This window comes from Molothrus aeneus, chromosome 19 (genome assembly GCF_037042795.1).
Source record: "Molothrus aeneus isolate 106 chromosome 19, BPBGC_Maene_1.0, whole genome shotgun sequence".
Lineage (NCBI taxonomy): Eukaryota > Metazoa > Chordata > Aves > Passeriformes > Icteridae > Molothrus > Molothrus aeneus.
In genome coordinates, this window is record NC_089664.1 from 9959215 (window position 1) to 10027823 (window position 68609).

Below are 68609 nucleotides of genomic sequence, written 5' to 3' on the forward strand. Positions count from 1 at the left end.
TTTGTTCGTGTCTGGCTGTGGACAAAGAGCAGGAGTGGTGAGAGGGGCTGAGCAGAGCCAGGGAGTGGGGTGGGGTGTCCCTGGGGTGTCCCGGGGGTGCAGCAGTGGTGGCACAGCTCTCCCGCCACAGAGAAGCCTCTGCTGGAGTCAGTGCCCCCGGCACACTGGGGAGCTGCCCGGACAGCCCAGCGCCTGCTGCAGAGCTGGGTTTGGTGCCACCTGTGGTGGTGCTGCCATCCCCATTCCTGCCCTGGGGGACCATCTCAGTGGGACGCTGAGTTCAGACCCCTCAGAGCCCTCCTGGGCAGTCCCGAGCAGCAGCCCAGCAGTGGGGGCCCGTGGGGAGCAGGGCTGGGCAGGGGCTGCCCTCCTCACCCTGTGCTGCTGCACACAGGGGAACCACACGTTCCAAATATATTTAAGCTAACACTCCACACGAACAATCAGGGCTAATTTTAAAAAAACTGTAATTAAAAATAAAGGACCTCTTGGTAGAGAAGTCGGGGTAAACTGTCAGCAGTCACTTTGGATGTGAAGCCCTTACCTTTAAAAGAATAATTTTTGTGCTAATGTGAGCAATCCAGCACTCCCACACTCGCCTTCGGGGGGCCTGTGGGGAAAGAAACTCGTGGGTTTCTTTTGATACCTTTACGTGCTAATCTTCTTAACAGATTTTTAATTAATGGGAACAGAGCACTTTGCAGCCGTGAAATCCATCGGTGTAATTGCCTGGTGGATTAGTCCCATTAACCACACAAATTACCTGTCTCCAGGCCGCCAGCCCCACCGGGGAGCTCCCTGTGCTGGACACACTGAGCAGCCCCATTCTGAAGCAATTTTGATAAAATAAACTCTCTAATCAGGTAAATAATTCCATAAGGGAAATTGCTGCCTTCCCGCAGCCCCCCTCCAGCGGGACCTGGCTACTTTCAGGGGAATGCAACACGCCTCCAATTACAGACAAATCTCCAGCTCCGAGACCGTTTGGGAGAAGCCCACGGCACACGGGACCCCCTCGAGCCACAGCGGCTGAGGAATTAGGGCATTTAAGCTGTCAGCTGGAATCTGGCCCGGCCCCTGATTACCTGGGGGGACGTGCAGCGTGTTTAGGTTCGTGTCCGTTGTAATTTCCTGACCCCCGGCGTTGATCCCGAGTGACTCCTGTCCGTGTCAGGTTCCTGCCCGCAGTCCCTCCGACACGTGGCCCCGGGCTCGGGGACACCGACCTTTGGGCAATTAAGGACATCCAGGCCAGCCTGAGCCTGGGGAAGTGGGAACGTGCAGCCGTCCCCAGGAGCCACCTGCGCCCGTTTCCCACCGAGCCTGGCGAGGCTGCGTGGCTGTGCTGGCGGCCATCACCCCTCGGGATGGACACCTGGACCCTCCCAGCCCTGTCCGTGGGTTTCCATGTCCCATTGTGATTTTGGACCTGAATCTGACAAGACTCCCCCAGCTGTCCTCTGCTCAGGGCCTGAGGTGGGGCTGAGCTGCCCCAGGGATCCCGTGGGACCCACACCCAGCAGGCACAGAGGGGTGCAGGGCACCCACACGGCCATGCACAACCCCCGGCACGCTTCCCCTGCTTGGTGAGGGCTGCCCAGTGCTCGGGGCTCTGCCAGCCCCTCGGCTCCCAACCTGCTGTACCCGCTGGGGCCTGGCCAGGAGCAGGGAAGAGGGTCCCTGTTGTGAGCAGGAGTGTGGGGACAGCCTGAGAGGGAGTGGCAGCAGTGACACGCCTGTGGGGACAGCCGCATGGTGAGGTGGCCTTCGACCATGCCCTGAAGCGCTGGGGTGATCAATCCCAGTGCCGGCCCCGATCCGGGATGGAGGAGCCCAAAGCACGGGGGCACGGGGCTGTTCTTCCCCTGGGGCACAAGGCTGGAGCTCTGCCCTCGTTGTCCCCATCGCTGCTGGCACTGGGAGCAGAGGGTGACCCGTGGGGCCGCCCCGCACGGGAGGGGAGCTGTCGGTGGCCGGGGCAGGGCCGGGCGGCAGGGCCGGAGCGCAGGGGCTGCCCGGGAACCCTACACCGCGGGTAATTGGCATCAGATGCTCCCTGACCTGCCGCATCCACCGGGAAGCTGGAAGCATTTATTTGTCTGAGCCGGCGGCTCTATCTGCGTGCGGGAGGCGTTGGCGGTGGCGGGGCTGGGCTCCGGAGCCTAATGAGCCTGAGCTGAAGATGATGAATATGATTGCTGAAAGCGCTTTCCTGAGTCCTCCTTTCCTGGGGCTCAGGTTACGAGTTCCCAGACAGCCTGTCCAGCTCCGGCTTTTCAATTCTGATTTGCAGCCCCCCAAACTGTCTGTCAGCTCCCCGTGCCGGAGGAAATGCTGGGTCCTCCTCTGCTGTGCCCGGCGGAGCTGGGGAAGGGGCCGCCAGCCCTGTGCAGCCATCGGGGAGGGTTTGGCCCCCCGGGCTGCCCCTGTTGGCCCTGTGCCCCCACAGTCCCCTGAGGCAGAGGGGACTAGCCCTGAGCGCTGTCCCCTGAGGGGTCTCCAGCCACCAGCATCTGCTGTGCCCTTGTTTCTGTGGCTATTGGGGACCTTCCCCACGGGGCCTTGCCACCGGTCACCTCTTAACCTCACAGCAGAAAAATGTAGGGTTCAGCTTCTGTGTTCTCTGCACATCCCCTGCAGCCCATGGCCAATGTTCCCCCACTGAAGCACATCCCACAGAGAAGCTGCTCAGGGATGGACAAGGATGGGTCAGCCCGGGGATGCTCCATGGCCATGCAGATCAGAGGGACACAGTCCTGACAGGCCTGGTGTGGGGAGCCAGGGGTGCCCCTGCCTGGCTGCCCACAGCTCTGCTCCCTGTGTGGGGCTCAGGGTGGGTGGTGTCCCTGAGCTGCTCCTTTGCCCCTTGTCTCATGCTGTCGCCATGGCTCGGGTGTTCCCGTGGCTCCAGCATCCTCGGGCAGATGGGGGAAAGGATTTTATGAGGGGAAGGATTTTGGGTGCTGACCCGCCACAGGTTATTGTGTCCCGCTCTCCTGTTCCAGTCACGTTTCGGATTCCGGGGGCAGCACCACCCCAAACACGGGGAATGAGGGGCTCAGGGGACCGGAGAGGAGATGCGGGGCGGCCCAAGGCAGAGCAGCAAAGGAGCAGCGATGCTTCGTGCCTCCCAGCACCTTCCAGTGCCTCCCAGCGGCTCGCAGCCCTCCCGCCGCCGCCGCCGCGCTGCCATCGGCGGTGTTCTGCTGCCTCCCTACGGAGGACGCGCCGGCAGCACCGGGGCCCCGCCGCCGCCACCGGGACAGACACGCGGGGCCGTGACCGGGGCGGTGACCGCTCACCGGAGCCTCGGGCTGGGCTCTGGTGCATCCCAGCACGGCTCCGAACCTGCCTTCTCCGTCCTGCTCTGCACCGCAGCCCAAGGGTCATTCCCGCACCATCCCGGGACTCTGGCGCCGGCACAACCCGGGAGCAGCACCGGCACATCCCCGAGGAGCACCGGCACATCCCCGGGACAGCACCCGCACATCCCCGGGGCAGCACCCGCACATCCCCAGGGCAGCACCGGCACAACCCCGGGACAGCACCCGCACATCCCCGAGACAGCACCCGCACATCCCCGGGACAGCACCCGCACATCCCTGGGGCAGCACCCGCACATCCCCGGAGAAGCACCGGCACATCCCCGAGATAGCACTGGCACATCCCCGGGACAGCACCCACACATCCCTGGGGCAGCACCCGCACATCCCCGAGATAGCACTGGCACATCCCCGGGACAGCACCCGCACATCCCTGGGGCAGCACCCGCACATCCCCGGAGAAGCACCGGCACATCCCCGAGATAGCACTGGCACATCCCCGGGACAGCACCCGCACATCCCCGAGATAGCACCCGCACATCCCCGGGACAGCACCGGCACATCCCCGGGACAGCACCCGCACATCCCCGGGGCAGCACCGGCACATCCCCGGGACAGCACCCGCACATCCCCGAGACAGCACCCGCACATCCCTGAGACAGCACCGGCACATCCCCGGGACAGCACCCGCACATCCCCGAGATAGCACCCGCACATCCCCGGGACAGCACCGGCGCATCCCCGGGACAGCACCGGCACATCCCCGGGGCAGCACCGGCACATCCCCGGGACAGCACCCGCACATCCCCGGGACAGCACCGGCACATCCCCGGGACAGCACCGGCACATCCCCGGGGCAGCCAGGGCCCCAGTGGGATCTGTTTGTCTCCTGCTGTCCCCCAGGACACGGCAGTGAGGCACACGTCGCATTTGGCTGCACCGCACTGGAGATCCCCTCTCTATTCCAGAGTGGTGTCAGGGCATTTGCTGGCCAGACCTGGTGCCCATTTTCCCTGTGGCAGATCCCCAGATGTGCCCTCTGTGCCTCAGCTGGCCCTGGCCTGCCCCAAGGCTCTGAGACCACAGTCTCACACAGTGCCCGAGCACACCACCCTGCTCTGCCCTGGCTGGGGACAGGAACTCCTCTGGGCACCCAGGGCTGGCTGCCACCCTGGGATGTGCGGTCAGACACCGTGGGCTGCAGCTCAGACTGAGCCAAGGGAAGTCTGGTGGCAGCCGGGGCTGGCACCGGGGAGTTCAGCGGCTGCTGGTTTAGAGCTGAGCACTGAGCACTGGAGTGAGGGGTCTGGCTGCTCGAGAGACACCGGGAGCGGTGGGGGTCTGCAGGACACCCTGAGCCGGCAGCAGAGCCCCCTCCCTTCCTCCCTCCCTCCCCAGCAGAGCCGGGACAGCCCCTGCATGGCAGCCCTGGCCAGACAGCGGCTGTTGCAGCCGTTTCCGGCATTGTGCAAGAGAGTGGTTATTGAAACGCGGTGACAGGGAAAGGAGGGGCAGTGAGAGCGGAGGGCGGCTGGAGCGGGACATCCCCGAGGGCTGCGGGGCTGCCCCGCTGCGGGTGGGGGTCAGGCTGGGCCGGGTCACGCGTGCTGCGGTCACCAGGGTCAGCATCGGGTGCGGGACAGGCCAGAGCTGGGGCTGGTGGCGCTGCAAGAGGGAATGGAGGGGAAATACAGCAGCCACAGGGTGAACCACTGCCTTCCTGGGACTGTGACACCCTGGGGAGGCTGGCAGGGGGCAGGAGCAGCCGTGACTGCACCGACTGCACACATACAGCAAAACCTGCCCCAATTCCCTGTGTGAGCTCGTCAGTGGGAGCAGAGGCAGTGTCCCCACCCTGCGTGAGCGCATCCAGAGCCTGCTGAGCTCATGTTTATATCATGGCTGGTGCATTTGCCTGCTGAAGCTAGATCTGAGGCTCCTCGTGCATTTTCGGACGCCTGTGAAAGCCGCTTGCCCTGTGAGGACACTCCCTCCCTGCTGCTGAAGCCCCCTCAGAGGAATCAAGCGGGGTCCAGGCAGGAACTGCGCTCCCCCAGCCTGCCAGGGCTTCCTGCAGCTCAGCAAAAGCCGCGATAATCCTCTCAGAGCCCGGCCTGCGCTGGGGTCTCTGCCGCTGAGAGGCTCAGCAGGCTCCGACCTCTGGGTTCCACCAGTCTGGGGACGTCCCAGCCAGGTCTGCAGCCCTCCGTGCTCTCGCCTACCCCAGAGCCATGCAGAGCCTCTCCCAGCCCCACTCGATTCCTGTGGGGTCGCTGCTGCCTGCCCGGGCCGGGCTGGCTGAGTCCTGTCCGGCTCCAGCGGCTGGTGCTGGGAACAAAGCATCCGGGAGGAAACACGGGCGATGGTTCCACCGATAAACTCAGCTCTTCTGGCCGCGGGCGGCTGTGGGCAGCCGGGCTCCGGGCACAGCCGGGCAGCACTGCCCGGGCAGCCTCTTGCGGCCACTCGGAGGAGCTGAGCCAGGCCAAGGAGTTTGGGGACAGCATGGAGTCCTGGGGGAGCTGGGATGTGGAATTGGGATGTAGGGGGGACGTGGGAGCAAGGGCGTGGGCGTGGGGATGCAGCGGGATGTGGGAACCAGGAGCTGGGTATGGAGATGTCCGGGTAGGTGGGGACTGGGAGGGAAACGAGGGAACCTGGGGTTCCTGGGAGAGGCACGGACCGGGGCAGGGCTGGGGACGCAGGGGTGGCCAAGCGGATCAGGGGAGGGGAGCGCAGCCGGGGCAGTCCCCGGCGGGCCGGGCTGTCGGAGGCGGCCCCGTCCCGTCCCGTCCCGTCGGGGGCGGGAGGCAGCGCGGCGGGGGCGGGGGCGGCGGGGCCGCGCCGGGTGCGACGCGGGACGCGGCGGAGCTGCCTCTCGCCATGGGCGGTGGGTGCCGGGCCCGGGCCCCGCCGGCCGCGGGGCTTCGGCTGCTGCTCGCCCACGCCGTGCTGCTCTGCGCCGCCGGGAGCGCCGCCGGCACCGGCTCCGGTACGCGGGGCGGGACCGCACCGGGAGGGAGGGAGGGAGGGAGGGAGGGAGGGAGACGCGGGGGAGTCGGTGCCGGTGGAGCGGCGACATCCCGAACAGGGGACATTCGGCACCGGGGGGGCGAGGGGACCTGGTCCCGCAGGGTCCAGTACCGGGAGTCCCGGGGAAGCGGGGAGCGCTGCGGGGCGGGCGCTGCGGGACCGGGCCGCGGTCCGGCGGGTCCCGGCGGGATCGCACTCGCCGCCCCCGGCTCGTCCTCGCCCTCCGGTGCCCTCCGTGTCCGGGACGGAGGGCAGGCAGGGTGGGCAGGGGCGGCTGGCAGGAGCCCCACGACCACCGCCCGGGTCAGGGTGCCCGCAGGTTGCGGCCCGTCACGCCCGGCTGGGAGCAGAAGCGCCCTGGTGGAACAAACTTCCCCCGTCCCCCTCCCGCAGGGACCACACGCAGGGCCCGGGGGAGACATCGCTGGCCCGAGGCGGCCGGGGACGCACGACAGGGCTGGATCCCCGCCAAGACCGCGGCCACCCCGCGCCGGCCCCGCCACCCGGCTGAGGGGCAGTGCCCGGCCGCTTCCTGCAGCCTCCCGGCCGGGACGGGGCTCCTCCAAGGAGAGGGGGACAATGCCCGTGCGTGCTGGCAGCCAGGGCCCTGCCGCTGTCCCCAAATGCACGGCTGGTGACGCTGCAGCTGGGAGCGAGGATGGAGGGCTGGGAGCAGCAGGGGCGGCTCTGGTGGCCTCAGCCATCGTTTCCTTCCCAGCACCACGTGCTGCCCAACCCCAGGCTCACCAGGAGATGGTGAGGAATAATGCTGACTATGGCAGGCACCCATGGAGCGGGTGGTTAAATAAAACCCTTTCTCAAACCCATGGCCAGCTCTGCAGGGGACTCCAGGAGCTGGGGTGTGACAGGTCCAGCCACCAGAAACAGTGGGGCTGGGTGAGCCCGATGCTGAGTGACCTCAGCGTGGCTGGGGAGGTGGCAGGCACCCCACTGCAGGGCACATCAGCCACATCTGCTGAAAGGAGAGTCCCCAGGGGATGGATCTGGCTGTCCCTGGCTGGGCTGGACCACAGGTGGTGGGGACAGGCAAGGGACAGCCTCTGCTCTGCTTTCTCCAGCTTGGCCATCTCTTTACACGTGTTTTATCTTCCTGAGAAGTTCCTCTGGGAGCTGAGGACAGCTGGGCCAGCATCTGTGTGTCCTGCTGACCACAGGACATGCTGAGGACCCACGTGCCTGAAGCAGCTGGGACGGATGCAACACTGGAATGGTGCAGCCCTGGAGCTGACTGCTGCACAGCACGATCAAAGCAAATTTCATTATGTGGAGGGGGGAAAAATACCTGCAATACATGATGTACAGGAAAAGACGGCTTTTTTCCAAGCCCTAATTAGCGAGGGAGATATCTGATTGAGAAATTAGGGGAACTGTGCTGTGCCCCGAGGTGCTGTCAGCAGAGTGTCTGGGCTCTGCTCCTCCCCAGCGTTGCACCAGGAGGACCACAGCCCTAATCTAGTCCTCGGATCTGCTCTTAAAGACCAAATAACAGGATGTTGTGCTGAGGCTGAGATCTCCTGCTCACTTTATATTTGCTGCTCAGAGCACTTTACTTGACTCCTCACTGGCTGCACCTTGGCTCTGAGCCTTGGTGTTTGTTCTCTGTAGACTTTTCCTCTGGCTGTGAGCAGAGCCAGGCTGGTCCCAAGGTGTTTCTCAGTTTTCCCTGCAGATATTGCCCTTGGCTGCTAACTTGCCTTCAGGGGTATAGTTTTGTTCAAGCATTCTTGCAAAGTAAACCTGACTGTCCTCTGAGCAGCCATTGCACAACTCAGGCTGCCAGACAGGAGCAGTGGCAGCACCCCAACATCACCGTGTGCCCGAGCCCCAGCCACGGGGCAGGTGGGGCACAGGCCCTGCTGTGTGGAGGCAGGGGGGCACCTCTGCCAGAGCTGCTTTGCATTCATGGCTGTTTCCATTGCCTGTGGTCTGCATCTCCTCCAAGCACATCCCCCTCTGCAGTGGGGCTCACAGAGAGCCAGCCCGGGCTGCAGAGCGAAGCCAGAGAGCCCTGGGGCTGTGTCACCCCTCCAGCCCATCCCGGGCAGGCAGCCTGGCTCAGGTGCAGGGGGAGGATCACTGAGCCCTCGTGGAACACAGCTGTGGGCCTGGCACGCTGCTCCTGCTCATGGTGCTGCCAGAAGTGGTTGCAGATGACAATCTGGCTGTGGTGTGTGTGCTGTGAATAGTTCGTGGGCCCGAGAAACCTTCCAGGATCAGACAAACAAGTGCGTAAGCGTTCCACGGTCTCCAAAGCCTGCGGCAGCTCAGCCAGGTCCCATGGAATGAGCCCGGCTCCGTCCCGGCCATGATTCACCCCAGGTTGCTTTGGCTGCGGTTTGTGGAACGGATGTTGTCCCCAAATCTGGCATTTTTCAGCGGTGATGGAGCGAGTGCACCGGCCCTGCCGGCACGGAGGGGCCGCGCTTCCGCTGCAGGGCCTTTCCCATACCTGGAGCCGTCCTGGCAAGGCCAGCGCAGGATTCCTGGCCGGGGTGTGGAGAGGCACGGAGCTGCTGCACAGGGAGGCTCCTCAGGATGTGATGGGGCTGGTGTCGCGGGCCAGGACACGCTCCAGCCCCTTCCCACCCTTTTGGCTGGAACACGCTGCTCCCACCCCGCCTCGGGGACCCAGCGGCGGCACTGACACTGCAGTGAACTGTGGGAGGCGCGGCCCGGCACGGCACAGCACAGCACGGCACGGCACGGCACGGCACAGCACAGCACGGCACGGCACGGCACGGCACAGCACAGCATGGCACGGCACAGCACGGAACGGCACGGCACGGCACAGCACAGCACGGCACGGCACGGCGCGGCCCGGCACGGCACGGCACGGCACGGCACGGCACAGCACGGCACGGCACGGCACGGCACGGCACAGCACGGAACGGCACAGCACGGAACGGCACAGCCCGGCACGCTGCCAAACCCGCCTCGGAGGAGGGCTTGGCATGACTGCACTGCTCGCACCGGGGAGGGCCCCGGCCGAGCGAACTTCTCCTGACTCCCCAAATCAGCTGGAGACACGGGGCAGGACTCGACCTGCTGTGCCGGAGCATCCTCCCAGCCCACAGGAGCCCGGCTTCCCCCGGGCTGCAGCGGGCACGGCACGGGGCTGCTCGTCGGGGCTTTCACCGGGTCTGCAGCAGAGCCAAGTGTGGAGCTACCGGCATGGGAATAGCCCAGAGGATGCTCCAGCTGCGCTGCAACACCTCCCCCTTTCCAAAAATTCCCAGCTTGCAAAAATCTGAACGGGTGGTCTGACCTTAATTTGTCTGAGATAAATAAGATCCTGCCTGCTGCCTCCCATCTGGAGACATGAAAAGATCCAAGATGAAAGGGAGCCTGACGGAAGTGCTGGGAGCTGAGCACGTCTTTGCAAGTTTGGGCCTTGTGTGCCGGGAGGGATTTGGGACCACAGGGCTGAGCACAGCCCGGCAGAGCTGCTGGCTGAGCCCCGGGCTCCCTGCCCTGCCCCGAGCATGTGCCTGCAGGGACACTGAGCAACTTCACAAAATTACCTTTATTTTCCAAAGATGTTAATTTTTAGCTGCAATTTCCTATGGAAAAAATGTGGTTTCTGTTCTGCATGCCCATCCCACCTCCCCAGCAATGTTCCCAAATTCCTGAAGAACCTGAAGCTGGTCTGGCAGGGATCTGGTGAGCTCATGAGCCACATGGAGCAACTGATGGGCTCAGGAGACCTTTCTCCATCAGCTGTGGCACTGGGCACCCTGGCAGTGGCTGTCAGTCTCCTCAGCACTCGGTGTGTGCTGCCTGTCCCCCATTCCTGCAGCCAGCAGCTCCAGAGCTGGGCACTGCCTTGGTGGCACCTTGTCCATGAGTGCTGTGTGCCCTGGTGGGGCTGGTGGCCTCCAGTGTGCTCTGACAAAGCCAGGTGTGCAGCCAGCTCTGGGCTTTAGGCACTTCCCTCCTGGCACAAAGGCTCTGTCCAGACCTGGCTTGGTGAGTTGAGAATGCCACTGGTGAGGATTTCAGGAGGCAGCAGTGACAGAGAACATCCCAATTTCCAGAGCACTCCTTTGGCTGATGGAAGGCAGAGGAGTCTCTGGCCACCCTGGCCAGTGTTTCTCTATCCCCTGAGGTTTGCTGCTCTTGGAGGGGCTGTGGATGGTGGAGTTACAAGGATCTTCCTGCTCCAGGGCAGCCCGGAGAGGCTTGGTGGGGATGGAGCTGCTCAGCATGGGAGCTGCTCCGTGCCAGAGGGTCTCCCTGTCCCACACGATCCCACAGCCTGGGAAGGGCTGCAAGGGGCCTTATCTCGTCCCTGCAGGCTGGGCATGAAGGTGGTGGAGGAAGGGGCCGGGCGGGAGCTGGGAGTGAGCCATGAGAGGCCCTTTCCATCCGCTGGGGGCGGTGGGGCTGAGGGGCCCTGCCAAAGCAAACGGCCCCGACAATGGCTGTTGTTATTAGCACAGTGGCTGTTTGCATGGCTTTAGCCCGGGCTGGGGCTCCGGGGGCACAGCAGCCCCCAGGCACGGGGAGACAACCCCACAGGGCAGGGCTTGGCTCCTGCAGCACTGCACCTCCTCCCTGAGCTGGACCCGCTGGGCTGGCTCTGAGGCACTGTCCTCCCTTGAGGAGCAGGGAGCCAGCAGATGCAGCGATGTGCTGGCTGGATGGTGATGTCTCTCTCTCTCTCTTCCCCTGCAGTGAATCCCTGTTGCTATTTCCCCTGCCAGAACCAAGGGGTGTGTGTGAGGGTTGGCCTCAGAGGATATGAGTGCGACTGCACCCGGACCGGGTACTACGGGGCCAACTGCACCTCCCGTGAGTCCCTGTCCCCAGGATCTGCCAGGGCAGCCCTGTCCCCACAGCACTCACTGCTCTGGGTGGGCTGGCTCCTCAGCAGGGAGAGTGACTGCTCTGTTTCCCCCAGCTGAGTTCTGGACACGTCTCCACAACCTGCTGAAGCCCAGTCCTGCCTTCTACCACTTCATCCTGACCCACTTCAAGTGGTTTTGGGACATTATCAACAGCACCTTCATCAGGGACACGCTCATGAGGCTCGTGCTGACAGGTGAGGGGTTGGAGAGGGTTTGGGGTTCAGCAGGACTCGAGGACCCCCTGGCATGCACAGATGTGTGGGTGGGGATAGCAGGGCTGCAGCGATGCTGAGCAACTCCTGTGAGCAGGGTGGGCATTGGGCTGGAGTCACCTCAGCAGGAGACCCAGAAGGTTGTCACCCTGTCCTTCCATCACCCTGTCACACTGTCACTGTGCCCAGGGGAGCTGCCCAGCCAGGGTGCAGTGGGGTGTAGGGGGTCCCCAGCACTGTGCCAAGCTGCCAGCTGGCTGGAAAACACGAGCAGTTCTTGGCATGCTGCACTCCCCAGGCCAAGGAGCTGTTTCACAGCTGCACAGAAAGCAGCCCATGGAAATATGGCCCTTGTTACTCATGTCTCCATATTCATCACTTTGCATAAATATTTAGGTTCCAGCTCTTGGAGCCGTAGCGACATGCTTGCAAGGCTCCGGCTGTTGCCTTCACCATTTCTAAGGGTTTGTCATCTCATCCATCATCCAAGGATCCACTTAGCACATTAGCACGAGCCCTCCTTTCCTGCAGGGAATTGCAGCCTTTAAAAGGCTCGGAGCAAAGCCCAGGACACCCACATGCCTCCACTGCTGGTACCTTTCTGGTTTTTGGGGTGCCAGGGGCTGTCTGGCAGCACAGAGCAGGCGGGCAGGGACCAGGGGCAGAGCCTGTGGTTGCTGCCTCAAGCCCCACAGTGGTGATCCCCCTCTCTCCTTTCAGTTCGTGCCAATCTCATCCCCAGCCCCCCCACTTTCAACTCTGACTATGGCTACATCAGCTGGGAGGCCTATGCCAACGTCAGCTACTACACCCGCGTCCTGCCGCCCGTGCCGGACGACTGCCCCACGCCCATGGGCACCAAAGGTACGTGGCTGCTCCCACACCCTGAGTGTTTACCACCCAGCCATGGCCAAGCTTTGGCTGCCATGGACACTTCTGCAAAGCACCACTGGCAGTGCCACGCGCTACCCCTGTCCTGCCCAGACTGGCTCTGCTGCAGGAGATTGATGACATCTGGATTGCTGCTGGGACAGCTCAGGCTGAGCTGCTGGGACATGTCACAGCCTGTGTGAGAGGGCTGCAAGGTCCTTGTGCAGATGAGTCTGTGCCTGATGCTGCAGCAGACACCACCAGCAGCCCTGCAGACAGCACCAGTACCTGCCTGGGTTGGCACTGGGCATCTTCCCTCAACCTCCATCTTTTGCAGGGAAGCTGCAGCTCCCTGACCCCCAGCTCCTGGCAGAGAGGTTCCTGCTGCGGCACAAGTTTGAGGCTGATCCCCGAGGCACCAACATGATGTTTGCCTTCTTCGCCCAGCATTTCACCCACCAGTTCTTCAAGACATCTGGGAAGATGGGACGTGGCTTCACCAAGGCTCTGGGACATGGGGTGAGGGCAGCAGGACTGAGGGGGTGTTGGGGTCCCTGTGCCCCTCAGAGCAACCTTGATGCCCTGTTCTCTCCACAGGTGGACCTGGGGCATTTGTACGGGGACAACCTGCAGCGGCAGCACCAGCTGCGACTCTTTCAAGATGGGAAGCTGAAATTCCAGGTACCACCCAGCACAACTGAAACACATCCCAGTCCTGTGAGCCAGGGCTGTTTGAAGCCCATGTTCCTCTGGCACCTCTTGGCAGACCCCAACCCTGATGCCCTGCGTGGCTGCTGGCCGGGGGACAATCTTTGGGGTGCAGCTGCTCTGATGGCAGCAGGCATTTGGGGCTCTATGAGGGAGGTGTTTCCATTCCACTCACCTCGTGCAGGAGAGCAATGCGGTGCCCTTGGCTGGGCAGGCTTTTACTGGGATGTTTTTGTCCCCTCCCCTTTCTGCCCTGTCGCTGCTGTGTCCCCAGGTGGTGGATGGCGAGGTGTACCCGCCCACGGTCAGCGAGGCCCCGGTGCACATGGTGTACCCGTCGGGCGTGCCCCGGGAGCGGCAGCTGGCGGTGGGGCAGGAGGTGTTCGGGCTGCTGCCGGGGCTCTGCGTGTACGCCACGCTCTGGCTGCGAGAGCACAACCGCGTCTGCGACCTGCTCAAGCGGGACCACCCCACCTGGAGCGACGAGCAGCTCTTCCAGACGGCGCGGCTCATCCTCATCGGTGAGGAACTGCCCCCGCCCTGTCCCAGCCCCTGGGCGGCCCCCAAGGACTCACAGGCTGGCCAGCCTCTTCTGGGGGTAATGGTCAAACTGCCTTTGAGGCAGCTCCTCTGGCATCCTTCTGGGAATTGCTTGTTTTGGTCCATATAGCAAAAAAATTGGCTTTGGTCCATCCAAAATGGTCAGGAGGAGGTGGATGGTTGCTGTGGTAGATGTGGGTAACATCTCAGGTGCAGAGCTGGTGGCTCCTGCTGCTGCCAGCTGCTTCTTTTCTGCTGCCCAGGGGAGACCATTAAGATCGTTGTTGAGGACTACGTGCAGCACCTCAGTGGGTACTACCTGAGCCTCAAGTTCGACCCCGAGCTGTTGTTTGGGTCGCAGTTCCAGTACCGGAATCGCATCGCCGTGGAGTTCAACCAGCTCTATCACTGGCACGGGCTGATGCCCGACTCCTTCATCATCCAGGGACAAGAGTACAGCTACAAGCAGTTCCTCTACAACACCTCCATGCTCATGGACTACGGCGTGGAGGCGCTGGTGGAGTCCTTTTCCAAGCAGGTTGCAGGAAGGGTAAGGTCCTGCTCTGCCCTCTCCGGGAGGGACACGCGTGCAGTGGTGCCCGTGCCACACCGAGTCTGCCCAGGGCAGCAGCCCATGGGCACATCAGGAGTCCTCCCCACCCGCACCGTGGCGGGGCTGGCCCTGGCAGCCCCAGCTGCTTGCCCTTGTTGCTCTGTAGTAAACACTCCGGTGATGCCAGAGCCTGTGGAAGCCGGGATGTCCCCGCCCGGCTGCGGAGCCGCGGGGCCTGGAGCAGCGCCTGGCACTGTTCTTTGCTGCCATCGCATGGATGTTTTCTACCAAGCGATTGCAGCTCCATTCCTCACTCTCTTTGCCTGTGCCAAGCAGCCCAGCTGAGGCTGAGCCTGAGGCCCTTTGGGCATTTGGGTTCTCCCAGTGAGCCTGAAATCCCAGTGAGCCTCTCATCCTCCTCACTGGGTCACTGTCCATCGGGGACTTCTCCTGCCCTGTGCCCTGCCCTGGGAGCAGGGCTGGCCTGACCAAGCTGCTCCACAGTTGGTTTTTGCACTGCCCACCCTCCTCTTGCTCTGCAGTGATGTGTTGGTGTCACAGCCTGAGCCCAGGGTGCTTTAGTGTGGTGGCTCTCTGGGGCTGATGCGGGTGTGCCTGATGTGTGCTCCTCCTTGTCTCTGCCCTGCAGATCGGTGGGGGACAGACCATCAATGCCAATGTCCTGCACGTGGCCGTTGGGGTCATCAAGGAGTCCCGGCAGCTGAGGCTGCAGCCCTTCAACGAGTACCGGAAAAGGTTTGGCATGAAGCCCTACAGGTCCTTCCAGGAGCTGACAGGTAGGGCTGCACTGCTGCTCCTGGGGCTTTGCTGGGCCGGGGCAGGGGCTCTGTGCCTGTGGGTGAGTACCAGGCCATGAGCTGCCCCTCTGCCACTGGGCTTGGAGCAGCCACCCCTGCCCATCCCAGCCCTGCCTGCTCATGGCCTCACAGTGGGGCAGACTGGGCTGATGCAGGGGTGTCAGGGGATGCAGGGTCCTTCCTCCTGGGGCCCCTGGCCTGGAAGTCAGGCTTGCCACTGCCTGCGAGGGAGCCACCCTCCCTTTGCCCACTGCCAGGCCAGTCCTTGCCAGGTGTGATTCTCTTGCTAAAGCACTCTGATGTTCACTTGGTGCAGGAGAGGAAGAGAAGGCAGCAGAGCTGGAAGAGCTGTATGGAGATATTGATGCCCTGGAGTTTTACCCAGGCTTGCTGCTGGAGAAACCCCAACCCAACGGCATTTTTGGGGAAAGCATGGTGGAGATCGGAGCTCCATTTTCCCTGAAGGGGCTTTTTGGAAACCCCATCTGCTCCCCAGAGTACTGGAAACCCAGTACATTTGGTGGAACAACTGGCTTTGAGATCGTGAAGACGGCATCCCTGGAGAAGCTCGTGTGCCTCAATGTGAAGAAGTGCCCGTACGTGGCGTTCCACGTGCCTGACACTGCAGAGCACGGCAGCCCTCGGGCTGCTGGATCCTCTACAGAGCTCTAGCAGGGCTGACCTGCCCAGGTAGGGACTGTCCTTGGCCTGCTGCAGGCTGAGCTGAGCTCCCAGCCCGGTGCTGAGGATGCTGTTCCTTCCTACAGTGAGTGGTGGGCATGCAGGAACCTGCTGCCCCTGTGCCTGCCCAGCACACGTGCACAGCTGGGAGAAGGAACCAAAGCAGTCTCTCCTGGAGGAGACCAGAGAGAAGCATGAGGTCAGATCTCCAGACCTCCTGTGTCGTGCTGGCTTGGACCCTGGCACGTGCCACTGGCTGCCAACCCGGGGCTGCTCCGAGCAAGATGCTACCTCTGTGCACACAAAGGGATGGAGTCTCTTCCATCCCAAAATCATCACCCTTCTCTGCACTAACAGCTCAGCAAACACATCCTCACAGCACACAGAGCCTGCTTCTGTCCTCCTCCCCAAACAGAGCTCAGCCCTTGCCTAGCCCAGCCACGTGGTAGCTGGCAACCACTGTCACTGGCCTTGATTCCCATCAGATCCTGGTTAAGCTCCAGGAAAAAGGAAATTTAAAATAATAAATGATTTTAAAAACTCCTCTATTTGTGGCTGTGCCCACCAGCACTGTGCTGGGCCATTGCTGACTGCACCTGAAGCAATAAATGGAGCAACTTCTCCCTTAGAAGCTTCCATGGGGGTCTCTGAGTGTCCTGAGGCAGTTTGAACTTTGCTCCCCTCTGGCCACCTCCCAGCCCTGTGCTGCTCAAATGCCACAATTCAGTGTTTGGACACTGCTGTCAGGCACAGGGTGGGATTCTTGGGGTTGTCCTGGGCAGGGCCAGGGTTGGACTGTAATAATGTTTGTGGGTCCCTTCCACAATTCAGGATATTCTGTACTTCCATGGTGACACTGCTTAGACCAACATTGTGTATTTCTCTCACATAAAAACTATCCACACACCAATCTGGCTGCCTGGGTGTTTTGTAGACACAAAATAGCCACATTCTGTAAGAGAGCATGCAGCTGCAGCTCCTTCCTCTGTTGTCCTGGAGGAGGGGAGCACTCCTGAGCCTCTGCTCCATCCCAGCAGCATTCCCAGGGAGGTGTTACAGGAATTCTAAATTAGGGAGGTTTAAAGGGCTGGTGCCTTGGCTGGGATGTGGTAGGAGAAGTCATAGCAAGGGATCATGTGCAAGCAGAGACTCCCAAGGCATGAGCCTTCTCACTCACTCTCTTTAACCCTTCAGAAATGGGACAGCATTACCAGGATAGCATCTGGATTTCAGTTTCCTGGGGGATGTGGGGAGCCAGAGAGGCCAGCAAGACCCCGAAGGCACAGCCGGCAGCTTCACCTGCTCTGTGCTCCCCTGGCACACGGACAGCCCAGTGCTTCCAGTCGCACTGTGCCGTGCAGAAGGGCTGAGCAGCAACGCGAGAGGAGGGCACGGTCAGTCCTTCCCCGGGCACGCCCCCAGCCAGCCGCTTCCAGCTGTGCTTCCAGCTGTGCTCGTGACCGCCCTCCCCGGCAGGGAGCCGCTCCAGCCCCCAGCATCCTTCCCTGACATCTGGCGACAGGCACAAGCTCGGCTCGCTTCAGTTAAACCACAAACATCCTGCGTTTGCTCGTGGCTATCGGGGCTGCCAGCGCTGCTTTGGGACAGCTGATAACGGCACGAGAGCCCCGGGGCACAGGGAGAGCGGCCGAGCTGCTCTGTGCCAAGGAGGAACGCTCCCCTGGGCACACCTGGCACGGCCTGGCTGCTCCCTGCCACCAAGGAGGAATGTGCCACTGGGACAGCTTGGCTGAGCCACAGCTGGCAAACCTGGCACCTCTTCCAACCAGTCCAGGACAGCAAAGCATCTCCCTCCTGCCAGCAGGAAAAGCTTTGAAATCGTTTCTTTGAAGGACCAACACGTACCAGCCCCAGGCACAGCATCCAACACACTATTGAAATCTCCCCCAGGAGCCCAGGCACCCACGGCCCTGCACACAGAGCTTCCCCCAGCCCAGCACTGCTGAGCTCTTCTTCTGTTTTCTGTGCTGGTTTTCCAGCCATGGCAGTTGCAGAAATCGCTCCCCCCGTCACCAAGGTACAGCCACATCCAAGGCAGTGTTTGCACCCACACATGGTGGTGTTTGGTGTGGCCACCAGCACCACCAAGCATGGCAGGGGCTCCCTGCTGTGCTCTGGAGAGGAGAGCGCTGCCAGAAGTGCCCTCTGTTTGAGCTCTTGGTAAACACAGCTGGTGGACATGCTCTGTGTTTTTAAACATCCCTCTGGGGAGCCCAGCTGTGGCTTGCCTGCGGTGGGGATGGACAGGGACAGCAGGATGGGGCTGCCTGGGTTCCTGCAGCAACAATGAAAACACGCATCTGGGCTTGTGTGGCCTCAGAGGCAATGATTCACTGAGCAGGAGGAGAAAAGCAACCCCTCCTTGGAGGGAGTCTCCAGACTCTCCCAGCCCTCCCCAGCAGGCCCCCCTGCCACAGGATCAGGCCAGTGACTGCACAGGAAACCTTGTTTGGATTTTCAGCAAAGGCATATTTTGAACATTTTACAAAGAAGAGGCAGATGGGAGGCCAGAAGAACTCAGTGTGATCTTTTCTTAGCTAAATTTTGTCCTGCACTGCCTGGCAGCCATGCTGGCCCCACAATTAAATGTCCATGTTGAACTCATCCTGGGATTTCATTCCTGCCCTTGCCAAGCAACCATCCGTGCTTCCTTGTGCCCTCGCATTCCGTGCCCAAGCTCTGCTGTTTGTATTGGAACATCACTAACTGTGAGCAAAGCCAGGTGAGGGCCTGTAACACCCACCAGTCCTGGCTGCCTCCCTGCACTGCACCGCTCCTTCCAAAACAGAACATTTCCCAGAGGCTGCACACCTACATGACAAGTGCTTTTTCAACTCCTATTTATAGATCTCCTTGAAAATTCAGCTTCAAGGAAGGGCAAAAAGCAGCAGCAGCAGCAGCTTTTTCCCAGCTCAGCCTCCTCTCCCTGCTCACAGCTGTGCATGAGCCTGTGCATGAACGAGCAGCAGGCACAGCTCCTCTCCCCTCACTCCCTTGTGCTTGTTATATTCTTCCACATCAATGATCAACTGGATTCACACCTTTTTTCTTCTCCTTTTTGCTGCTGGCACTGCAAACCACCTCTCCCCTACGTGAGCACAGGAGGTTCCTCACCAGGAGTCACCTTGCTCCAGGCCATTGGACACAGAGCAGCAGGGGAGGGTTTGATCCTGTTACAGTTTTGCTGCCATAGGGGGCAAAAAAAAAAGCACTTTATAAAAATAAAAACTTCAAAGCAACTCAAGCAGACAGCTCTGCCTTGATCCTCTCTCCAAGACAGGTTTTGTGATGATGCTAAAATGCACCTGGTCTGCACAACAGACTTCACTGAATCTCACCCTGGATATGAGTTACAGTTGCTTTGATATTTTCCTTAAATGTGCTGATATCCACACTCAGTGATTTAATTCCATATAACTTACATAGGGTTTTTTTCTGCAATTCTCACGAAAAGAAATAATCTCTCACCACATTTGAAAACCTGGATTTCTGCCAGTTTCCTTAAAACAGCTACAATCTGTGCCAACTCAGTCACTTTAAACTACAGATTATTTATTTTTCTGCTTATACTACTTTTAAAAAGACAGCTCAAATAGATACAGTTAGAAATTCTTTTTTTTCTAGGCCAAGATCCATTCTTATTAAGATCCTATTAGGATTCACAGACACATTTGCAATTCTTCCTGGTGTTCCAAAGTGCTTTACATAAAAAATGCAATTAAATTTAATCATTAAACATGGCATTACATTGGGTCATGTATTTAGGTAATGACAGTCTACTTCTACTACTGAAGGCAGGCAGAAAAGAACTTTACCATTGATTTAGTAATTTTAGCATGGGATGAAATTCTGAGGTTATTCAAGTCCTAATTCTGCATTTTGCCAACAAGATTCTCCTTGCTGCTGTTCAGCACACACGTTGGAGCTCTTTGTAGCAGGCAGTCTCTCTGAAGAGGCAGAGCTCATTTTCTGATCAAGTGACTACAAGGAACTCCAAGGATGGGTTTTAGAACCCAAGAATGTATTAAGAGCTGTAATTGCATTTATGTCTCAGGGAAGGTTAAGGGAAGAAGAACTCTCTCCAGCTGAAAAGCAATTTTCAGGATGAAGCCGGGGGTTGTTGTTATTTGTAACTGAGAAAGAAACAAAAATTTAAGGCCAAGTGTTAGAACAAGATTCTCCCAGGAAGGAGACTGCAAACTGTGGAATGGAACATGGGACCTCACACTTTTAACTGGTGCAGTTCAGCACCAGATTATTAAGTCTTGAATGTTAAAAACTATTTTATTTGCAGTCTCTGTTCTTATCTTAGGGAGTTGGTGGCCACATCTCAATTGAAATGTGCAAGGATGCTGAGACATTGCAACAGACAATTTCCTAAAGTGACTGAATCATGTTAGAACTTTGTGTTAAGTAAAACACATTTGAATTGCACAGAAATGAGACTGTTTTAGTTGTAGATATGGAATTAATTTAAGAAAATGTTAGGAATTTGTTGTTATTTTTAATGAGCAGAAGTCAAAGTGCACGAAGGGGAGGAATACATACCACACGATGGAGGAGAGAGAACAATCCCTAGCACAAGAACATCCCACAGCACAACTACACCTACGGGCCCTTGGCATAAAGGGCTCAGTCTATTTCCAGATCACTGTCTTCACTGTAACATGCAGATGGATTATGTATAGAAGTCAGCAGCAGTAGGTCTTTTTCTGGCAGCAAACCACACTCCTGCAGAAAAGCCTCCAGGTCTACAGCAAAAAAATCTTCTCCCAGCTGGTCGGTGATGCGCACGAAGTTGCCAATGAGCTCCCCTGCCTTGTAGACCAGCAGGGCTGGCAGGGCATTGTTAGTGAAGCGAGTGCTGGCACCAATGAGTGAACTCTTCACTCTGCAGAATTTCACTGTTGGGTACTCAGCAGCCAGGCAGATCATGCAGCCATTCAGGGATTCAGTGCCAGGGATATCGTCTTCGTAAATATGGATCATGATCAGTGTGCTCTTATGCTCTTTGTCCACGGTGTCCAGAAATGCTTCCCCACTGGTGATCTCAAACACCTGCTTGAATTGCTGCCCACTGTACAACTGCTGCCTCATCTCCTCCATCCGCTGCTTCCTGTAGCGCTGCAAGAACTCCTCATCGTCCTCATCATTGTGGATCATGTTGTATTCCTGTAAAGTCATCTAAAAAACACACAGGGATTCCTGAAAAACATCTGCACCACTATATGGGTCACTTACATAATGAGAACATAAATCAAGAGGATTAATGTGGGTCACTCATCTTTAATAACAGCAAAGTGCAACCCATGAAGGCTCAAGCACCCTGTGTATTACACTCCATTCTGATCTAATTAGAAACCATGTCCAGGGGGAACAGCGATTTCAGCCCTGGGTATTCCAGTTTCCACAAGCTGCACTAATAACACAAGTGGCTGCTCCATGCTCCCACTTTAATCCAGGTTAATGGTGGCCATGTGCTTCTACCGAGCTGGGAGTGCTGATTTGGAAACTGTGCCTGACCTCAGATGAGCTTCTTTCTCATCAGCTTTTCATTTAGTTTTTCAGTTAACATTTGTGGCACCATTGTGCCTGTAGAATTGAAATTACCAGGATTTTATGTATTTTATACCTGGTCACTTGCTTCATTAAACTTATCTGCATCACTCAAGACACAGGAGAGCACAGCCAACTTTCATCATCTGAAGGCACAGACATGTCTGCAATTTAGTAACTTCTCTGACTACAACTCAGGGCTAGTTAACAGACCAGCTAATTAAAACCCTTCACTACATCCAATGTCTTCAACTCCTAGAGCTCAGAGTTGAAACACCTGCTTACTAAATACTAAATTAATGAGGGCTCCTAGTTTCAGGCAGGGGAGGCAGCATTCACAGTTTTGCTGTACAACTCTTCATATTAATCCCCTGGAGTTGATTAGATCAACAGATGAGAAATCTGGAAAGAGCTTTTGGACTTCCTTGGCATTGCAGCTAAATCACTTATTTGCTGTCACAGGCAAGCAAAACTGTCAAATACTTAAGTGGCATTTTGATTCCTTTGTGCCACCCTACCTTTCCATTGATCTTTTCCTGAAGCTCTTTCTGCTTCTGCTGCTCAGCCTCGTCATCCAGGTGAGACCTGCAGGTCATGGAGAGCTTCTTGATGAGCCTCTCCATCTCCCTGCGCTGCTCCTGCCGCTGCTCCGTCTCCAGCTGCTTAAACCTCCGCCAGTCATTGATCACTCCCTTGGGACCTGCAATGAGGTGTGGAGCCATTTCGTGTGAAACAGACAATACAATGTTGCCTATCAGTTACAATCAAGGAATAATTTGTAAATCAGTAAAATGGTGACCTGGTCATAAATGTTTTTGTAACTATGCAAAACATTGAAATAAGTCATTTGCCATTTGCACGTCCTTGAGTTTCTATCTACTTTTTTAACAAGAAGGCTACAATTTACTTAACTAGGCTACTCTTGTAATTGTCCCAAAGATTAATATCTGTGCTCTTGAAATAGAACCACCAGCCCACAAGAGTTCTCCTATTGTTAGCATGGCTTTCATCAGAACAAAAATAATTATATATTACTATCTGAATTGTACAAATCAGCCTTGTCTCAACTTTATATCCAAAACTTGACTGCTTCAGATATGATGCTGAATTTGAATTCTGTCATAGGAGAAGTCAAACATTAAAAAAAAAAAAAAGCTATTAAAAATAAAGTTAGACAACAGCCAGAAACTGATCACCCTCTGACTCAAGTATGCATAAACCCAGGAATTTCATTTCAAAAAAAGAGTTTTAGAAGAACATACAAAATTTCCAATCAACAAGGGATATACAAAAGAAGTACATTGATACGATGATACCTGTGTTGACAGCGCTGCCATCGCTGCTGAGCTCCACCTCGCCCACACTTTCAGGAATGCTGCTCTCCCCTTCTTTATCCTCCTTCTCACTGTCTTCATCCTCACCCTCACTACTGCTGTAATAATACTGCAGCTTCTCGCCAAGCAGTTTATCATCTGCAGTGGTCATTATGCTCTAAAAATAAGGTAACAAAAGAGAGGATGCATTTCTGATCAAACATGCATCATGATGGTCCTTTATTTCCTCAGGGCAGTTTTTAACCCCAGGAGAACACAGCCCTCAGTCACCTGGGTTAATTCTTAAGCCACAATTTAAAACTCGGTTTAAAACCTCAGAGCCTCACTGGACAGCTCCACCAGGCTGATTCCCAGCTACTATTACTTGGATTATTTAACAATTCATTTGAGCTGAAAAACTATCAATGCAATTAGGCAAATTAAAGCGTTCTGACCTGTATTCCTTTCCAGTCTTTCAGAGACAAGCTTCTACCAAGACCTGGAAGAAGAAATTTTAATCAGATCAGTTGCTGTGGGCTCACGCTCGATGGTGCAGGGGTCTCCCAGCCAGCCCAGGCCGTGTGTGTGACACAGCCCGGCTCCCGGTTCTCCTGCCCACGGACACAGCCCGGCTCCCGGTTCTCCTGCCCACGGACACAGCCCGGCTCCCGGTTCTCCTGCCCACGGACACAGCCCGGCTCCCGGTTCTCCTGCCGGACGCCGCAGGCTCCGCGGGAGCTAACCCCAGATTCAGCCGATTACAGCGCCAGATGGCCCGGGATTACCGGGACCGCCCCGCAGCGGGGCCGGGCCTGGGGCGGGACCTGGGGCCGGCTGGGGCCGGTGATCCCGCGGGCCCCGAGCAAGCCGGCTCGGCTCCCCCGCCCGTCCCGGCCGAGCCCCCGCCCCGCGCCCTCCCCGGCTCCCTCGGGCCGCGCCTCGGGATTCTGCGGGGCCCAGGAGCACCAGCCCGAGCGGAGCGGAGCGAAGCGGCCCCGCCGCCACCGCAGCCCGGCCCCGCTGCCGCCGCCTCACCGCTCCCGCCGCCTTCCGGGGCCGCTGCGCGGGGCACGGCGGGAAGGAGGCGGCCGGGGGAGGAGCCGGGCCCGGCCTCGCTGCCCCCGCCCCGCGACGGGAACGGCACCGGCACCGGCACCGACACCGGCACCGGCACGGCGGGACCGACCTCGGACCGACCCCCAGGGAACGGCACCGGCACCGGCACGGCGGGACCGCACCCCCAGGGAACGGCACCGGCCGGGCCCCCGGCCCCGCTCCCCCCAGCCCGGAGTGGCTCCGTTCCCTCCGCTCCCCCCGGAGCTCCCCAGCCCCCGCTGACGACAAACAGCCCGTTAAGGTGGACAAATAATTTTTATTCGTGCATGCAAATACATGTCAATACTGCAAACTTCTTCCATCGAGTCTCTCAAACACCGAACCGGGATGCTCTATCCGTGCCCAGCCAAAGCTACAACCTCTGCACGTCAGTGCTACAGCGACACACGGGCCCCGCCGGGACCCCCCTACTCTAACACGAAGGGAAACATTACCATTGGGAATCAAAACCGAAATAAACGGAATAGAATTTACTCCCCCATATATCCCCATTTCATTTTACAGATTTTTTTTTTTCTTTAAATTATAGTTTTAAATAGAAGCTGAGAATGCGCCATAAAAATGAGCATTAAATCCATCGTAGCGATGGTGCCTGCTTTATACATGATGGGTGTACACCATCTTTTATTTCATTTACATTTCAATCGAACAATAGATTTGCAAAGAAAATGTCTAATACAGACGTAAAAATATTCACACTAGAGCTTCACAATCGGTTGTACAATTGACAAACAGGCCTCTTTTCCCAAACTTTCCAGCTAAGCAAATTTATAAAATGTAATCAATGCAACAAGAAAAAAAAAATTTTCTTTAAAACTTCCAGGGAAAAGAATACGCAGTAAACAGTATCAATGCGACAGCAGATGCTGCAAGCTAACCACAATACTTCGGAGTGGCTGTACAGTGGGTATGTGCAGTACAAATCAAAGCCACGTGTGTTGTATCACAACTACTGTATAATGTACTTGTTTGCCCAGCTAAGAAAACGCATGCATTCCCATGCCTTGGGTAACGGAGATCTACTCTGGAGAAATCCATGGGCTATGTGCAAATGACCTTGGCTTTTGGCAGTAAGAAACGCAGCCAGGCTCTGCTTTATTTCAGCTTTTACAGCAGAATCTTGAGTGATTAAAAGCTTCCACAAGCATCCTTAAATAAATGGGGTGTGGAATTATGTTTGGGCATTGGGCACTTCGATTATTCAGATTTGTTTCATTTCATCAGCAACAGTTTTGGGGTTTTTTCCCACCCATGTCCTGCTCCCTTGCCAGCAAAGAGATGCAGGGGGATGACTACTGCCAAAGTCAGCTGTTCGTTTACACTGGGAAATTGGGTCATTTAAAAAAGCACATTTATTGTGTTCTGCTTGCAGAAGAGGTCCCTCAATGAGAGGGAACTTCCTAACAAAGGGATTAAACTACAACATAAAAATGGACTTTTACATCCTATAGATCATCTGATCATTTCTCACTTTGTTACACTCTCAAATTCAACACCTTCCTTTAATACCAGTCTAATAATGAAAAGTCTGTTCACAAATATGATCAAGGAGCTGCTGGCATACAGTGTTTATGTACAGCAACAGGTACAACTTGACAACTTGTGCTTAAAAAAAGCAAACAAAACAAATGTTTGGAACTATTCTGAGTTTAGATTGAGTTATTTTAAGCGTTCTTTCCTCAGCTGTTTCTGACCACTGTGCATTATTTTGTACCTCATCCAGCCTAGTACACTATTATACAAGAACAGCATTCAGCTCTTGAGTACAGGAGAAATTAAAATTTCAATTGAGTTATCAAAGCACTAAAACCTTCCAAATTAGACTTCTACAAAGAGCTTAATTAAGAGGTTATTTAACATAATCAGCTGTGTGCAACTGTTTTCTTTTTCCTAAATCAAATGCCAAACTTCAGTGTCCCTGTACTAGACTACCAAGAACCAACGCCAGTTTGCTTTGCAAAGAGTCTAACCTTGCCTTTGAAGGGTCTAGTATACATTCTACAATGCAAAATCTGCATAAACACTAAGATTCATTTCTTGTCACCTGTTTACAGGAACAAAATATCAGTAGCAGGGCAATCACTCTGCTCTAAGTATATGTTAAGAATGTACAGATAGTTACTTTCTCACACAAGCATTCTCCCAGCACAAGCATTAGTCTCTTTTAAGACCTATGTGGGAAATGAGGCAAACCAAGGAATGAATCCAGGTAGTGAGGCAACACAATTAACTTAGATACTAATAATTCCTGTCTCTCTTGCATGTGAAATCCCTGCTGTACCCCTAATGGGGAAAAAAAAAAAATTAACCAAACCAACCCAAAATGCTTGTCCAAGCAAAGCAAAAGAGCCAATCTCTTCCCCCGATCTGCTCCGGGCCTTCTTTTCTGACAGCACAGTAAATTAGGCCAAAACCTAAATGGGCATCACTGCTATTGACACACAAAGGTAAGTCACTCTCTCAGTGTCAGAAAATAAGCCCTTCCATAGCCCAAAGGCACCTGATTTACAATTAACAAATGAATACATACTTGTTTGTAAAGGGTCACAGGCTGAAATTTCAACAAAGAAGGAAGCCAGAGCCAGGTGCTCCCACCTGCAGCTCCTTCTCCCTGTCAGGGCACTGGAGGGCATCAGTTTGGTGGCAAAAACCACACAGTCAGTGTTAAAACCCTAAGACAAAGCCGACATGCTGTTAAACCCTCAAATAATTCTTTTGCCTGTCATTATAGGTTAAAAATTCAACTAGAAAACTCTAGCCTCAGTTGAGAGCCAACTTTCCACATGAAGTGCATGGTCATCCTAGAGAACTGCTCTATCATGGGACCTCCTGCTGCAGACAAGAGTCTAGAGATACACTTGTTCTTAAATATGCCAAGACCTTGGCAGGAATATGTCAGGCTTATTTCACTGGACAAACAGGCAAATGTGTGTAGGCAGCTTATCCCAACCCCCTCCAGCAGAGCACAACCAAGTTTTTAAAATTGCCATTTTAAAATTAAAAAGTTAAGGTAAATACACAATCAATTTATGTAGTATATATTCACCCTCAGATCATGCTGAAGATGTTCTGTGGAGTTCTGGTGCACAGAGGGCTCTTTCCCTGAGGGCAAATAAGGACTTCTCAAACCTTTATATTTTCTCTATTTTTGTAACAAAATAGCAATTTAAAATTTAAAAATCTTTTAAAAAAATTACATCACCTTCAACATGGAAGATCTCACTGTTTAAATATCCATGAAAGAGACATACTTGTTTGCATATCTGTTTTGGAATTACATTGTACAGCAAATAATAGTATCTCAGAAGCATTTCAAAAGTAATATAAATTCATATTTACAGAATGGTCTTGGTATAAAATATACAACAATCATATTTATGTCTAACATTCTAAGTTAAAGTTAACATCAATAGGAAATAAGTTAAGGTGACAAAGGTGGTCTGGTTCTTGTATCCATTCACTTCACGCAGCGAGTGAAAGAAGCGTCAGTCTAACCCTAGAGTGAGGTGGCACTGGCTGGAGAAGGTACAGCAACAGCCAAAGGAAACTAAGAAAAGACTACTTGACTGTTCTTCTACATACATTCCTTGACATTGGAGTATTAAATAGATGTGTAAGATCTTCCATACTGACACCAGAATATCAAAACTAACCCTTGGATTTGCAGGTATATTTACAACATAATTATTTCATGGACAGGTTCGTTAGGAGAGATATCAAACACCAATATTTACTTAGTCTAATCAGTAACCCTCAGGGAAATGCCAACCCCCACCCCCCAGAAGCGTGCACAAAACAGTTATCAAAATCTTACCCGACCACATAGCTGTGATTTTGTAAAATAACAACTCAGACGACCAGTAACATGATCCTCTTTAAGCATTTTGCTAGCAGGAAAAGCCCTTACATGCAGTACACCTGGTGAAAGATCAGCTTGGCTTAAAATATTCCAGTACAATTTTCAGAGTAAACAACTTCACAGAAGTTAATAAAAACATAAAAAAATGTAAAACTTGTCACAAAGAAAAGTAAGAGGACAAACAAGAAGATAGTAATCATCAGGAAGGAGAGTCCTGCTGTCTTAAAAGAAAAAAAAAGTGGATTTTTAAGCTTTTCAAAAAAAATATGCCCAGGGCTCTAGTTCATGTGTATTTATGAAAACCAATTTTCAGTTGACATGTCTAACATGATTCTCAGTCACCTCTTAACAGGGCATAAATTCATACAGTTTTCAGCACTCTGAAGGTCAGATAATGCTATCTCATTGTATTTTCAAGGTCTTTGAAAATAAGTTGCCACTGAATAAACAAAAATTAAACCTGAATACAAGATTATGATTAACAACATTTAACAAAGGTAATTACAACCACCTTAAATTCCCAATATTTAGTTTAAATTAAAACAAAACAGTACAAAAAACAGCAATACCATCTTGTTAGTCAGTGCAAACACTAGATACAGGGTTTTCAAAGGAAAGCCAAGAGCACCTGATACTTTTTGCCAAGTCATCTGGATCCTATAATCTCCAAGTTGAGAACTATTAACGAAAAAAAAGAAAAATAAGAAAAACACCCAAAACTGCTGTTACATTAGTGCATAACCTCTCAAAATCGTTGAAAATTGTTTCATGTGTAGCTTGGGGAAACCAATACCTAGTACATTAGCTGGAGGACTTAGGCACTTGATTTACTTCTGATAACTTTACTTGGACAAGTAGCCTGTGTACGGTACGTGTATCTACAGTACTAAAGCATAAACTGGGGAATGGAAACCAAAAGCTGCAGCAAAGCACTGCCCCACAGACCTGCAAATAACACAGCAGTGCAAAGCTAATGGTGTGTTAACCCTGTAAAAGCCTCAAGTCCAAATCTCCACCTCTCAGTCTTCCAACAGGAAACAAGACTCCATGCAAAGTTCCACAACTAAAGAAAAAGCAGCTGCAACAAGACAAAAGTTCTTCTCTTGTGAAACAAAATAGAGACAAATAAGTTAGTCTTCCTTTCACTAGATGTATCATCGTAGGATCCTGCTAGTTTAAATAACTGAGTTGTTAGTTTTCTACAGAAGCCATTTTCAACAAGAATGGCTCAGATACCGCACCGGATTGCTACAAACTCATAAAAAGCTGCTTTAAGCTTAAGTAAAACAATGTCCAAATTCCATTCATTTGTGGAAAGTGAACGCCTTACCCTACTAAAGTAAGTTTTTTTTTCTTCAGAATGCTAATGCGAGAGGGGCTTGAAGTATCAAAGAGTCCACAGGAAATGCATGACCCCAATATTATTTTTTTTAAAAAAAATATACATTATATAATATATATTATATATATAAAAAGCTAGTGTAAATGCTTCCATGGTGTGGTCACAAGCTGGAAAGATGAATGCCTTTCAGCTGTTAACCATCCTGCCATTTGCAACAGGCTTTAAAAAGTCATTTTTATCCTCAGACATAATGTGAGCAGTTTTCAAAATGAGGCTGCCAACACTGACTGATGTGCTGATGGGCAGGCAGCTTGCATTGCTAACAGATGTTGTGATCGGCTGACTGAAGCAAGAAGTTACGGGCAGGATTGTTTTCTGCTCCTCCCTGAGGAGAAAAATAAGTTACACAAATATTAAACAAGGACATGCACAAGTATCCGGAACTGAATTGTGTGCATTAAATAAATACTGACAAACTCATTTTTAGCAACAGGCTAAACATCTTCCTCTGGAATGGTACGCTCGAGATGTTAAAGTAGTCTGCCTCATTTTCAAAGGCTGCTTTACTCATTAAAGACTACAGAACATAGAAACCTAAAATAGTGTATTTCAAAATCTACCTCTCCGTGGAGATTTGTGCAAACAGTCCGCCATTTAACCTTTTGAAGTTTTTCTTAATTTCTGTTAACTATAAAAATATTCTGCATTTTTTGCTTACTGACTGTGAAAGGTATTTTGAACAGCTGTGACACGTTTCAGTGTGTACGATTACAACGATGCATACGAACAATGGTACCAGCCTGGGACATTCAGCTTTGTGGCCTAATTCTATTTCTTAACAGGTTCTTCTCACTCCACCATGTACAAACAATGCAGATGTCTAATCCAAGTCTGAGCAGGTACGTAGTTCATCCTTACACAACCATGCTTCCACTATTCTGATGCTTCTGTTTGTCTAACACTGGCAGACACTGCTGTTTTGTCTAACACTCACAGAATCACAAGGTCTTCACCTAAACTTTGTCTCTTCTGTTCCATAGATTCTTTCTGGTGCTGCTTTAGCAGATGCCCATTCTCTACAGTTGTTCCATTGAGCAGCTGATCCTCTTGGGAGCTAATCCCTAGCTGTATGTCCAGAATCTCCTACAAGAGAGAAGGAGAAATGCCCATCAACTCTGTCCCTTACATTTTCCTATTCAGTTCCACTACATTACGCTAATAGAAACAGGAGTCTGGTCATAAAACTCCTTCATTTTATGTCCTGCTATTAGAATGTCTACCACATTTCACTAAAGCAAAAGCCAGTTGTTCAAAGATGGCTGTGAATGACAGAAGCAGTATAAACTGTGAGCTGTTTTTAACTTCACTAGTATTAACTGCCAGGTATATGAGTGAGAAGTACAAGACCCCAAGTGCTAAAGAAGGGAAATTGGATGTCATTACTAGGACTAAAACCAGAAGGCTTTGCTATCAACATACTAATCTATAAAGCCTAATGAAAAGACCCAGTGACCTCTTAGGAACACAGATTTTTGTACTCACTTCTATCTGTTCCCCTTGCCCATCAGGTTCGTCTGTATCGAGGGCTGACAGCTCCAATTCAATGTCTCGGTCTGGCTTTGTGTCTGCACAGTCTTCAGGATAATCAGTCTAAAAAAGAATGAATATGTTCTCTAAATATCAAGTTGGCTTTTCACTGGCTTCACACAACACTGGAGAATTAAAGTGAAAACAGAAGATGCATTTCTAGCACACAACATTTCTACAGTACAAGAGAGCTAGTCAGACAAAAATGAACTTCAGGCATGGACAATATAGGATGCAAGGCTTAATCCAATCACAATAAAGTACTGAAACAGATAAAATGAATACTAAAGAAATTTGAGTCCATTGTCAAAATGTTTAGATTTGTAACATGCACAAATAGACAAAAACTAATGATTGCATGAAAATGATTGTCACATTCTTCCCACTCTGTAAATGCATGTTTGGAGCAGCAGCACAGCAGGTGCACCTGCCTAATCTCAGGGAAATAACTGCGTGCAACAACAGCGACTTAGCTTGCAAACAATGTGCTATAAATATTTGGGAGTGTTAAAACCAAGTTTCAACTCTTAGTTAAAATTCATGCAATTATATATATATATATATATATATATATATATATATATATACACACACACATATATATAAACACCCTCCAAGATTTGTTTCATCCCAATTACCCCTTTCTTTACCTCACCATTCCTCAAATCAATTTCCTTGCTTAAAAGGTTTAAGGTAAGACGACTGCCTTCATCTAGAGAATTCCACTTCTGCTGCATGGCAAGTGCATTTGCCTCTCTCTGAAGGAGTAAGGAGTTGCTTTTGGCCTATGGAAAGAAACAGCTCAGTTACCAAACACTACACCTAAACCATGTGCAGTCAGACAGCTACACTAAGAAAAATGTATTTAAAACACTTTACTAAACAATTTCTTTTAAATTAAAAAACCCTCATGGTATAATAACTGGTCTTACCTGCTGTAATTCAATACTCAGTAGATCTCCGGTGCTGGAATGCTTTCTGTGACCAGACAAATCTGTAACTATGAACCTGTCCCTTTAAAAGAAAGAAGGCAAAACTAGGAATTAAAGTAAGTTCTCTAAATCAAACACCCCATAACTTCATTAGTCTATCAATGTTAGATTTTTGGACAGAAACTAGATGTGATTTATATAATGTGTTCTTCATCTTCACTGTGGCTCATAATACTTCAAGGCATTGTATGAAGCAAATATCCTTATTTAACATATGGGTAAGATGTGGCAAGAAAACCTGAAACTACTCAAGATTTTGACATGACAACTTGGCAGTACCTGACTCCAGTTCTTTGACAGATCTCTCAAGGGATACACTCCTAGTAATTGTGCACTATTAACTGCATTAAGTATTAAAACTACACAAGCTTTAACCTAGTTTTTTCCAAGGCTTTATGCTGGATAGGTAAAAAAGTCTTTAAAATTAAGACTATCTATTAATAGACATTCCAGATTCCCCACACACACAGAGGGCTCTGAAGAACTGCAAGCTAGAGGAAAAGCTGTGAACAGAGCTGGGGAAGGAGTCCATACCGTTCTGCATAACGTGCTGAGGAGGCAGAATCTGAGCCATAGGCACTCCATCTCGAGTCTACAGCGTTGACATAAGGGACATAATCTGCAAAAGAATTAAGACAGCATTCACTATCTTCTCTGCTCTTCAGTGGGACATACACGTTCTTTAGCTCTTTGCATTTCATAGCTGCAGCAAGCACAAAGAGGATGAAATGCTCATGGTGTGCATAAACCATGAATTCTTGTCACACAAAGCCTGAAGCTGTACCTGACACACTGATGGGCTTAGTAGCACTTCCTTGGGAAGCAGTGGCCTGGATTGGATCTGTTGTGTGATAGCCTGTGCGGGATGACCTGGAGATTGCACCCCACTTGGAGATGATGGGTCCATCGCTGAACGGGATTATAGGATCTTCCTCCTTTGCCCTTCTCTGGGTTTCAAATAAATGCACTCTCCTTTTAACGTCCCCACTGTCCAAATCCTACATATTCAGGAGACAGGAGATATACATGGACTCATTTGAGGTTATGCACGTTCTTCAGTTGGCCAGTAACTTCTCATTATAGTTGCCTATTTACAAAACTGGGAAAGGATATTCAAACAACTTCAAATGAGCAGAACTACTTTAAAATACTACTAATGGAAGCTATGACCTTTTTTTTTTTTTTAAAGGCTGGTTTAACCAAAGAGAAGACACTTCAGCATGTAAGGATCATCACACTAATGAGAGAACATGCAGAAAACCCCTACCATTAACACGGCATTGGAATTGGCAATCACATCCTTGGGCTCTGAGTCGATAGCATTTATACAAGAGCCAATAGTGCCACAAGACCACGGTGAATAGTGAGAGAGATGGTCTTCCTCAAATTTAGTTCCACTCAAATCACTGACACTCTCTGAGAACTACAGAAAAGGGAATAAATAAGCAGTGAATAATAAAAACAGGGAATTCAGTTTTAAAATGAGAAGATAATTGAATTAAATAGCAGTAAATGTATCTCGAAAGTAAATCAAGGAGTTCCAGCCATATTCAAGACTTGACTTGGGGACAACATAAGCTGTTTGGTCAAATTTTAAAACAGTGCCCCTGGCAGCTGTCAGAGGGCAAACTCTGCCATACAAATAACTGCCTGGCCCACCAAATGAGAGACTGAAATCTGTGTTAGTGTCAGGTTTTTTTAGGCAAATATCTACAGTAACTTAACTGAGAGGAAGCCGTGCATTTTCCTTTAATGTATTAATCAGCGCTAATGTGAGTTCCCCTTCTTCTTTATAGGACTTATCACAGAAGTACACAAGGTCCTACCAGTGCTTTTTGCCACTTTTAAGGGAATACATTCTTTGGGACTTGATAAGGACTTGAAGTTTGATTCGGGCTAGTCATCAAGTCAGGCCATTTGGACTATCAAAGGCAATGCACTTTTTAATGGAAAACACAACTGCTGTTCCCTACACAAAAACCTGGAGGTTCACAGAGTTCAATAAAATTACATTTCATTTAGCGAAGCTGAATTGAATCACTTCACTTCTTGACCCTTTTTCTGCAGTCATGTTACACATCACCTTAATACCAAATTGAATTGCATCATTATTAGATACCACTTTCCTTCTGCTAGAAAATTAACTTAATTTTATGAACAATAAATGGCAGGTAGAAAATATTTCCTAGAAATATTAAATGGCATCTTACAGAAACAGGAAGGAAAAATAAAGAGGCTCTTTGGCTTCCCACCTCTGTGCTGAAATCTACACTGAAGAGAGGAGAAGGTGGTGTTGGAGATGGTGTTGCCATAGGAAGGGTTGACGATACCAGAGGAGTTTTCTGTGTGTGGTACTGTGCCCATTGTTCTGGCTTCCGTCTCAGCTGCTCATCATAACCAGTCTTCAAATGACCACAAGGCTCCTAGAAAGAATAAATACAGGACTGGATATCCCATCATACTCTAATCAGAAGGCAAATACTTGCATGGGACACACTTGGGTCCCCAAATTTCCTTGGGTCTGTAACCCTCCACTGATATCACTTGAAGAATTTCACAAGAATTTGTAGGCCTGTGTATGGCAAGTCAAATCTTAGATAGGCAATTAATTCAAACAACACAAAGAGGCAAAGGAGCCCTGGTCCTGATGCAGATGACAGTGGTCTGTTTTGCAAGCCCATTTTAAGGTTAAAAACAAAACAGGAACTTTGTCCAAGTCGCACGTCTCTATCACTGTAATAAACAGGTCTATGCTAATTATTTACCAACTTTCCAGTAATGACCTTCAGAACCAAGTCTGCATAGAGCTTCCCCTCCTGGCTCTCACTTACCCTTGGTAAAGGCACAGTCCTCTGCTCGCTGGGAGGTTGACAAGCCACAGAGTAGTACCCATCCAGAGAGTTGTACCTCTCCCTCAGCGATGTCTGATAGACAGATGAGTGCATCACATCCATGGGAGGTAAGGAATTGCTCCTGATGATATCATCTCGGGGGTACATCTGCGGGCGCCAGATGCGCCGGCTGTCGTAGACTGGAGCGTACATCCCAGAGGGGACAGGAGGGACTGGTCCGTAGGGCTGCGGAGGAGGAGGCTGGTAGGGAGAATTCAGCCGGTCTCGAGGGGGAAATGTGCTGTAATGATCGGCATATGGCACGGAAGCAGGTGGGAGGGAGGATTCTGGAACGTTATTGGACCTCACAAAGCGAGGAACACAGGGAGCCACACCAGCTGGTACTGTTGGAGGTGCTGGATAATACCCTTAAAAATTGGAAAAAGGCATATTTAATGCAACCACGAATGACCCACAAATTTTACACCTTCTAAAACTGTAAACAGCATTAGTAAGTACCTTTAGAGAATGAGGAGTCACACTTTACAAACCTCCTACTGACCCTACCGTGTTTCTGTTAAATATCATTTCATGTATGACAACCACATTTGCAGATGCAGTGCTGGCCCTTCACCAACTGGACCCAGTTTGGAAAATATTGCTCCTATGTACTGTGGTGTAACTAAGTAACTGAAAACACAGAATCTTCAGCAAGTCTTTATATAGAAAGTTAAAATAGTTCTCTCTAAAATAAAAATCTATATTACTAAAAAATAAAATGTCTATAAATAACCATTTCACACTTGATTTATTGCTCTTTCTTTGGGGAGGATTGCCTGAACATCTCTACCTTTTGAGAGCTTGTGAATGACTCAGTGCTAAAAACCACAACTGTTTGCCTGAATATAAGCATGCACAGTGCAACCTAAAAAGATAAGTGGAACCTTTCAAAAACATTCCAGCAAGCACAAAGACGTGTAAGCCTCCCAGAAGAAGTGTGCTATGCCTCTGAATCCTGCCCAAGGATACCCTCATGGATGGGCCATGGCAAGAGCAAGACTAAATAAAAACAATTAAATGCTAACAAAGGAAAAAGTAGATGGAAGACCTTGAGGCTCAAGTTCTTCTGGAGGCTGAAGTATAAGCTGCATAACATACCTGAGAGCAAACCACAAGTCCCTCACATGCCCAGCAATTAACAAGATTAGTATTTCATTAAGAGAACATTCAGCTGATCTTTAATAAAAATGAAATAAAATAGACATTGATGAAACAGACATAAAAGTTATTTCTCATAACTTTTCTCATTTTTCCAGAGAAAAGTTCAGAGCTATTTCTTAATCAGTGCAGATCTCACTCACCTGTCTGTGGGTACTGTGGAACTTCATATGACAGCTGAGTCCTGGGGTCTTGGAAATATTGAACATTATCAGAATGTGGAGGGTAGACAGGTACTCTGGGAACAAATGGGCTGGATTTTGGAGGCACAGAATTAACTTCTGTTCCAATATTAGGAGGACCAGCTGAGGTAGCTGCTGCCTGGCTCACAGGAGTCTTGGGTGGAGAACCGATTTTACTGAAAAGGATTACCAGGAAATCATTAAACACATATCTTCACTTATTTCAGTCAGTCACCTCCCCATGTACACTCCCACATAACATGGAAATTTGGGCCTTGACATTTCCTCTGGAATTTTGTTTTTCATAACCTGAACTGATGCTACATTTTAGACTTTCTCCTAGGAGAACTTAAAAGTGGACATAAATGTTTTGATACCCTTTCTAAGTGTATTCTGGTAAAGACAAAGGTTTTGAAAAGCTGTTTAGAGACTCAGTGCTTCCTGCAGAATTATCTGAAAAGTTTTATGTGAAAATCCCAAAACTAGAAGGTTTCAAGGAAGTGCACACTCTGTGCACTTCTTGGTTTTAGGAAGTCAAATTCTGTATATAATTTATCGCATATAGTAACATACTTGTATGTAATAACCCAATGGTATGCAATATATATATATATAATTTGTTTGTATGCCATAACTTTTTATTTTTATGTAATAACCTAATTAAGATAACGAGGCCTGGTAATTAAGATACCAGGCTGAGAACAATTGAGGTAAGAGATTAAAGGAGAGATTTCCATTTTGTCTACATTGCACATGAGTATTGAACAGCTAAAACAATGCACTGCAGTGCAAGACCTTACACAGCTCTGCAGCCACTGAGCACCAGCAATTACTGCAAGCCAGGACCACACTTCAGTATCTGTTGGCCACCCACAAACCCCATTTATTTTTTCAGATAATCTAAAAGCAGAATGTTCTGTTGAATTGCCTTGGTGTAAAAAAGTCACCTACTTTTCAGGAAGTGATTCTGTGGGGGAGCCAGAAGCGTTCTGGCCGTTGGCTCCAGCCTTCCCTCCCTTCTTGGTGTTGTCCAGAGCTCTCAGGGAGGTGTCTGCGCAGCGGGGGATCAGCTGGGGAACCCCAGTTTCTAGATTAGCTATTCCATTAGTACTTGGCACCATCTTGCCCGTTGCCTCAGGGCTTCCTATGACAGAGATCACGTTTCCCGTGGTGGTTGAGACGGTGCTGTTTACGCCAACTTTGTTCAGAAGGGGGAATGTTCTCACTGTTGCGCTGATTTTTTTGTTCCTCAAGCGGTATCTACAAACAAACATGTGCAAACACACAAAAGACAAGATGGTATAGAAAGTGCTTATTGTGAAGTTTAATGGATTTGCAAAACTAGCAAAAAGAAGGGATTGACATGGAACACGACATCAAAAATTACAAACTTATTTTCAACAACTGGAACTCAAAATCATCTCTCCTCTTATATAACCCATTCTGCAGTTCTTTGAAAATGCATTTGGGTGAAAACAACTTCAAGAATGCAGAGCTGCATATTGTTCAATAATGCAGTTCACTCCTTAAATAATTAAAATGTAATTAACATTCTCTTCTGTATGTAATATAACCAATCCTTTTAAGACACTGAGCTTGCACTCAATTGCAGGAAAGGAAATTTTACCTCATATGGGGTAAAATAAAAAATAAAACTGGAATTAGTCTGTAGACATTGCTCTGCTGTATCTTCAATTTCATATAAAGAATTGTCGTGTCAAGAGCCCCTCCAAATGAATGAATATATGGAAGAGAATGTTTTCAAAAATCTCTGTAGATTGCTTGGATTTAAGTTAAAAGGAGGAAAAAAAAGGAAAAAGTCTCCCACACTCACTTTTCAAGCTCTTCCTGAGAATGAGCAAATGTACAGTTTGTTCCTCTTGGGCACCCCCCTTGCTGTCGAAGGTCTCGGCACATACTTGTTTTGTATTTGCTATTTGGTTGTGGCTTAAAAAAGAACAACAAACAAAAACCACAAGACATTCCTCTTACCATCTATCAGACATTCACATAAAAGTAGGCTTAAAATACAGAAAATACATCCATGGCATGTTTTTACATTTTGCATTTTTAATCAGAAAAACAAGGACACTCCTTGTTGAGGGGCTAAGTTGTCCTTGTATGGGTTTCTCTACGGCCAGCTCTGCTGCATTCCATATTCACAAATGTTAGGTTTTCAAAATCTGAATGCAGTAAATAACAGTATCATCAATTATCCCACAAGAAAGGCCATAAATATTTCATATCAACAGTAATTCTTCAAAGTTGCATCTCCCAGTAAATGGGAGAGGAAGCTGAAGACATGATGCAATGATCAAGTCTGGTTACCTGTGGAGTTTCATGGCCTTTTCTACTGTAATTCTGAATGAAATCCACCAGCCCATGGACCACAGTCTTCACAGCCACCATGGCATTTTCCAGCTGCTCCCATGTTGGAGATGCTGCATCTAAAATGATGAAAAGCAGGGTTGTCACTCTGTCAGTAATTCCAGTATCATAAAGAAGAGGCACACCTTGTATCACTTTACAACATCAAGTACTAGGACCGAACTCGGAGAGCCCTGAAGAAGAGTTTATTATGTTCATTAATGGGAATTTCAAAACCAGGAATGGAGGTTATCATCTTAATTGACTTTGCTAGATATGAAGAATACCAAGAAAAGTTTAAAAAGCTTGATTTGCATACCTGGATTTGGATCTATGTTTGCCAGGAGCTCTAAATGAGGCCTCAGCCTGTTTAAGTTTGCAGGATCCCCCGTGCGCTGCAAGACAATTGTCAATTCTTGTACACTCTTAGCAAAAGATTCTGGAGATTGGAGCTGAAAATAAAGGGAGCATTAGTGTGCTGCATCTTACAACTGTCAATTGCTGATCTTAAAAAGATATCAATGACATTGGTTCCTAAATGCAATATAAGGTGTCTTCAGATGGCATATAGAGAGGATCAGTGGAGAGAAATTTTCTCAACTCAGAATCTGCCCTATGAAGCTTCATCATAAGACACCACAAAGTTAATTAAAGTACTTCATATGATGAATATGCTACATCAGGGGAAAAAATTTCAATCTAGTTTTAATTAATATTTGATAGGACTATGAACAAAAAGTTAATTCATGAAGTTCTTTGATTTTTCTTGTAACATTTAATAGTCAAAACTAATGTTACAAAGATACTAAAATCAACCCTTTGACAAACCTTGTCAATAATGGATTGCATGTGTGATTTATGTGCCAGGTCTCCATAAAGAAGGGAAGACCACTGTTCTGGTGATATTCTAAGTCCTGCTTCCATGGCAATGTGAACAATTTGGGCATCGTGCTCTCTCCGCAAAGCCTCGTAGCTCCGGAACTCTTCTTTCAGTTGCATCAGAGAAGAATCTTCATCCCTTTTAGTGACCTAATAAATAGTAACAGTTAAACATTCCTTCTTTAACCAAAAATCTCCATGTTCATCATAAAAAACAGCTGCACAGTACAAACCACAAGAGTGGTGTTTTACCTTAAAGCATGATGCTCTATACAGTAGCTGCACAACATGACCAATGCTTGTTTTAGAGGCCTGAGGAAATCTTGGTTCCAGCCTTTGCACAACAAAAAGTACCAGAACTTTTCTTGAGAGTGCAGAGCCATCTTCCAGTGCCAGTAATACAAGTTTCAGTGCCTCCTCTTGCATAGCTTTAACACACAAAAATGAAAGTTAAATATATTCCAGAAAACAGCAAGGCTGCTGTATTTGAACAGGTAAGCAGGAACATCTAAATCATCTTGAATGTAATTCCTTATTGCTTTTTGTTTTACTTAAAAAAAAAACTTTTTAAGAAAGCTGCTAGTTTAGAAGAAATATTTGGAACCACTCTAAGCACAGCAAACTTAGAACTAAGACTAACTTCCAGTAATAAACACATCAGTAGTGCAGTTTTTATACTTTTCTCCACTGGGCAGTCTTGTAGCCATTGTTCTTTTGGACACCTCTTCAATGCCACACCATGAAACTATAAAATAAATATGGGAACAGTACTGCAATGCTATCAACAGTTACAGGAGTCAAGAGAGGACAACTTCTACTTTAAAGAGAATTTTCTTGCTTCTGCACTTCCTTTAGCTGCATTCTTAACAATTAATTTGTCTTCTATCAGAGATATAAATCATTATAAATTCCAAAAGTATGCTGCAGCTGAGGTTAGGCTGATTGTATTGACAGCTATTCAATCCCAATAACAGGCAGCAGTACAGCCAGCCTGCTACACTCCATTACAAACTGCACAGCGTGTGCTTAATGACTCCTCTTTGCCAGGATTTTTGAAATACTTCTTCTCAATTTCAAAGAACATTTAATGGACCAGCAGGGGAAACAACCAAAAACTTTATGTCAGAAGATTTTACTATTATTTGGGGTTTTTTTTCCCTTCTTCTTTCTTTCTGGCAGAACATCTTCAACTGAACGGAAGAAATTTCAAAACATTTTTGTAAAGAAAAGGTACAGCTAAAAATATTCTGTTGCAGATGTACAGGACCCTTACCTGGTCCTAGAAACTGGCACCCTCGTGCCCTGACAGCAGCCCAAAGGTTGGCAGAAAGCTGCTGAGGATTTTGGTGCTGCAGGATGAGCTCTGTGACAGTTCTCTCTCCCAGCGACCGAGCTGCCCTCATGGCTCTGACCCGACCTTCCTCCTCCACCAGCTGACAATTCACCAGTGTCACAAGCTTCCTCTGCATGGGACGGCTCAGTGCACTCTGATTCAAGCTTGCAACACCTTCAGAGAAAGGGAGAAAAGGCAGAGCAGTGCTTCTCATCAAATTCATCTGAGTGAAACAAAAAAAATGTCTAACAGTGTATGTCTTTCTCTAGGACTTGGATACCAGTCACAGGTACCTTCCCTTCTCTTAGGCAACTCTTTATAAGGTAATTCTTTATCAAAAAGAACTTTAATTAAAATCTTAAACTGACATCAAAGCCATTCTTTGGGGAAAGTTCAGTTTCAGTAGAAAGTTAGCCCCAAGGCAGTAGTATTATTAAACAGAGTATTTTGTAAACTTAAAAATAAGAAAACCACAAACAAGTGTCACAAGTGTGAATAAGCTTTTAAAGACACAAGGCAATTTTATTAGAAAAATGAGAGTATTATCTCACTGACATTTACAATCAGTGCTGAAAACACAATGCTGTTAAAAGCAAGCTACATCAAAATTCCACTGTTCAGCAGAGACTCACCTTTTCCTCCACTTAATGGCTTTAAGTAGAGTGCCAAATCCTCAACACATTTCTTTGCTACTTCATAATGTTTGTTCTCTCCTACATTACTCAACTTTACTGTCTGATGATCAGGTACCTAAAAAAATGCAAGGGGGAGGAAGGGGGAGCAGAATTACATACACCTGGCTGACCTCGCCGATGGTACCCACATCACCATCAATTACATAACACTGCAGGTGTGCACTGGAACCACAGGACCCACCCAGGGCACGTACACGGCATAAGGAACAACAAAAGGGGCCCAAGATGAAGATTGGCGTGATGAAAGATGGTTTTTGTTATTACTCAACATCTTAAAGACAGAAGTAGGGTAGAAAACAATAACCAATGTCAAAAAGATGAAGAACACGAGATTGGAGAAGGTGATCAGTATATCAGATCAGCATGATTTACTACAAAAAAAGCTACAGGGCTAAATGAACTAGCAAGAATATAATAAAGCAAAGTTTAAAAATTATTTAAGCATCATTTGGGCATGCCGAAATCTTCCAAGAAAAGAAGCAGGAAACTTAACTCAGTGGAAAAAAACTTGAAATAGAGTAACAAGGTCAGATAAGGAAAACAGAGGGAGTGTTAGTCATAATAAATTAATTGTTTGGAATACATTGCAAGAAGTTAGGAGACCATGAAAATAAATGTTGTAAGATCACAACAATGATCTGACACATAAAGAAAAAGGATCATGTGAACTTGAGAAACAAAACCACTCTGACATAATGTCATTACCAATAGGCACGTGATGGGACATTAAAAAGCGAAGTAAATAACATCATCTTGCTGCCTCACCAAGGTGTTACAGAGAGAGTAACATGGAAAAGCACATGAATCAGCATAAGGGGAACAGACTTATTTAGTCTCCATAAAGTGCAGTACTGATTATATAATCACTGTTTTGCCACTGCTACGAGACAGCGCAGGGAACATTCCTGGCCTGATTAGCCAGTGTCTGCAAACGCAACTGAAAAGCCATCATCAAGCATATTTAAAAAAAAATTATACACACACACACTTCTGGAACTTGGTTAAACAGCCACTTCCAAACAAGTGACATTTAGGAACGAGATTTCTCACAAGGCTAAGATGAACGAGTGCAGTCTGCAGGTTCACTCATTCTACTGACAACCAGGACAGACAATTGTCTGCTTCCCAATGGGAATTTTTCTCCAGTCACAGTTCAAGAGCCTTTTAAAATCAGAATTCAGGTTACAATTAGAACACGCTTTCATTTTATGAGAAGATGGCCCTGAAATGGTGAAGGTGCTTTTAGAGTACATATGGACTCCTAGAGAGTCCAAAGTTAAGCTTTACCATTTATTTGGGCTAAAACGAGGAAGAAGGAGCAGCACACATATTGCAGCTGGCACGAGAAGGCAACAACACAAAGGGGCAAAACAAAGAGCTGCTTCACTCATACCTGGGCTCCAACCAGCTGGAGGAGTGCAAAGTTCACAGGGAGCACGTCGATGTCGGTGTTGATGGCAGTCTGGTCAAAGGGACACGCCTTGCGATGGAGCTTGTTCAGGCAGGTCTTGCACACGGTGTGAGAGCAACCTAAGCTGATGGGTTTGTGCACATTCTCATCAAACTCATTGTAGCAGATTGGGCAGGACAGAAATTCTGTCCACTGAGCTGCCTGCACAGGCATTGTGGAAGCTGGACACTTGTTTAGCAGGCTAGCAGACCATTATTTCACTGTACTATGTTTTGGCAGCTGTAAGTGAATAACAGAGTATTTAAAACATGCTTTCTGGCAATTTAGAATAACTTTTAATTAAAAAAACAGACCACAATTTCAATAATCCCAAATCTTTACGCTAAACTACTCAAAAACCCCAACTCTGGGTTAGTTTAACAACTGTACCAAAAAACGCTCATGAACTAAATTAGTGCAGACTACCCTAAGTTTAACACATTCACAATAAATGGCATTAATTTTTGGGGGGGGGGAAAGGGGTGTGGTTTATAATGTTATTTTCATTGGAAATTAAGTAAAATGACACCTTCCTTCTGCAGATTTTACTCAGACTTAATGAGACACCAAACTAAACTGAGCTTTGCTTTTTTAAAAACACATTTTCTCTTTCTGTAAAATACAAATCAACTAAGAAATATCAAGAGCTATAAGAAAACACTAAAAGAGTGAGAGACCAGTTTTTAGTTTTATGATTTTCGTGTTATTTCTGCCTTTTCTTGTAAGAACTGGAGCACTCAAGGGTAGAGATTGCTGTGTGCAATTCTGCTTTTCATGTTTCTACCTTACATATAACTATGTCCATGAACTCACAGCAAGAAAACCCTTGATGTATGTAAAATCCACGTATTAAGGACCTATGATAAGGCAAGCAATAACTTCAGATGGCTTCCTTGTCTCTTGAAACGTCTCACTCTGTGCAGTAACACCAAAGAAATTGTTTACATAAGTGTGTTTCAAAGAAAATACGGCTTTATGGAGATTGTTGTTGTATCTTACATAAGTCACATTCCTGAAAAAGGTACCAGGCCTAAGAAGTTCATTGAAACCCTTCACATCCAAGCTTTCATCATCAGGATTTACATTCAGAGCTCCACCCCGGAGGGAGCAGCCCCACCCTGGGCTGTGATGTGCCACCGTGTTTGCTCTCTAGGCAACCTACAGACCAGTTGGGTCACTTCAAGGCTATGAACAAGCTTGTTACAAGTGCAAATACACAAATGTTTTAATTACATGTTTAGCATTCTATTTTTTTACTCTGATGACAGAAAAAAGGTAATTGTTCAGAGGAAGCTGAGGTCTCCCCTCTGTGTTCAAATTCAGAAACTCCTTACTGCAGTTCCATTGTTGGCTGTGCTATGGTTTAATTAATGCTAAAGTACCCAACCATTGAAAGAATTACTAGAAGACCAAATAGACTCTTATCTGTGGATGCATTTTATGTTAATTATGACCATCTGTTTAGAAATCCTATTTAGTACTATGAACATTCAGTGCCCTTTAAGTAACAGGATACTTGTACAAGATGTCCTTATCTCAGCGAGCTTTTCAATGTTATGCAGCAATTTTTGCCTCAAATGAATTCCCATAGTAAAAACTACCAAACTGGAAGTTGAACCTCTCAAAACCAAACTGCTGAGGTTACACTCCCAACATAAGCCAGAAAATTCCCATGTACTGGACAAATCAGATTTTCCTCCAGCTTCTATGAAAGCACAGCCAAAGCTCTAGCAGGGATGAACAAACCCAGTCATCTTTAACATGCTACTGCCACATGTGTCTTTTAACCAAGGAAGCTTAAAAGCAAAACAAATAAGAATAAAGTCAAACACTGAGCCAACAGGCCCAGAAAGATTTCTGATTCCCGTGTTAAGAATCCCCCCATTTCCTTTAGCACATCTGCTTCCCTTGCCAAAGAGCCGGACAAGGGATGCGCAGAGCAGCACAGCCAGTCTGTGAACGCTCCTCACAGCTTTCTGCAGCACCACCAGAAACATTACAACACAACGTTACTGCTGACCCAGGGCTGAGAGTGGTGCTTTTTCACTCACTGCAAGACACAGGTAGCAGCACAAAGCACACCACTCTGGGAAGTGTGTGACTGTCATGACTCACACGGGGAAAAGTTTAAGAGGCTGGCACACAGAGAGCTCAACCGCTGCTATGGCACTAACGAGCTCCTAATAAACAGTGCCTGTGTCCACACTGCTCATTAATTATCTCAGACACGGGGATCTCTGCTCTGAGACAATACCCACGTTCCGTTTCCACAGGTGCTTCAGAGACTTGCAAGAAACCACCTCTCTGTTTACGAGCTTTTAAAATACAGTTGTTTTCCTGACCAGCATACAAATGAACACAGCAGATTCTTCAAGTGTGCACCACTGGTTTTTAAAGATCTATCTCTGGGTGTTTAATCATCCCAAATGACAGACTCTACTAAGCATGTGTTGACCTTCAGATTTCTTGACAGGAAAAAAAAATCTAATTAAGCCAGCAAACAGCTGGGAAAAGCTCTCGACTCCCTAAACTTCAAGCAGCCATACAGGGAGGAATCTCCATACTTTATTGAGCCTGCCAGCTCTCCTGCCACTCTTACACCCCAGTGTGTAGGAAAACAATCTCACATCTCCTAATTACCATGTCAACTCCTACAAAAAACATAAGCCAAATGTTTAATAGATTCTTGCTCCTTGTCAGAAACAATGTATTTCAGGGATGTCCTCTTGAAGAACAAATTGCTCCAGCACTCTAAACTGAGCAAACACAATGAGGAGAGCAAAAAAAAAGAAGGTAAACTAGAAATCCTTTGGATTCTGTTTTTAACAGGCAGCACACTCCATTAGAACAGCTATCCTTGGTCTGTCTGTTCATTCTGGCAGATGGGTTATCTACCTCTACACTACACAGGGCTCCTCTTCCCCGTCAAAGTAGAAACACCCTGCAAAAAAAAATCCTAAAGAAATGGCTGATACAGAAACTGGCCAGACATACAAGGAAGCAGTCTGAAAAGTCATGGCAGTTGCTATTTGAAAGATCAGTACATAGTGAAGTTACAATTAGTTTTGTAGTGCTCCTACCAGAAGCACTACTTCAGATGACAAACTGAGAAACGTACAAGCCTAAGTTCAGAAATCATGTAATAATAAAAACCAGTACAGCTGAGCAACGTTGTGTTTTTAAAACAACAGTATTTTGCTATTGCAGTAATGGCTGCAATGGATCAGAGTAACAATAACTGACTGATTTTCTCATTTTAGACTAGAATATCTGATTGAGTTGGAAGGAGAGATGGAAGGGGAGATAAGTGAAACCTCAAGACCTTCCTCAAACAGCTGTACCACTTCCAAATGATGGAAGTTGTAAGACTTAGATGTCTTTAATAATTTTATATTAACTTTTAGCTACCTAATCCCAAGACATTCTCTACAACTAATCTAAATCATTATGCTTACTCAATAACCTCTGGACACGATAATCAGAATTCAATTCTGATTTCCTGGAGAAACCAAGCTTAGGTGTTCATGCTGTTCTGTTAGCCTGTTCCTCTCCCACACTGCTCAGTCAGGGCATTTGCCAAAATGCAGACAGGCAAGTTTCACCCCTTATCACAGAAAGGGCTGAAGGCTTAACTCAATTCCCCCACAGTGTCAGCTCTGCTGGGCTCAGGCTGCCTCCATCAGGTCCCTTGTGGGCCGTGGCAAAGACAAATAAGCAAAGCTTGGTTGAGAATGAGACATGGAATAATTCTGTCAGTGCTCAACAAAGGGAAGTCTTCTCCACAGATGAAGGAAACGCTTGGAAAACTTGTGAAATTATACGGCATTTTCACAACTGAGGCTCAATTACAATCCTACTGTGATTTAAGCCTAAATCTTAGAACTGAATTGATTTTGAATCACTAAATTAAAGAGTCCTTGATATGGACTTGCTCTTAATGCTGACTGCAGAGATCACGGTATTTTTTTTTCTTTTTTAAAGTGATCTCTATTAAAACTTTTCATTTATGCAGATGAATGGTTGGTTTGCACTACAAGGAGGCAGCTTTTTCCACCTTTCCTTCCTAAGTTATGTAGTTCCTGAAAGCATTCTGACTGGGTCAAACACTCACATATCACATAATATAATCATCAGTATTAATGTATTCTCTGGAATACGTTCTTAATTTCTTTTATTGATTTCTCTTCAACAGCCATCATCCACAGATCTAAAAAAACTGGCTTCATTAAAGGCTTAGGGAAGGGCCATCCCCGTAACAGCTTTGCATCATTCAGCTACGATGGCTTGAAATTGAAATAAATCCTCTTTACTGAGGTGCCTTGCTTATTTCTACACTCCATAATATCTGTCACATGCAAATCTCTTTACATCATATGAAAATTCTACATGTAAAGTCTTTAATGACCATTCAATATAGTATTTCAATGCAATTATTCCACTGAACAATAATGCTCTTGTGATGATCTGCAGCCCAATTCAAGGCGCAGAAAAGTCACCAATAGAAATCCTGCTGGGAAGGGACTCATCATGTCCAACTCTGCTTCTTGCAGGAGTGCCTGACACTACAGCACGTGTCCAGGGGCATCATCCCCACATTCCTGGGGCTCTGGCACACTTGGTGCCATGACCACTTCCCTGGGGAGCTGTTCCAGTGCCTGGCCACCCTCTGGGGCAAGAGCCTTTTACCAATGTCCAAGCTGAGCTTCCCTGAGAGCTTCACTCCATTTCCTCGTGCCCTAAATACAGATCTGAACATTTACACATACCCAGGCTACGTTTTGCTGAAACACCGACGGGATTCTCTTGTGAACTGGTTACAAAATCAAAGCTTGAATCCCCTCTGCCTCCTTAAAACGTGTGGCTGAAGAGTGGTGCCTATCAACAGGGGTACAATATAAATCTACACCGGTGGTTGCTCAGTGACTGCCAAAGTTCACTCAATTCAGGGTTAACTGCCCCAAAGCAACACCAGAGTCAGTGCACCCTCAGCAGCTCCCACCTGCTCCTCCCTGCTCAACACTTCTACCACAAATCACGCTAGTAGATTTTAAAAGTTTCCTAAACACTTACGTAACACCACTGTGGGTTTTTCCTTGTGTTTCCTAGGTGTCCCTGAAAGGAGAGCCTGTCCTTGCCACCAGCCTGATACCAGCTCAGCTTCTGTAACAGTATTGACTGCTCAGGACTCACTGAAGGGCAAATAAATGAAAATTTTTTCTGCCACTCAAATCAGTTGAACTCTCTCTGAATACAATGAATTCCCTGAATCTAAGCAGATCTGCTTTGACACAGTTACTCCAAGAAAAGATACAGTGTAGAACTCCCAACTTTTTGGCAATATTTTCAGTGAATAAGGACTCCCATGTATGGTTTGGTTCTCCAAGATTTTTTTTTACATGACCTCCATATTTAAACTATAATTTTTTTAGATGAGAAATTCTGTATTTTAGTATTTTTTAAACCGTTTCAATGAAATACCATTTCTATTCTGAGATGTAGGCAAGAAAACACAGGGCTCCACAGGAGCTGGAAAGCCTTTCTAAAGGTTGTACAGAATGGCTTTAGATGCCCATGGACAAATAATTTTTTTCTTTCCTTAGGGTTGTCCAGTCAGCAAGGAGAGACCCTGAACATTCATCCCATTAAGGGTATGTAAAATATCACCAAATGAAATACAACATACTCCTAACAAATACTATCAGCTATTACTATCTGGGCATTGTAAATATTTTATCTATTTTTAAACAACAAAGCCTTAAATAAATGAGATCAAGATCAGGATTTCACTTTGGGATACCTAAAGCACTGCACTAAAATTTGTTAGAATTTAGTATTTTGAGAGAAATGGCCACAACCTCAAACAAGACAAAAAAACAAGTTAATAAAAACACCTTTTCTTGGAGAACGTTTTGTTTATAAGGCAGAAACAAAAAATAGTTCACAAAAAAGGCATGAAGGTCTGGGGAAAATGATTCACTACAAAACTTAAGACTTCAGTGTTTCACGGAATAATACTTATACCAGCAACATAAGTTTCAATTTCTAGTGTTTCCACAGATGTTTAGGAAAGACCCAAGGCCAGAGAATAGTATTTTGATTCGAAAATTTACAGCTGTACTGGTTGCTTCTCTTTTCAAATTAGATCTTTTCTGCCACAATTGCAGATTTACACCCTTGTAATCCAAGGGACTGTTTTTAATTTTAGTTTCATTATTGTGATGTAGCTATAATGGCCATGAGAAAACAATCACAAAAGAAGCTACAGGAACTACAATTAAACCCAAACAAAATTCTAAGTTTGCATGGAAATTAAACAGGCCTAGATCAGAAAATCTCCTGGTTGCCTGTCTAAACTTTGTCATTATTTTGTCTCGTTACAGATCCATGCCATTCTCCTCTGAACCCTGGATGAACTGAACACTCATCACTCTCCCACCACTCCGCTGCCCTTCTGTGCTTTGTGCTGACTCTTACACTCTCCTGGAAACCCTCCGTGCACCTCGAGCATCAGCAGAACGGGGACACGCTTTTCCTGCTCAGTCGTTGTGTGTTTTTGTGTTTAAGACACTTCAAACATGACACGGTGGGTGCAGTTCCAGGGCCTGTCTCCCACCACGGCTCTCCTCCACCATTACCCTAACGCACAGCTCCATGAGTGTTCCACACTGGGAATATTCATGGCTCCGGTGCGACTCTCCCCGGTGCCGGGGGCACCTCAGTGCGGACTGCCCGGTGCTGCGGCTCCCAGGGGCTGCCAGGGAGGGCACCGGGAGCTGCTGCCTCCGTTCGCCGGTGCCAGGAACGCCGGGCGGCCCCGCGAGTGTCCCCGCGGCTTCGCCCGGTCCGCAGGCCGCTGTCAGCCGCACCCGAGCCCGGCCCCGCTCCCGCACCAGGCCCGGCTGCCGCTCCAGGGCCCGGGCCCGGCTCCCGTTCCTGGGCCCGGCTCCAGCTCCTGGGCCCGGGCCTGGCTTCCCGCTCCCGCACCCGCTGCCCAGCCCAGCTCCCGCCGTCATTTCGGAGCCGCCACCAAATGGCTGCCCGGGTCCCCGGGCCGGCCCCGCGGCCTGGCGGGGCCCGCCGGGCGCCGACACCTCAGCAGCCCCCGACGGGCCGCACCGGCCGGGCTCAGCCCGACGCCGCTCCCGCCCGGCTCCCGCAGCGCCGGGAGGCAGAGGAAGGGCCGGGGTGGGTGATGGGGGTGGGGGGGAGGGGGTGGGGGGGGGAGCGGGCGGGGCCCCGGCGGGTCAGCGCGTCCCCCGCGGCGGCCGCCCCCGCGCAGCTCGGTCCGACCCGTGCGGTGCGGTCCGTACCTGCTGGGCGGGGGCGGCGGCCGGAGCGCGGTCGGGCGGTGCCGGCCTCACGCGCCATGGGGCGGGCGCGCGGCCCGGCGGAGGCAGCGGCGGGAGCCCCGGCGGCGCCGCCTCATCGCGCTGACAGCGGCACCGCCGCCACGCCCCGCGACGCCGCTCTCGCGAGACCCGCGCGCCGCCCGCCGCACGTGACCGCGCGGAGGGCGGGAGGGAGTTACCATAGAGACGGCCGTGCAGATGCGCCCGCCGCACGGGCCCCGCCGCCAGGGGCAAGCGGAGGTCATAGAGACGGCGTGACAGAGCGGCGGCCGGCGCCGCCAGCGCTCCCTGGTGGCGCACCCCGGGTAGAGCCGCCTCAGCCGTTCCTCGGTGCGCAACGTTCGCCTCTGGCGTCGATTATTTATTGTCCTTTTAAAATTTAATCGGTAACTTTCGCCGCTAGCGTCGATTATTAATTGTCGTTCTAAATTGCAATTGATGACTTTATTATTGCTGGCGCTGAGGAGGAAGAGGGGATTGGAGGCGCCCTCCGGCCCAGGTCGGTTGTCCCCGAGCCGCCTCAGGCCGGCGGGGCCCGCGGAGCTGTGGGGAGCGCTGGCGCTGCAGCCCCAGCACGGCAGCCCCCGGAGCCACACCCGGGAGCTGCAACTGCTTCTCCGGTCACGCAGAGATAACACAGCCTTAGCCAAGGTCACGGCGGTGCAGAGCTGTGACTCCTGAGGGGGAAGAATTCATGGCGCAAGTGGGTCAGACAGACCCCTCTGAAGGACAGAAAAACGCGTTACTAAATGACCGCCACTGGAACACCGTGTTTTGTTTACTACATCTTGTTTACTCAACACAGCAAGCCAAAATACTAACTTAAGGTATGCACAGAATTATTAACTGTGAAAAATCGAGATGTATTTCTGACACAACGCCTTGTTTGCATTTCATTTATTGTGTTATGACAAGACATGGTTACATGTAGGGACAGGGGAGAGGAAACTCCTCTAACGTGAACATGTGCACAAGACCAGGGTTTGTCCACAAAGCTTACTGAGACACTGCAGCCACTGAACAGAACATGCTGGTGGCCTGTCACACAACACACCTCCCTCTCATGTTTACATGCACGACCGAAATAACTCGGAACCTGCTCCCACAGAAGATACACTTCAAAAGATCAGTCTGTTTCCCCTTTGGCACACAGGGAAGTGCTCATGAGGGAAATACCCACGCATATACCTGACCATGCCTGTAACAAGCAGTAACAGGAAAGTGCACGGTAGACATTGTACACACCCAAGCCCTCACGTAGCTGATCAATAAAACCCCAAACAGGCTGGTGCACTCACAGACACAGGGAAGGAAAGTGAACTGACATTAAAAACTATTGTCTTAGATTTTAGAGCCAGACAGATTCTGAAGCATTTGGGCCAGACTTCTGGACTCTGAACAAGAACTTGGAACAGCACTTCTGAAACTTGAAGGAAAGCATGGTACAGAGAGGAGTAAGAACTACTGCTTTTTGCTAGTTTTAAGTACCATTATCTCATATTAACAACTGAAATAACTCTTTATTTATATTACATTAAGTGGAAGAAACATGTACCAGCCAAAGACACAGACTGCATCACAGGGCGCTCGATGCTCATCATGAAACTAAAATGACCTTTGAGAGAGCACAAACACACTTCTGCAAACACACATCATTACTGTGTTACTGTGTCACAGAGTCAGGGTATGAGACCTCTATGGCTAAGCCATTTCTAGTCAGACAGAAATGCCTGTTTTGCAAAATTAGCATTGAAACTATGATTACCCAACAGCACACAGCTGAATTTCACACAAGTGCATATAGCTAAGATCTGTAAAAAAATGAAGGCAGATGTTATGATGCAACAAACAGGACTAAACTTATCAAATACAGGTGCAAAACACTTGTATGACAGAAAAAACCCCCACTATTGGAAGAAAGAAGTTTATAAAAATTCAGAACTTGATAAAACTAAAAGCAAGTCCTTTTCATGGGACTGTCCAGTTACAAATAAACTGCAAGGCAATGCTGTTTGTTTCTTTCTCTTTTACAAATTCTCTATTTGCAAGAGACAAATTGAAAGGTTCCTTGATTAGTTTTTCTTTGTTGTGTGTCCTTAAACGTCACAGACTTGAGTATGAAAACACACCTTCTTTCTGGAAGATCTACCAAAGTTTGGGCAAGGAAGGAGATGATTTCACCATGAATGATCCAGGAACTGGATGGGAACAACTGACTCGCTGAATAAACACAAACTCCCCCTTCCCTCAGCTGTTCTCACCAACACCATGGCTCAGGCTTCAGCTTATTGCAGTATCAGTAATAGTCTGTAAGTCAGCAGGGCCTGCCCTTGAAACAAGGAATATAAAACATCATTGGGGGACCAGGATATGCTCAGTATAATTGAAGAGAAGTAATTTCCCGTATTTTGCAGTTAACTTTCAACTAGGAAACACCTTTTTTCACTGACAGCAATAGCAACCTTAAGGGATCAGGCAGGTTTCCTGCTCCAAGGCCTGTCTTGGATCACCAGCCACCTGTTTGTGCTTCTCTCCTTTAGAAGGGGATCTGGAACTGGAATTGCATCTAGAATTTCACTAGCCAGGAGCTTTTTGTGGAGTCTGACTCCACAATTGCCCAGCTATCAATCATAGTCTATTTTAACTTTTGTAATAGCGTTCAGGTTTGGCTTTTCGCTGCTGCTCCTCCCATGAACAGAAGTCAAATGCTTTTTAAGAGCAGACTTGTGTTTGAAGTCCATGTCGCAGCAGTGGCACTTGTAGGGCCTGTCCCCGCTGTGGATGTTGAGGTGATCCTGCAGCGTGCTCTTGGCCGTGAAGGTCTTCAAGCACACCATGCACTGGAAGGGCCGGATCCCCATGTGCCCCCGGATGTGCCTGTTGAGATTCTTTTTCTGTGTAAATGTTTTGCCACACTGCAAGCACAGGAAGAGTTTGTGCATTTTCAGATGTCTGAGATAGTTCTCGAGGTGCAGAAAGCCCCTGGGACACTTTGGACACTGGTGCCGCCATGAGCTGCCAGAATCCTCCAGGCTCTGGAACCCATTTGCCCCACTAGAAGTTCCTTCTGGATTGTCACCAACAAAAGCCTGAAAGTGATTTCCTGGCATTTCTGTATTCCTGCTTTCAACTGTAGAGTTTATCAAGGAGTGCTGGGTTTCTGGAAAATATAGATTTGTTTTAGAGGAAGTGCAAGGCTGAGGAAAATGATCATTCTCTACATTTGCCACACCCATAGAATCCATTCTGAAGATACAGATTTCATCATCCTTATAGCCGATTTCCACTGTTGATATTTCTGGGGATTTCGTGTCCTTCCTTTCCGACACCAAGCTCTGCGCTGCAGGGTGTGGGTCATCCCCATCCCCATCCCCATCCCCATCTCCATCCTCCTGTTTCACGGGGTATTCTTCGTTCTCTGGACTGTCTTCAGAGATCTCGATTATTTCACAATCTTTATCTAAAACCTCATCCCCGCTCCTTAGTTCAGCATCCGAGGAGTGGCACCCCTCAGCAGCCTGGGTACCGCTTTCCATGGAAGCGTCGATCTCCAAGTACTTGGACAAAGCCTCGGTGCACTTCTCCACAATATGAACCATCTGCAGGTAACTCGCGGCCGTCAGGTACTTCAGCAGCTCCTTCCTCTTGACTTCCAGAGCGCCCGTGTAGCAGGACAGCAGCAGCTTCCTGCCCACCTCGGCGCTCTGCAGGATGGTGATCCGCACCTGCCTGGACTGGTTGAGCAGGAACTGATCCCGCATGAAGGTGGAGCAGGCGGCGAAGATCACCTTGTGCCCCTGGAACTCGGTGTCGTTGATGTAGATGGACACGTCGCAGAAGAGGTTCTGCTGCCGCAGGAGGTTCATCTTTTGCAGCACGGCATCGCCCTGCTGCTCGAACTGGAAGTGCAGCACCTCCGAGTCCGCCGCCATGGCGGGACCCGCGGGCACCGCCGGAGCGCCTGGCCGGGCTCAGCCACCCCCGCCTCGGGCAGGACCCGCTGTCCCGGGGCTCCCGGGCCGCCCGCCGCCGGCCGCGATCCCGCTCCGCCCCGCTCCCGGCCGCTCGCCGCTGCCGGTGCCGCTCCGCCGCCGGTGCCGCAGCGCCCCGGAACAGCTTCCCCGCCCGCCCCTTCCGCCCGCCCGCCCCCGGTGCGCCGTGACCGCGGTGGAAATGAGAGGCGGCGGCAGACAGAGTTAGCAGCACGTTTATTAGAAGACTTGGCACTGCTACAGCGGCTGCCGCTGGGGAAAACCGCACCGGCACCGGGGCGCGCCTCGCCCGCCGTTCGGTAGAGGTAGCGACGTGTCCGCCCCCGTAAGGCATCCCGGGGAGCGGCTGCCGGGGCTCCTCCTCGCCATCAGCCGGGACGCGCCCGGGGAACGGCGAACCGCCGGCCCGAACGCCGCCGGGACGAGCTGCTGGCTTCTTCACGGCCCCGGGACATCGCCCGGCAGCCGCCGACCCGCCTGCTTTGGTTATCAAACGTAGTGTAAGACTTTTGCCCAGTCAGTGAAGAGGTAGCTAATGCTCAGTCCATCGATTATACAATCTCAAAGGAAAGGCGTCCGTCCTGCCTTCTCACCCCTTACCAAGTCGGGAGGCACCACTATGTCCCCCTCTTTGTTTATAAAAATTAACATTTAACGCGACTTTAGAGTTCTCTCAACAGTTTCAGTTTGTATCACATTTTGATTCCCCCTCCTCACTTTTATTCTTCCCAGTGACTCCAAAACCATAATCAGCCCCACACAATTAATTTCTACGTTATTTCAACAAAAGTTCAGCGGCAGCTAAGTTTTGCCAAAAAAACTAGGGGAGAGAAAGACTGACACTTCAAATTCATCAGTTACTAACTTGCAAAACATGTCTTCTAAAAGAAAAATAAATTAAGGAAAGACTCATCCCTGATCTATGCAGGAGGCTGTGCAGTTGCAGCACGTGCTGCAGGAACACATGCTACACAAGCTACCATCACTCAGAGAAGTGGTGAGCCCAAACCTCTGGCAAACCTAAATTCTAAAAATTCCTTCTTCTATATAATATAAATAAATAAAATGCCAACTTAAAAAAAATTCCTAATATACTGAGGAGCTATTAAAATACTTTTGTAATAGACTTCAGTTATTTTTAGGATATGCAGGAAGTTGTACAGCACATTAAGTTGTGAGACTATCCACTTACCAGCAAATGGTATTCTACACAGTAACACACAGATTATGATAACTGCCATAGTCCTCATCTGAATATGCAGCATCAGTAGCAACAACCAACAGATCTAATCTTTCACTACTCGGGACATTGCAATGAAGACAACATTTTACATACATGGACAATTAAGTTCATCTTATTCTATAATTGAGCTGCCTCTGCATATTCCATTTATCATAATTCTCACTCCATCTTAATCTGTAATTCAGAGAAGCAGCATTAGCCAGATTTTGCTTTTCTATTACCTCTTCTATACTCTTCACTTTTCTTTCCATACAGGGGCAAATTCTAGATGAACTCTACCACCAGTGCACTTTGCACTGGCGTATTGCCCTCAGAGCTCCAGTGTTTCTGGAGTCACACAGCCATCTCCTGCATAAATCTTTTGGTCTGCACCCTTTTGCCAGGCCAAAAGCAGACATTAGTAGAAGTCACTTTTCAACCAACAGATGTGTCCATTTTCAGTGAAGAAAGTCTTCTGCATTTCTGCTTTTTTCTATTTATTTATGCTGTGCTCTTGCCAAACACCACAGCAGCCTTTAATTGAGCAGCCCAGCAGTCTTGGCCTTCTCAGCCATCCAAATCACCACAGCAGGTGGACTGAACACCTGTACATCTTGACCAAATGATTTCTTTTGTTTCTTAGGAAACTCCTTGTCTCTTCATATCAGCTTCAAGTCACCCACAGCTACTTCAACAAGCTGTATTCTCCTTACAGTAACATTACAGCTTCATAATTTCACAAAAACCAAAACTTTTCAGATAGACAAAACTTCCAATACTATCCATTTTGCTGCCACGTTTTCTAGCATTTGTGCAGTTGAATTCCTTTCTGTGGCAGAAGACCATTTTCTTTTTTGTGTCCATATTCATATTGCCTTGGATTGTTCACTAGTACCTTACAGCACGTTGACCTGGCTCTGCAAGCTCTTGTTCTCCATGTCTGTCTTCATTTTGACATAGCACTATAACTTATTTCCATTTAGTGAATAATAGATTATCAAAATGTTTGGACAATACAGAAGATTTTGCCTGAAGACAGAGTGCAAGTGTCAGATGCAACTGTCACAGTCAAATTTAGTTTAAAACAACTCCGAAAAGTGGGTGGCTTCAAGAGGAAAACAGTTCTTCCCATGCAAACCTATCTTCTACCCCAGCAACCTGAACAATAATTTAAAAAGTCTCAAATAGTTAGACTTTAGGCCTAAATATATTTGCTACAACTTGAAAGATGAATGCCCTGATGTAATTTCCTTTGCTTACTTCATAGCTGTCCATGTAAGAGTTCGTGTAACAGTCAAGTGCAGAAGTTCAAGAACTCAATTGCAAAAACTGATTCACAGAATCACCTTCTTTTTCTACTTCAAAGTATGTGGATTTCTGAAAATGTTCTGCAACATTAACATGTTTTAACGTCCATCAGTGTAATATCTGTGTAAGGAAATCCTGACTTCTACACACACAGAACTGAAGAGCAAGACCAACTTCTGATAATGACATACACAACACTTTTTGCTCTACACACCTTTGGTCATACCTGTTTACATTTTTAACCATACAATAGCAGCCTTTCACCCCCACCCCTCACTCAAACACACCAACAGTACTATGTTTAGGTAGGAAGCATAATCTCAGCCTCACGGCAAACCTTGTGGAAAAGAGCTGCACTGGAAGAAATCCTTATTCCAAACACAAACAGCAGTTCTCTGCCGAGGATCAGCCATTTGATTATAAGTCTATGCTACACTTCAGTACTAACAGTGCTGTTCTACTGGGAATGGTGTGCCTCAGATAAATTAAGCTTCTTTCAGCCTGCCTGGGATGCAGGTAATTCCACAGCACTTCTGAGAAGCAGTGTGGTGCAATCCCAGGATCCCAATTAACATGCCATTCCCGCTACATTGGATGTTTAAGGCGGTATACAAGAGGTATTGCTGAGTACAGTCAATAGCTGATATATTAACCTATAGAAATTGTGCTACCTATACCTCATCCTAGGATCTGTAAAACACTAATGGTCACTTCAAAAAAGTTCAAGAAATCAAAAAAAATTATGTTAAGTTCTTATAGCAGGTATTTTTGTTTAAAGTTAAGTGACACGTGGCCCTTATTAGACATCAAGGAGAGACATACAAGAATTAAGGAAGGAAAAAAGCAAAAAAAATATCGTGGAGTTGTTACACATTGCAGCTTTAAAAAGATTCTTTTCACAGTGTCAAAAAGCAGTGTTTCTCCACTCCAGCTTTGCTCTAAACCCAACAGCTGTTGTGGTTTGTGATGCAAAACTTATGGAAGGTGGAGGATAACTTTTAGCTTTGAAGTGTTTAGCTTGTCTCAGTACATGCACTGGCGAGTGCCCTTTAAAAATCCCAGGTATGCCAGCATAAGAACAGGTCACATTTGCACTCCAGGCACCAGCCTCTCACATTCCAGAGCTGCCATTTATCCTCAGTTTGAACAGCTCTATGCAATGATCAGCTAACCCTGCCAAATCATTTAGGGTTTCATCTTTTCATAATGCATGTTGAGGTTAAAAACCCTGAGAGTTTTTAAGAGAGCATTGATTGGCAGCAGAAGTTTCTTGAAATAGGTTTAGAAAGGGCAAAAAAGTGACACAAAAATACTTCATTTCAACTGCAGGAGTCTAGGGGTAAGATCAGAGAAAGGTATTTTTAAGAGGTAAGTTTAAATTTGAGTATATGGAGTGTTTTCAGTTATCCAGTGCCTTTAAAAAAAAATATTGGGTTATCTCACACACTTGTCCTCTTTGCTCTCCTCCATCTGCCCAGCCACAGAGAGGCCTCTAACTGCACAGCAGATGGTTTACTTGCAGCCCACAGCAACAGTCTTTCAAAAGGTGTTAGTCTTGAGTCTCCTAATCAGAGAGAAATGAAACGATTAACCCCTTAATCCACAGTAGAGACATAGACAGAAACCTGAAGGAGGATTGCTATTCACAGAAAATATCAAGTAAGACTAAGAGCGATGGCTGAAGACCTGCCATGTTTTTGCAATCCAACCATCTGTAGCCTTTCAGGGCACACCACTAGATTAGGGAAGAAGCCAAACCAACGGCTGGCTCCTCTCAGTCACGATCCCTACACAGGGCGAGTTTTAATTGCTTAATTGACGCAGGTACTATCGTTTCTTAAACCGAGCACGGCCTGAGGCAGCTTCCCTGCATCCAGTACCTGGCTGGCATCAGCCTGCTGACAGACCTTACTGTCTGTAGCAGCGCTACACGTGAATGAATCGAAGTCCACCGTTATGTCTTGCACGTTTCTTTCATTAGCATTGTCAAAGCTGTTTTTACCGTGCAGCTGTTTGAGGTGTTTCCTCAGAACGGGCTTATGCGCAAAGACCATGTCACAGTAGTTACACTTGTGGGGCTTGTCCCCACTGTGCAGGTTGAGGTGGTCCTGTAAGGAACATTTCTGAGAGAACGTTTTCCCACAGATCTTACATTGGAATGGTTTGATGCCCGCGTGCACTCTCATGTGCCGGTGGAGATTGCCCTTCTGAGTGAACGTCTTGCCACAGAGCAGACACATAAATAGTTTATGCATCTTTAAGTGGTTAGCATAGTTTTCCAGATGCCGAAATACTCTTGTACACTTTGGACACTGATGGTGCCACTGGAGGCCTTTGTCTATCCCTCGGTTATTAGGCCCAAACATATCTTTAGAGGCCAGGATGATGTTATCGCTGCCGGCGTACGAAAGGGCATAGTTGTGGAGGTGGTTTTGCTCTATTTCACTTGCTCTGTTCTCAACAGTGGAGTTGATAAGAAAGTGTTGAGGCTCTGAGGAATGCAGTGCAGTTTGTTCAGAAGAAATAAACTGATTCTGATCCTTCTTATTCCTAACTTCTGTTACCTCCCCAATGGACTCCACCTTGATGATCTGGATATCACTATCCTCCATGTCCATGCTGTCTTCTGAAGGCTGAATACAAGGCGAGTCCTGCTGCAGAGAGTCATCGTCTCCCTGATGCTCCTTCAGCTCAGAAGAGTCGCTTTGCTGTTCGCACTCTTTGCTCTCCAGCGGCTGCTTGGGTTTGATGAACTTCCACAGGGCCTGAGTGCACCGTTCCACGATGTGGCTCATCTGCAGAAAGCTCGCAGCTGTCAGGTAGTTCACCAGCTCCATTTCAGGGAACTCCAGAGTGCCACTGTAGCAAGAGAGAAGCAGCTGCCTCCCCACTTCTGAACTCTGCAGGATGGAGATTTTTACATCTCTGGAGTCGTTCAGTAAGAACTGATCTCTTAAAAAAGGAGAGCCAGCAGCAAAGACAATTTTATGCCCGTGAACTTCAACATCATCAATATGGACCACGACATCACAAAACTTGTTTTCTTCCCTCAGTTTGTTCATTTTCTGTAACATTGAATCTCCATAGTTGTCAAACTTGAAATGAAGAATATCTGATCTTTCTGACATTTTGGCACACCTAAGGAAAAGCAGCAGAGAAAAAAACAAACAATGAGTACTTTTTGTTTTCTAAAAGGTTGGTTAGAAAGATTTAAAGTAAAAATATAAAGTGGGTGTTTATCAGCCATTATGTTTTTTATCCTAGGTACACACTGAAGTCCATTACAAGTAAGAAAAAATTCAAGTTTACATCTCACATTACAATAACTTTTACCTTTTTTTAATGTAATGAAGCCTGAATATTAAGTGGAGGTGCTATGACAAAAATTCTCCTGAAGCAATGTCCTAAAGAGTTAGGATGTAAAGGGAAACTGTATTTTTGGGTTTTGCAGCACTGGGTTTAACATATTAGATTGTCTTTCGAGTTCTCCTGCAGGATTTGGTTTGTTGTGTGTTGTTTTGGCTTTTCCTAAGATTACAGAAAAAAACCTTCACAATGGCCTCCACTAGGCTCCCTGTTTTAATACCTGGGGAATAAAGGAAGCCTTGTGCCTAGTCCTGTTCTTTGGAAGATCACTTCTCTAAGAAGTTTGTTCTTGTTTTGATAGGACTTGGAATGAAGAACAGCAGATCTTCCATAAACCAAATACCATTCTTTTGTCTTTCAACAGTTACTTAACAATTTATAAAACTACACTGATTCTGGATGCAATACTGCTCACACAATCCTGCCAAAGCACTAGGATTGCAGGAAGTGAAGAAATAACAGGAGACTAAATGATGCAAGATTTGGTTAGATAAAATTACAAACCAAAGCAAAACTTACACCTCCCAACTATTACAAACACCACATAAAGCTCGAAAGGAAGCTTTGAAGTTTATAGATAAAAGCAGATACTGCTCTCTTGGGGCATGAAGTGTCAGCTGAGTGTACACACAAGAATGGCATTATGCCCACACAAGACAACTATTCAAAGAATATTTTTGGAAGCATCTGTCAATAATCAGGGCTTTTTCAGTTTGCAGCTCATACAGCATTTGGAGACACGACCTCCCCATTGATCACACCCATCAAACATATCTTCCAGTGTATGACATGCAAAAATTAGGGGAGGATTCCAGAAGACTTCAAAAACCAGGAACCAGGGAAAGTTTGTAAGCAGGGGGGGCATCGTTCTTCGCTACAACCAGTTCTGCTGAACCTGCAGAACCCAGTCTCTCAGTCACCTTCAGCACTGCCCGACTGACCCCATTCCTAGTGCTGAAAGTTTAATTTTAAGAGACAACAGCCTTTGGCAAATATAAACGACAGGAACAGATCATCCTGATAGATCTTCAGTGAATTTTACGCATTATCAAACTGGTTTTTTTTTGTGTTTTCTCTGGACAGTGATGAGGGAAGTCCAGTCGTGGGTCTGTTTTTTCCACCTTGGAAATTCATACAATACGAGTGCAGCTAAAGCACCCACGGTAAAGTTATACTGTGCTGTTAACCCCAGCTATGCCAGCCATTCAGTCCGTCTCTGGCAGACTGCAAGAGCCACAGCGTGAGAAACTGTATATCGCAAAGTTGTGACTTGCCTTAGCACACGTTCAGTTTCAACTACTACTGATCTCCAAGAGAAAAGAGCATTAAATGAATCCCAAACCCGTTATCTCGGGAGGGTGGCAGCCCAAGGCAAGCTCCCGTGGGGCGTGCAGGGCTCCCCGTTGGAAGCAGCACGTGCTTCCTCGGCCTTTACCGACCGCGGATCGCTCCGGCTCCCCGCATCTACTTCCCAGGGTCCGGGAAAAGAATATTCCAGCCCAGCTCAGCCGGGAGCCCGCGCAGCATCCCGTAACAATGTGAACGCGATGCCCTTTGCGAGAGCGGGGCAAGCCGCTGTCCGCGCCAGGCCCGGCCCCGCGGGAGGAACGGAGGGAGGGAAGGGGCAGGTACCTGTAGCGTCGGGCCGCGTCCCCGCGCTGGCACCCGCGGCCGCTCCTGCCTCCAGCTATGGACCTAGAGAGGGGAGGAGACCCGCCGTGAGCCGCCGCCCCAGCGCCGGGCCGGGCCCGGCCGCCCGCCGCGCCCCCCGGGCGGCCCCGCGCCCCGCCGCGCCCCCGGCCGGGCCGGGCCGCCCTCCGAGCGCGGCCTGCGGGGGCAGCGGGAGCCGCGGGCCGCTCCGCGCCGCGCTCCGGGGCCGCCGCCCGCGCCCCGCCGGCCCGCCGGGACCTACAGGCGCCACCGCAGCCCAGCACCGCGACTCGGAACCGCATTGTCCGCCCGCCGGAAGAGCCGCGCCCGGAAGGACCGGCGGGGCCGCCCCTCCGCCCGGTCACGTGGGGCGGCGGCGGCCCAGGCCCGGCACCGGGAGCGGCGGCAGCGGCGGCGGCCGGGGTAGGTGCGGTTCGCGCTGTCCGCCCCGTCCCCGCTGCGCTCCCGCGGCGCTGCCCCGCCGCCGCTCCCTCCCGGTGTGCGGGAGCTGGGGGCCGTCCTGCGCTCCGCTGCCGCCGGGTCCCTCCCTCGCCCCCGGGGCCGTGTCTCCCACCTGGCGCGGTTCCTCCCCGTCCCTTCTCCCCGCAAGGGCCGCGGCCTCGGGGGCAGCGGGGCCGTGAGACCGCCCCGGGTCCCGCAGGGCCGGGCCGAGTCCTGGGGCAGGCGGGGGCGCCGGGCCCGGCCCGTCCTCCCCAGCTGCGGGCGTTGGGGACAGGGACCACCCGCCTCGGAGCGCGTCCCGGGGCCACCGGCGCCCCCCCGCCTCCCATCCCGGGCGGCGCGGGACTGACACCGAGGGACCAGCCGGGCTCCGCTTTCCCTCCCCGTGTCGCGGGGTGTCGGTTGTTGCCTGTCGCTTCCAGGTGGATCCTAAAATGTGGCATTTCGTTGCATGCAGGCATCTTTATTTGGTTCATGTACCATAACTTCTGTGTTTTTTGCGGGTTTTATCCTTCTTGTTGTCAAGGAAGTGTTTCTTTCAGTTAATATGTCCCCTGTAGATAATTTTTAAGGACTGGTTGTGTCAGTTAGGAGTGAAAATTAAGTATAAACAGATTGTGGGAAGTTGGTTTAAAAACACTTATCAGCAAAAATTAAGTGGAAATCGAATTGTTAGAAGTAAAGTTGATGGTTTATCTCTGTGTAGATTTGCCTGATCGTTTTCAGGGAGAGAAGGAGAAGTAGAAAAAGTATTCAGGAGAGGTTTGGAGAGAAGGAAAAAATCACGTGAGAGGTTTGCAGAGGAAAAAGATTGTGTTTATTTCTTGAATACAGGCTGGAGAACAGGTAGGGCATAGAGGTATGGCTTGATCTGCGTTTCAGATTTTGTTTTACTTACAGGTTCTGTTAAAGCCCAACTCGACAGGATTTCTGAGACTTTTGGCTACTTAGAAAACATGTTATTACAGGAGCTGCCCACTGCTGTTTGACTTGCAGAAATACTGTATTCTTTTTAAAGGCCTCTACTTAAAAGGTCAAGGACCTGAGCAAACTTATTTTTGTGTACACAGTAAACAAATTAACCAGTGGAGCTTGGCATAGGGGTTTCCTTCCAATTTCCAGCCCTAAGTGCAGGCAGTGATTAGTAGCACACACCAAATGTAACTCCATTTTTCTTGGTTCTTCCACAGCGTAGTTTTAAAGCGCTCTGGTTGTCTGGTGAGCGTAGCTCCCTGTCAGTGTTTGAATCCTAATGAGAGCGGCTCCAGCAGTACATGGAGCATCATCCCCAGAGTTTGTTTAGCTGCTGGCTGCACTGGCTTCCTCCCAGCCTCCAGCCCGAGTGTCCTGGCTGCACAGCTCTGAGATGGGGCTGGTGCTGGGGGAGCGTCAGCTGCGGCGCGTGGATGAACCAGCTGCTCGCAGTTCATTCATTCCAGCAGCATTCCTGTGCTGGGCTGGCTAAGGCTGTGTCAGCATTTCTTTTAAAAACTGCAGTTTCCCAGGACGGGCTGCTTGTTTCTGGGATGGGGAATTTACTGATTACAAGAGCCTAAAATTAGGGTTTTGTTCTCTGGCAGATAGTTCAAATTCGGATTGAAAGCAAAATCATGTTGGCAATAGCTATCAACCTGCTAAAGATTGTTAACAGAGATTGCATTAGCTTAACTCTTGTGTTTTATCTGATGCCTGGTTTTGCATACAGTGTCTAGTGATTCACTCTTTTTCCCGAGATCTGTGAGGAGAGGGGTGGAATTAGAGACACCATTATCTCCAAATAACAATATCTTTTTTCTTTCTGGCTCTTGAAATTAGTGGGAACATCTATGGCTGTCAGTGTGTTGTAAAATGAAAGGAAAAGTTAGACTTGTAGTTGTTATTTTTTATATTAATTACTCTTTAGTCATCCTAAATCTGTATTTTCACATGCAGTATTCCTCTGGCTTTCCTGCTTCATTTTGAGTGCCAAGGACTTCTTGTTGCATTTGAGAGTATGTGTTGCACAGGGAAGGTGGGTAAAGATCTGACATGATTAAGCAAACTAATCATGTGATATGTGAGAAGAAAAAAGATTGCTACTGATTGCTTCTATACTGTTTGGGTTTTTTTTTTCCCAGAGCTGTGATAAAACACAGGCATTGACCTGGAGTGTTTTCCAAGCTTTTTCAGGACTTGCAATGTATTTTAAAACAACAGGTGTGCACTAGGTGAATTTTACAGGTAGAAAAACCCACAGCTGTGCAAGGCTGTAGGAGCTCAGAGCCTTACAGAATGCTGGGTTCTCTGTCATAACAGAGCTCTGCAAAGTGCACTGTAAAGCCTCTGAACTCTGCCACAAATTCCACTGTTCACCCACACTAAGATGCTAATGATGAACATTTGCAAAGCAGAACTTTGTATCTTTAAACTGAACCATACTGGATTTGTTGTTAAACTGTGCATAGAGCCAGAGGAATAGAAACAGAAGATACATTCATTATATTTGGGTATTTCAGCCACCTCAGTGTCTTTTCTGCATGTCACCTTCTCATTTTCCATGATTTTTAACACTACAGTTGGTGGTTTCATATTTTGGAGGATAGAGGATGTAAGTTTGTTTTGCATGCCAAGATTTCAGTGATTTAGTTAATATTGCTGTGTTGTTCCTTATCTAGTGCATTGTGCATCAGATATATTGGAACTTTGTGGAATCACTTTAGGAACTGCAGCTGAAGTACAAAAGCTGAGAAAGATATGAATGGGGAAAAAAGCCTTTTCCTCTCTGGTTTGCATACCTGTTCTCATGCTTATTCTCTTTTCTGCCCTGGAAACCCAGAACTTATTTTTGTGTTGCATTTCCCTGTAAATTCCGGGCTAAGGATGCTGCATCTGCTGTTGACTCTCAGGTTGAAGAAGTTCATGCCTGAAATATTGATTTTTCCATTCACCCTCTGTCTTTTTGTGTGGTCATGGCTGTTCTAAGCACCAGAAATTATTATGGGTATTCCTTGGAAATGCAGTGAGACCAGCTATAGTTACACGTGCTGTGCTTCACTTGTTGCTCGTGTCCCAGGGTGGCATTCAAGCCCCAGCCTCTTCCAGTAATGTAAAATTGAAGGTTTTCTGGTTTTCTTTTTTTCTATATACTGTCTGCTTTATGCTCTTTTAAATTCATTCTGGCAGAACTTTGAAGGAAAACTTTGATCACAAATCAAAGTCAGGTGTCAAATATTTGGGGAAGGGAAGTAAAAGATAATTGTTTTATAAGTGTGTATAACTAATCTGAACTTTTGATACGCTTGCTTTCCAGTTGTTTAAGATTTTAATCGTGGTGAATGGGGTCTCTGCTCTTCCTCTGCACATTATCTTGAGTAGAGAGTGAGGTGTAACAGCAATGAAGGGGAATTTCACAGAGAACCAGAATTTTAAGTAAAATTGAAAGCAGTGACCCATGAGCCAACCATGTTGACTTTCTCATTTTGCAACTTTCTCCAATAGTTTGTTGTGTGAGGAGAGGCCAGAGCACCCATTTAATTACACAGATGAGCAAGGAAAGAGGTTGGAAGAAGTTTTCCTCTCTGTACGTGTTTTACCCAGACACTCTGTCTCCCGTGGAGCTGTAAAGACACCTTCAGGCAAACACTACTGAATTGTGGTGTAGTTTTGTGTCAGGAGCTAAACTGTGCTGAATTCAAAAGCTCCTATTTTATTTATGCTTAAACAAACCAAAGTCTCTTTCCATGGTAGGGATGAGACATTGGCTTTCTGAGGGACATCAAAACCTGAGCTCTGTGCCTGGCTGAGGTCTTTGGTGCTAAGCTGTGAGAGCAGAAAGCTTTGGGTCTGAGACCAATTGCAGGTATTGCTAAAGAGCAGTGTCACTGCTGCTGTTTGTTCTTGGGGTTTGATTCCTGAGCCACATGGAATTGCTCTGCTGGTCTTTGATGTGTGCCCTTATTTTAATGGGCTTGGAGGCTTTCTGGTGGGGATTCTGCCATTGTGAGCTTTCTGATTCAGGGAAAATGATCTATGTGGGAACCTCTGTGGAACAAAGTGATAGCCAGGAATGGAGGAAATGAAATCCATGCAAAGCAAAGTGTGAGGATATAGAAATTTTGGTTAACTTCAGGCAATATTTTAATATTTGAAGACTACTTTTGCACCTCAGGTGTTTGAGCATTAATGCAATGAACCCGTGTGGCTGATTCCAGCACAGCTGGGTATCTGAGCTTTGCTTGCTGCTACATCAAAAGCTTCTCTCAGTTGCCTGCTCCACTGTCCCCTTTCCTCTGCTCTTCTATCTTGTGTAATTTCATGAGACTTCACTGTTGGACTGGCACAGTTGGGCTGGTTGGGCCGTCCTGGTGTTGCAATTGTGTGTTGTGACACTGCTGTGGCTGGGCTGGCTGTGCCCCAGCATCCGCGTGGGGTTTGTTTACACCTCCCTACGCCACACAGGAGCTGGTAAAGCACAGGAAGCCTTTTATTGAATTGAAGGTCATGCTGGGGAAAGGTGTCACATTGAAACACTTGGGAAATTGGAGAAATTAGTGCTTCAAGACAGACAGACTATACCAAATAAAGTGCTAAAGTGATCCTTGCCTGGATGATCTTTACAGCTGGTTGTGATCAAAGCCTGCTCCTCTACTCCTGCTGTCAGTGTGGAAGATGGTTTGCTCTGTTTGAATGAAAACAGTAAAGCCAAAGGGGTATTTAGTGTTCGATGCTTATTTTTAGTCTGTGTTTCAAGATCTTTGATTTAGGTATTTTCAGAGATCTGTGTCTTATACAGATGGTGCTATATGGAACTTCTATAGAAATGTTTTAATATGAATTCTTGAAACAAAGGCATCTTTAACAATAAGAACTCTGCCCTTCCTTTGAGATACTTGTGAGTAATACCAGGTAGACACAGTGTGTAGAACTTCTCAAAATGCCTACATTTCCCAGCCAGTAATTCCCACTGGAAGTCAGTGGATCTTAAAATGGTTTTGAAAAGGATATCTAAGTACCACACATGATTTTGAAATTAAGTCAATCACAGGTGTGTTGTCATTCATGAACAAACCACATCCATTCTTCCTCTTACACTCTGCTTCAGTTCTCTGGAACATGTTCCAGGATCACTAAGTGATTAGATTGGTAATTGGTTAGAAGTTGTCCTCCTGGCAGACTTCATGTTGTATTGCTGGTTGTGGGGAGGGCATTGATAGGAATAAAAGCAGGCTTTGCTATTTCTGGTGCATTGTTCCTGGTTCAGGCAGGAATGCTGTGGGCTGTGCCAGGTCTCTGTTGTTTGGCTGCGCTGTTGGAAGCCAGGTTGGGATGGTGCTTCCAGGTTGGAAGGCAAAACTGGAGGCTGAAAAAGCATTTGAGTTTGGTTATGTTTGGGAGTTTGTAAAGACCCGAGCCTTTGAGATAAGGGTATATTTGGGTTTATGAGAAATTTAATCACCCATTTTTATCACAGCAGTCTGTTTTGAGCCATGGATTCTGGGAATCTGTGCTGTAGAGTTCAAGGTGTGCAGCTGAACTTCACCTTTTGTTCCTTTCTTCAAATGCCTCTCAGTGCCAATTCCAGCTTTTTAAAATCCTCTGTTGGCTCTGCTTCTCAGTACTGAGCCAGCCTACGCTGTTCTTCCTGCTTCTTGGAAGTCTTTGCTTTTATTGCTCTTTATAGTACAGAAAATTCAGCGTAGATTCATAAACTGCTCTATGTCCCAAGGTTTCAGAGCAAAATATCAGGAGTTAGGTCAAACTCTTGCTTGGGCGAAAAGAATGTGACTGCAGCATACAGTGAGCTCTGATAAATAAAAGTAATTTTACGTGAACATAGTGAAGGCAGGTATTAATTGAAGGAAGTAAATGGACTTTATTGTGCTGGCCTTAATTGTCAGCAAGTGGAGTGTATGTTCCAGGGCCCTATTTTGTGTGGTGTGTAGAAAGTGGTGACTGACATAACCATGAAATACTGCAAAGAGTTTTATTAACTTCCCTTTTGTGAGCTGTGGAAAGCAGTGCTGTAATAGCATGTGCTGCTTAGCAAGATGAGGGCAGGACTTTGAATGTGCGCTGAGAGAGGAGCTGGAGCTTGGTTGTGCTGTCACATGAGTTAGTTTTTATAATTAGTCAGCAGGTTTCTGACAAGAAACATTTGAGCATTTAGCATGAAGTTTTATATAAGTATTTTTATGATTTTTGTTTTTCAGGAGTTTATAACATATTTAATCTCATTCATGAATCGAACTTCCTTTTTAAGTCATGGATGACAAGGCTTCTGTTGGAAAAATCAGTGTCTCTTCAGACTCGGTATCCACTCTTAACAGTGAAGATTTTGTCTTGGTTTCCAGGCAAGGGGATGAAACACCATCTACAAATAATGGTAGTGATGATGAAAAAACAGGACTGAAGGTAAGAACCAATAACCTGAGTTTGTTCCCTGTTCTTCTAAATCAAACTAACCATAGAGAGCTTAAAGAGGGACTTCTTTGTTGTGGAAAACTTGACAGAAGGGAGAACGTATTCAAGAACCAGTTTTGTCAGTAATTTCTTCACTGCTGATGTCAGAAGTGGTAATTGGGTTTTGAGTAAGAGCTCTCTCCATCACTAGCTGTGGGTTTTTTCCCACTTTGCAGAATTCTTCCTAAAGTGCTTGGGATGAAACAGGCTGATTTTCAAGAATGTGGAACTGTGATTTTATCACAGCTTTCAGGTGGAAAGCAATATTAGCATACATGGATTTGACTGTATCTGTTAATTCAAAGATACACTGAAGTTTTCCCCAATGTGAAATGTTCTCTTTAAGAAACGTAGAAGAGTAGTTATAACTAACACCTTGGCATGAATCAGAGAACACGAGCTCTCTGTGAAAGGCTTGTACGAGCTGGAAGGGCACTGGCATCTTCTCACTTGTAAAAGTGCTGTTCTGAAAAGA

General features: G+C 48.5%; 6 protein-coding genes and 1 non-coding gene across 11 annotated transcripts in view; 2 read left to right on the plus strand and 5 right to left on the minus strand.

The window, feature by feature from the left end:
- Positions 1 to 6206: 6206 nt before the first annotated feature.
- On the plus strand, positions 6207 to 15799 carry PTGS1 (prostaglandin-endoperoxide synthase 1). Its single transcript, XM_066562846.1, has 11 exons — positions 6207 to 6315; positions 11052 to 11168; positions 11278 to 11418; positions 12157 to 12300; positions 12644 to 12825; positions 12904 to 12987; positions 13289 to 13535; positions 13818 to 14104; positions 14757 to 14904; positions 15242 to 15615; positions 15693 to 15799. Exons 1-10 carry the CDS (start codon positions 6207 to 6209, stop codon positions 15595 to 15597), a joined length of 1815 nt encoding a protein of 604 aa, XP_066418943.1. The 3' UTR covers positions 15598 to 15615; positions 15693 to 15799.
- A 3359-nt stretch (positions 15800 to 19158) lies between these two features.
- On the minus strand, positions 19159 to 23566 carry PDCL (phosducin like). Of its 2 annotated transcripts, none has more exons than XM_066563056.1 (5): positions 23532 to 23566; positions 22952 to 22995; positions 22500 to 22674; positions 21702 to 21883; positions 19159 to 20811 (listed from the first exon to the last, which is right to left on the minus strand). In XM_066563056.1, exons 3-5 carry the CDS (start codon positions 22666 to 22668, stop codon positions 20260 to 20262), a joined length of 903 nt encoding a protein of 300 aa, XP_066419153.1. In that variant the 5' UTR covers positions 22669 to 22674; positions 22952 to 22995; positions 23532 to 23566; the 3' UTR covers positions 19159 to 20259. The 2 variants fall into 2 exon arrangements, with proteins under 2 accessions (XP_066419153.1, XP_066419154.1); XM_066563057.1 differs by lacking the exon at positions 23532 to 23566 and adding an exon at positions 23435 to 23523.
- A 282-nt stretch (positions 23567 to 23848) lies between these two features.
- Positions 23849 to 42555, minus strand: RC3H2 (ring finger and CCCH-type domains 2). Of its 3 annotated transcripts, none has more exons than XM_066562655.1 (20): positions 42291 to 42555; positions 40835 to 40952; positions 40143 to 40376; positions 39122 to 39297; positions 38819 to 39019; positions 38310 to 38442; positions 37952 to 38070; positions 37458 to 37570; positions 36575 to 36883; positions 35585 to 35799; positions 34224 to 34651; positions 33645 to 33815; positions 32660 to 32815; positions 32177 to 32390; positions 31927 to 32011; positions 31333 to 31414; positions 31051 to 31185; positions 30356 to 30463; positions 29808 to 29956; positions 23849 to 29198 (listed from the first exon to the last, which is right to left on the minus strand). In XM_066562655.1, the coding sequence occupies exons 1-20, from the start codon at positions 42519 to 42521 to the stop codon at positions 29000 to 29002; spliced, it is 3576 nt and encodes a 1191-aa protein (XP_066418752.1). In that variant the 5' UTR covers positions 42522 to 42555; the 3' UTR covers positions 23849 to 28999. The 3 variants fall into 3 exon arrangements, with proteins under 3 accessions (XP_066418752.1, XP_066418753.1, XP_066418754.1); XM_066562657.1 differs by having other exon boundaries at positions 29062 to 29198; positions 29827 to 29956; XM_066562656.1 differs by lacking the exon at positions 32660 to 32815.
- LOC136564888 (small nucleolar RNA SNORD90) lies at positions 38531 to 38640 on the minus strand. Its single transcript, XR_010784777.1, has one exon. It is a non-coding gene; the product is annotated as a small nucleolar RNA SNORD90 (small nucleolar RNA).
- Positions 42556 to 50578: 8023 nt separating the features above from the next.
- ZBTB6 (zinc finger and BTB domain containing 6) lies at positions 50579 to 53751 on the minus strand. The gene has a single exon (XM_066562759.1). It carries the CDS (start codon positions 53626 to 53628, stop codon positions 52321 to 52323), a length of 1308 nt encoding a protein of 435 aa, XP_066418856.1. The 5' UTR covers positions 53629 to 53751; the 3' UTR covers positions 50579 to 52320.
- A 136-nt stretch (positions 53752 to 53887) lies between these two features.
- Positions 53888 to 61289, minus strand: ZBTB26 (zinc finger and BTB domain containing 26). The gene is made up of 2 exons (XM_066563089.1): positions 61217 to 61289; positions 53888 to 59356 (listed from the first exon to the last, which is right to left on the minus strand). The coding sequence occupies exon 2, from the start codon at positions 59344 to 59346 to the stop codon at positions 58030 to 58032; it is 1317 nt and encodes a 438-aa protein (XP_066419186.1). The 5' UTR covers positions 59347 to 59356; positions 61217 to 61289; the 3' UTR covers positions 53888 to 58029.
- Positions 61290 to 61583: 294 nt separating this feature from the next.
- The window catches only part of RABGAP1 (RAB GTPase activating protein 1), a 60848-nt gene continuing 53822 nt past the window's right edge, over positions 61584 to 68609 (plus strand). The window contains exons 1-2 of one of the 2 annotated variants that reach the window (XM_066563207.1): positions 61584 to 61657; positions 67885 to 68086. In XM_066563207.1, coding sequence (XP_066419304.1) covers positions 67937 to 68086 — 150 coding nt within the window. In that variant the 5' untranslated portion in view covers positions 61584 to 61657; positions 67885 to 67936. The remainder of the gene's footprint in view (positions 61658 to 67884; positions 68087 to 68609) is intronic. The other variant, XM_066563208.1, reaches the window with a different exon arrangement.

What these genes read in the sequence shown, in the direction of transcription:
- ZBTB6 (XM_066562759.1), bottom strand. Translation starts at nt 53,628, where the DNA reads ATGGCGGCGGACTCGGAGGTGCTGCACTTCCAGTTCGAGCAGCAGGGC.
- RC3H2 (XM_066562655.1), bottom strand. Translation starts at nt 42,521, where the DNA reads ATGCCTGTGCAGGCAGCTCAGTGGACAGAATTTCTGTCCTGCCCAATC. An exon ending in GCCATTAAGTGGAGGAAAAG is followed by an intron (nt 40,377 to 40,834) that starts GTGAGTCTCTGC and finishes CTTTCTCTGAAG; the next exon opens with GTGTTGCAAGCTTGAATCAG. An exon ending in TGCAATCCATTATTGACAAG is followed by an intron (nt 38,443 to 38,818) that starts GTTTGTCAAAGG and finishes CTTTATTTTCAG; the next exon opens with CTCCAATCTCCAGAATCTTT.
- ZBTB26 (XM_066563089.1), bottom strand. Translation starts at nt 59,346, where the DNA reads ATGTCAGAAAGATCAGATATTCTTCATTTCAAGTTTGACAACTATGGA.
- PDCL (XM_066563056.1), bottom strand. Translation starts at nt 22,668, where the DNA reads ATGACCACTGCAGATGATAAACTGCTTGGCGAGAAGCTGCAGTATTAT. An exon ending in TGGCAGCGCTGTCAACACAG is followed by an intron (nt 21,884 to 22,499) that starts GTATCATCGTAT and finishes ACCTCATTGCAG; the next exon opens with GTCCCAAGGGAGTGATCAAT. An exon ending in AGGAAAAGATCAATGGAAAG is followed by an intron (nt 20,812 to 21,701) that starts GTAGGGTGGCAC and finishes TGTGTTTTTTAG; the next exon opens with ATGACTTTACAGGAATACAA.
- PTGS1 (XM_066562846.1), top strand. Translation starts at nt 6,207, where the DNA reads ATGGGCGGTGGGTGCCGGGCCCGGGCCCCGCCGGCCGCGGGGCTTCGG. An exon ending in CGCCGCCGGCACCGGCTCCG is followed by an intron (nt 6,316 to 11,051) that starts GTACGCGGGGCG and finishes CTTCCCCTGCAG; the next exon opens with TGAATCCCTGTTGCTATTTC. An exon ending in CGGGGCCAACTGCACCTCCC is followed by an intron (nt 11,169 to 11,277) that starts GTGAGTCCCTGT and finishes TGTTTCCCCCAG; the next exon opens with CTGAGTTCTGGACACGTCTC.